Source organism: Stegodyphus dumicola, chromosome 6, assembly GCF_044657685.1.
Source record: "Stegodyphus dumicola isolate Sdum_Otavi_A_Nest chromosome 6, ASM4465768v1".
Classification (NCBI taxonomy): Eukaryota; Metazoa; Arthropoda; class Arachnida; order Araneae; family Eresidae; genus Stegodyphus; species Stegodyphus dumicola.
Window position 1 is genome coordinate 219044925 of NC_140773.1, and position 72089 is coordinate 219117013.

The 72089-nt window shown below is 32.8% G+C and overlaps 2 protein-coding genes across 4 annotated transcripts in view; both read left to right on the forward strand.

Moving 5' to 3' along the window:
* Positions 1 to 907: 907 nt before the first annotated feature.
* Positions 908 to 32533, forward strand: LOC118189654 (putative glutamate receptor). Its single transcript, XM_085819722.1, has 12 exons — positions 908 to 1238; positions 4334 to 4521; positions 5535 to 5708; positions 8470 to 8634; positions 13099 to 13196; positions 18277 to 18367; positions 18885 to 19043; positions 19388 to 19559; positions 20649 to 20869; positions 25488 to 25627; positions 28093 to 28236; positions 32184 to 32533. The coding sequence occupies exons 1-12, from the start codon at positions 908 to 910 to the stop codon at positions 32398 to 32400; spliced, it is 2100 nt and encodes a 699-aa protein (XP_085675848.1). The 3' UTR covers positions 32401 to 32533.
* A 29334-nt stretch (positions 32534 to 61867) lies between these two features.
* Positions 61868 to 72089, forward strand: part of LOC118189652 (uncharacterized) — a 13487-nt gene continuing 3265 nt past the window's right edge. The window contains exons 1-2 of one of the 3 annotated variants that reach the window (XM_035360314.2): positions 61868 to 61951; positions 69475 to 69548. In XM_035360314.2, coding sequence (XP_035216205.1) covers positions 69500 to 69548 — 49 coding nt within the window. In that variant the 5' untranslated portion in view covers positions 61868 to 61951; positions 69475 to 69499. Of the gene's footprint in view, positions 61952 to 69376; positions 69396 to 69474; positions 69549 to 72089 lie in introns of those variants that run through there. The other 2 variants (XM_035360312.2, XM_035360315.2) reach the window with 2 other exon arrangements.

Here is a 72089-nt window from a genome sequence, read left to right on the forward strand (position 1 = left end):
TATTTAAGCATTTTTAGTTCCTTGTATGAAGTTAAGGAAGTAGTGTAATCTTGAAAAATTTCGAATTTCTGATTTTAATGGAAATAATCATTTTAACCGTTTCCATTCCATTTTAACTGCTTTTTTGTCTATTTTTTGACGTTCGTACGTATGCATAGAACAAAGAACTTTTTATAATCAAAACAAATTGAAAAATGGATTCAAAGCAGTTTCTTTCGCTATGTATGTACGTTTGTATGTACGTATCTATGTAAGTATCTATGTAAGTATCTATGTACGTATATATGTATGAATGAATCAAAAACGATTGGTCAAAGAACGTTGAAATTTTGTGTATGGAACTGCTACAATGTCACCTTTTCTTATTGCAACTGGTAGCAATAAATGTATATGCAAGCGTTGGAGAAAAGTATAAAAAACACCTCATGAAAATGCATGCTTGAAATGAGATGTTTACGCTAGCAAAAGTTGTTGGTGGCCCTGATGTGTTTGACCACTAACGCCACCTGTACAACATCCTCAATATATTTCAAGTGTCATTCGTTATCAAGACAATGTTCTGTGTAGTTGTGAGTGCATCCCGTTGGAGCTAAATGGATTCAAACGTGGGTAAATTGTTTGGGCTGGTATGGTGGGTGTTCCATAACCAAAATAGCAGAACTGTTTCGTGTTTAGAGGGGTTAAGTTTTTAACTGACTATAGCACGAATGAAAAAGTGTGTTGAGTGATCATGACAGATGGTCATTGAAGAGGATTGTGATGAAAGATAAGAGGACTGTAGCCGCAAAAGTGACTGCTGAACTGAATGCTGCACTCGCAAACATTGTCAGCACCAAAACAATATGCAGGGAGCTCCACAAAGAGGGTACGTTTGTGCAAGTAGCAATCAAAAATCCCCACATAAAAAATGTTTGTAAGAGAAGAAAATGGCGCTAAAATCACAAAACCTGGACTGCGAAAACCTGGAAGACTGCCATTTGGTCAGTTGAGTCTTGCTTCACGCTGTCCCCGACTTTTGGGTGAGTTTACGGCTGGAAAGCGCCATCCAAAGCGTATGATAGAGATTTTTTTGCTGGCGAGAGTTAAGCATGACGGGGGTTTGGTCATGGTTGGAGAAGCCACATTGTGGTATTATATGGGACCCATGATATTCTATGGACCCCATAATGGACCTGTGCAAGGTCACATTACTGAAAAGGATTATGTGACCATTCTGGTTGATCACATCCAACCCATTGGTATACATTTTGCTCCTGAATGGTGATACTGTGTTCCAAATTCTTGATTCCAAAACTTCCTGTTCATTCAGTTTGCATCGTCCAGGACTGTTTCTTGAGCACGAGGGTGAACTTTAACATCCACTATGACCACCATAGTCACCATATATCAATATTATTGAGCCTTTGTAGGCTAGTTTGGAGAGATATCTGCGCAAGCGCTATCCTCTGCCATCATCACTAACTAAAGTTGCCAACATTTTTCACAAGAAGAATGGTACATGATTCCCTGGCAAAAAATACAGGACTTGTAGATGTCCATTCTGATACGTAATGACTGCAAGCTGTTTTGAATGCCAACGTCATTCCTACACCGCATTAGTCACAGCAATATGTTTTTTATTTCGGCGTTTCAATATTTTTGTCCAATCCCTATATATACATATCTACTCACCCTTCTTACTAGCCTTAAAAGTCTTTACCCAGCTTTTATTTTCGCGCTTGGTCATACCGTTTTAACCCCTTGTTGCACACAAGTGTTTAACCCTTTGTTGCATACAAATAATCTAGAGAAGTTAAACGAAAATGTTTGTATTTTTTCTACTTAAAATAAATTAAGTAATGATAAAAAAATTAATTTTATTCAAATTTCGTTTTAAATAATTGCTACAGTTTGTTCACTACAGTGGACAGCATGCATATACGTACATACATACAGATCTCTTCCCAACGATTTACGGTCATTGCATTTGAGATCGTTTCCTGCCTTGTTTGCAGTGATCATTGCCATCTTCTAAATGGTAAGTCTACAGCTGACATGTACATACAGATCCTCCAAAAAAGCTTCATTTCGTCGATTGTGATTGAATTGATTTTGCTACGATTTTGTAACCTGTATCTATTGGATTCAAATGTCAAATGTTCTAGAAATTCCTTGCTAAACATAAACATTTTCAGTGGTGTTTTGGCTTGATAAGCAGTATATTTGGGCTTGATAAGCAGTATATTTGGGTTTCAATTCACTCTTTTTGGTAGATCTTTATCTACCCACTCCACAATTTTCTCAAACTGGCATTTAAAATAAAATGTCTAAAATTACTAAATATGAATAAAAATGGCAGTATAAGGAAATATAAGCTATATTATATAATGTTTACTATGAGAAATTGTACTAACTTGGAAACAGAAGTAGCAGCCATTTTCCAAATAGCAATGCTTTACTTAGTGATGCTATACAGCCATCTATGATCGACAGTTGAAAGTTCTAATAATATAGAATGAATAAACATCGGAATGGAATCTGTTGAGGCATTTACAGAAGAATAAACAACTTTAAACTTTTGTCTACTAAAGTGGACATGATGCAAATAAGGGTTAAATAACGAAAATGTATATGTTTGGGAAATTTCAAATTTAAACATTTTTTGGACATATAACGGAATCTAACTTTGAATGTCATCTCCGGATCCTGTACTTGCATTTGGAAAAGTTTTACTACTCGTTACGAAAAGAAAAAAAAAAAAAAAAAAAAAAAAAAAAAAAAAAAAAAAACACGAAACGAAACTACAAGGAGTTTGACTTTTAACGACAAAAATTGCTGTGGATGTTTAATTTCAAAATTTTCCGTTTTTGATGTCGTTTCCAGCTTGCCTTGAGGGACCTGTTAATTAAGTTAGAATAATTTAAGTAAATAAATTTTAAGTAAAGTGCAGCAAAAAATGTGTATAATTTAATAGGCCGTACAAGGAAGTTATGTGGTGTCCATATAAGATTTTTTAAATATTTAAGGATCAAGAAATAATGAGAAAGAGAACATTTTTCTACTGACCAAGCAGTTCTGAAAAGACTGAAAAAGTGACCAACAATTTCTTTCAGATAATATTAAAAAAAATTATCAGTACTTTCATTTCACTCAGTATCCCGATTAATTATCATACTGATATAATTTAAGGGAATTTGACTGTTAAGAGTCTTTATGTACCCACTCCACAATTTTCTCAAACTGACATTTAACATAAAATGTCTAAAATTACTAAATATGGATAAAAAATGGCAGTATAAGGAAATATAAGCTATATTATATAATGTTTACTATGAGAAATTGTACTAACTTGGAAACAGAAGTAACAGCCATTTTCCAAATAGCAATGCTTTACTTAGTGATGCTATACAGCCATCTATGATCGACAGTTGAAATTTCTAATAATATAGAATGAATAAACGCCGGAATGGAATCTGTTAAGGCATTTACAGAAGACTAAACAAATTTAAACTTTTGTCTACTATAGTGGACATGATGCAAATAAGGGTTAAATAACGAAAATATATATGTTTGGGCAATTTCAAATTTAAAAATTTGTTTGACATATAACGGAATCTAACTTTAAATGCGGTCTACCGGATCCTATACTTGCATTTGGAAAAGTTTTACTACTCGTTACGGGAAAAAAAAAAAAAAAACGAAACTTTACGGAGTTTGACTTTTGAGGACAAAAATTGCTTTGGATGTTTTATTTCAAAATTCGCAAATTACTGTCGTTTCCAGCTTGCCTTGAGGGACCTGTTAATTAAGTAAGAGTAATTTAAGGAAATAAATTTTAAGTAAAGTGCAGCAAAAAATGTGTATAATTTAATAGGCCGTACAAGGAAGTTATGTGGTGTTCATATAAGATTTTTTAAATATTTAAAGATCAAGATATAATGAGAAAGAGAATTTTTTTCTACTAACCAAGCAGTTCTCAAAAAACTTTAAAAAAGTGGCCATCAGTTTCTTTTAGATAATATTAAAAAAATTCTCAGTACTTTCATTTCACTCAGTATCCCGATTAATTATCATACTGATATAATTTAAGGGAATTTGACTGTTAAGAGTCAATTTTACTTTGATACCTAGGAAGAAAGATAACATATTCGATAATTAAATGAATGGGTTTATCAAATTTTTTATCTATATTTAATTCTTGCTATACATTATTAGTATTACATATAAGTAATGCAAAATTGTATATTTGTCAGAAAATATAAGTTACTCTATCTGAATTTAGTGCTAAGGATAGTTTTCTTTATGGGAAATAAAAAATTCTTTGAAACTTAATATGCATATATTTTTTTTTCAGTTACTCTCTCTGTTATTCGATCTTTGAATAATAAAGGCTTTGCTGTTTCAAGTGTCACTTTAGAAACTATTGGAGACTATCCATGGCCTGAAAAGTACAGTTTAAGACGGCCTATGGATGGATTTGCAGTTATCTTAAGCAAGATAAACACTACGGATATTCTGATCGAAACTTTGCATTTCTTAAAAGTGAGTTAAATTTCAAAGATTTCTTGATGTGCGTTTGATTTTAACAGTTGTTTATAAAAAAGGATAATCTGATATAATTAAACACAATGTACTCGCTTGTACGTAACGGTTTTAAAAATATTAAGTGGAAGACATAGATCAAAATAATAATAATAGTAATAGTAACAAAAGCAACTCGTGAATTTCTAGAAAAATGCTTTTAATTTCGTATCCTGTAACTATGCTTGCAGGTAAATATGCTCTTATTTATTACAAAAATTCGACGCCTATCATGACGACCACCTCATACTGACTATCATTTTTGAAAGGGATCATTACTTTTTAGAATATAAATAGTCAACTATATTGAGCACCAGTGTGATAGGCCAAAATCGCCTGGAACCAGGGGTCGTGGTCTTTATGAGGGTTCGCTGAATTTGGATAGACAGATTTGAAATTCTAAAAATGACCTAAGTACTTTGTAAGGATTAGAAAGTTTTTTGATAATCATAAACTTAACATGAGACTGGCAGCGAATTATCACTAAATCTAAAGTAACAACAGAAGCGTAACATTAAGTTCAAATGTAAAATTTAAAATCAAATAAACTAGTAACTAAACGCTACACAAATCAGTCAAGGCGAAGTTGGCTCAAAATTTAACCTGCGTGGATATTAAGTATCTGCAATCATAATGCAAGATCGAAGACTGCAAATTTTTTCTTATCTAGCAAACTTAGTAACGTGGCCTCGACAGGCAGAACATGCTGTTTCTTAGAGTCTTAAAAGCTCAGATTAACACGCGAAATAATTTGCATTCTGGCAGGAAAACGGAAGGGAGAAGTAACAGTAAAGATCCAAAATATAAAATAATTGGTTAATCAACATCTTACAGATTGTAGGCGTTTTTTGATTTTACAGCAGGCTAACGTTAATGCAATGCAATCTTTTTTTATCAGATGTATTTAACTATTTAAACTATTTAAATACTTAAACAGTACGTGTTTCACTGCATTTTATTTCACCATATTTCAGTCTAAGCATATGATAAACAGCAAACAATCATGGATCTTCGCTGTGGATGGAATGTTATGTCTTTCCAACATTGCCCAGTTTCTGGATGAAGGGGATCGTGTAATAGTCGTTGGAGAGAAAGTCACTCATTCGGATACTATTTGCCAAACTGGCGCATTTGAGAGATCTCTCGAAGTGAGTAAAATATTTCATAAATCTAAAAATCTAATAATTAGCAAATAATTTTGAATTATATTTAATTAAATAGCTGATATGCAAAGGAATCTATGAAACCTAATCTGTGCACATCTACAGTTTTAAACGAAAAATAAATGATACGTTTACCTTAACTGTTTGAAAAGTGGTGGTTACCTACAGTAACCACCTTTTCTATCGAACGTCTTACTCACTCGTGTGAGTGGTTTCCAAGACTGGCCGTTTCTAAAGTTCCCTTGTAACTCACTAGACGGCAATCAAGAAACATAAGGCAGTAGTTGATGCAGCAATTCGTCGTCAAGAAAATAAGCATCAGTCATCGAAGAGAACATCACGACGATGTGTACTCTGCAGCACCAGAAAAAAAAAAGCCTGTAAGAACAATGTGAGAATGTAGCACATGCAAAGTTGCACTATGCTTAAAAAATAAAACTGTTTCCATGAGTACCATAGAGATTGATTTGTAGGGATGTGTTCTGTGGGCGGTGGTCACTGACTTTAACTACCAGCAGTGGTTATCTCTTTCACGCGTTTTGGACAAAATATGTGTAATTGTCGCACATAATTTCATTTGAACACCTGATATAGTAAATAAAAGTTTTGCTGAAAAAGTTAATTGCCTTTTCCTGTCCTTCAAAGAGTTAAAGATGGAAATTTTGCGATGTAAATAATAATAAGTTGAAAGGAAAATGAATAAATATCTCAAAACGAATAGCAACGAAGTACATAATAACATTTTTAAATATTCATGCAGAGTTCTCTAAAAACATTAAATCACTGAGTATCAATCAAACAGTGAATCATAGGCTGTGCTTAGAATTAAAGAAAATCATTCAAATATTAATATAGCATATATTTTAAGTCCTATTAGTAATTATGGTTGATTTAAAAGGCCGTCTTCTCTTCTCTTTGCCTTATGACATATGTATATTCAGTCAGCTAATAACAAATTCGCAGCAGAAGGTTAGTTATTAATGAAAGTTAATTACAATAACTCAATTCTTGTTGCCTTGGCTTTGGTAATTTTTTACGACGATCCAGTATTTGAATTCAGAAAGTAAACAGTAGCGATCCTGAAACGAATTCCATTACCGCTCTTATTAGTAAGTGAAATAATCGTTTTTGTAGCTGGTTTAATCCCAGCTGTTTGAGCTTTTTATAAACTGATGTCGTTGAAAGGGCTCATCATCCGGTTTATTAATAGCAAATATGATCGTTTCGTGTCAGCAACTTATCAATAAATTTTAGTTATATAATATTTCTTTAATTACAAAACATTAGTCATGATCCAGTAAAAGTATGGCTGATTCGAATCTATTCTTTGTGAAAGTCTGGTTTTAGTTAGGGCGATAAATTTGAAGAAACTCAAAAAGACATAGTATAAATAATAGTTAATTTTTAATAAAACCTTACATAATTTAGTTTTCTATCCGCAGAGAAGCGTCAACAAAAAAATTTGTTTCACATCAATAAGTTACTGAAGGGAAAAAATACGTGTTAATTTTTTTTTTGTAGTATCTATATTATTCAAATCTGTGCGCGTTTGTCTGTTTGGTCGTAAGAATATCTCTTCCGGAATGGAGGGCAGTTTTTCAAAAGAAGTACCCTCGGATTCCATATATTCGTAGGAAGCCATTTCGACCATTCTCGTCTTTGTACGACTTTAGTCAGCCAAGATATTAATTAAGAACTCTGAAAATGCTAATTCTGGCCATCACTTTTCCCTAGTGGCAACAGGTTTGCAAGTTATATTAAAAATGCTATATTTTCGAAAAGTTTTCGCTTTCAAATCATAGAATTTGTTAATCAAAAATTTGTAAATTTTACAAAATATGAAATAAAAACAGCATTGCTAAGTATTAAATATGTTATTATTATATAATGTCATAATCTGACGTTGAAGAAAGCATGCGATTCCATGTGACGTCATTCTATGTCGAAAATGTTTCCTTAATATCAGCATTTTAAAGTAAATTGCTGCTGTTGGCAACTTTTTTGCTTCAGATTAGTATAAGTGACATGATATGTTATTGCCACGTTAAGTCTTATATTGATATTGAGAAAAAGATGTTAACATGACATTAAATTTAAATCATACCATCATAGGTATACATATTAACATAAAGTTTCAAAAGTTTTCGTTTCCTGGTTTGGCAACCCAAAACATTATTTTACCATTTGGTTGTTCCTTGGAAACAATGAGCTAATTCCATTCGTATTGAAATGTTTTTATGCATTTTCGTTTCAGGTGTACTTGCTTTGGCCGCAGACTGCTAGTTACTAATAAAAATTTTGAGAGATACGTTCAGACAGATGTAAAAATACTTTAAAAAATAACTATACATATTAAATTTTCGAACGCACATTTGAGAAGATAGCTTTTACATAAAAAGTCATTCTTTTAGAAATGGTATTTTTTAATTACCGTTTCCAAGTTTTGAACTTAATGAAATTTCAGTTTTAGGTAACTCCTCAATAGTAAAAAGTTCACGATTAAGAAAGTAAATTGCTCTTCAGTAAATTGTTTTCATTTAAAAAATATTTTTCGCGTCTCGCTGTCCAAGAACGAACTAACCGAAAATATTGCAGAATCCTTTTGTTTTCAGACGTAGAAAAGCATACTTAATAAGACTTTCTGACAAATATGATATAAAGATCACAAATGTACTTATTTGTATTTATTGTGTCCTGTATGCAAATTGAATGCTAACATTTAATGCATGGCTTTTTTTCCCTCCAGATTTTAGAAATATGGTCTTTTCATTCTGTTGGAAACGGGAGCACGTACTTCCAAAGCCGTGGATTTTGGAATTCCTCTGATAACACAGTACACGTGAATGAACCAATATTCGATATTCCTTTTAAAAATTTCGGAGGGCGTACTCTCAAAATTTCAGCACTTGGGGTACGTAACACGACTGCAATATGAATGTTTGTATACTATTTTAGTTCATAGCCTTACAGACACAAAAGCGATGTGTAATTAGTAATTTTAATTAAACTTTTTAGGGTTATATTATTAATAATTAAAATATGCTGTGAATATAAACATATGCTTTCACGTTCTTCTTCGATATATTTTTCCTTCGCTTTTTTTCCAGTTTCCTTTCTTCATTGCTGGAATATTAGAAGCATTTCACATTTACGGATTACACAAAAATACTGTATAAGCGGCACTGAAACACTTCACATGATCTATACGACATATCTGTTAAGTGTTTGTATAAAAATATGTTGAACAATTTCTCAATCTAGATATAACTTGCTGCTGCATATACCGTCATGTATAAGAAAGATGTATTAGTGAATGATACTAACTCATGTACGCTGTGGATTTAAAATGGGGGGGGGATTTGAAACGTTACAGATTTTAACGGTCGCCCGGTTTTTAAGCTCTAACTGAACTTACAGTCCACCAGTCTGGTATTACAGTCACTCCTAATAACTCCTTTGTTTGTATGTTTAGCTATTTTAAGTATAATTTTCTTCGCATTCACACCATATGCAAGTCAACAGCAAAACTACAAAAAGAAAGAAAAAAAAAGTTTGAAATATTTCAGATTTTAAATTACCTCCAAAGGGGCGTTTTTTTAACGTTTTGTGTGTTACCTTTATTTGTTAAATATCACGTTCTTTGTACTTAAACTATAAAGTTCAGTTCAATAGCAATGTCGCAAAATAATTTTAAAATGAGCCTATCTTTAGAATTTCCGATACACAGTTCGACGCGTTGGAGATAAAAATGTTCCCCCCGGGTAGAGTGTTGCCATTGCTCGCTTTTAAATCGTTGAGTTTGTTACTCAAAAAACTCGTTAAACTTTTACAAAATAGGAAATCGATCATAAAACAAATTCCAAATTTCAAAATTAGGATTTCGGATGTCCATATTCGTAGGAGGATTACGTCCTTCAAAATTCGATGGCTCTACGTTCCGTTGTTTTATCACAATGCGAAAAATATACATACATTTATGCAGATTTTTCATTATTTAATTTCTTCAAATATAATGCAGGACTCCAACATTGGGTGGCAACAGTTTGAAAAGTCAAACGGACATTTATAGTGATTCAATGCAAAATCGCGAAACGAAAACAATAGTCCTTCGGGACTCACATTCCTTTGGACTAAAAATTTTGAAAGTAGGATACCAGTATACCCTTAGAATTCCCAGTGCAACATTAAGTTTTAGCATACACTTTTTTTTCAGTCTTTTCTCAATTAATCATATCAATGTTCAGTTTTCTTATTAAGATGGATTTAGAAACTTTTTTTGTCTTTTCATTATTAACATTTGCTGCGCTTACTTTATTTATATAATGTGACGTTCTTGGAGCTTACGCAACATAAAATTCGATTCAACAGCAAAATCACAAAATATTTAAAAACAGTGTTCAGTTAATAAATATCAATGTTCAGTTTTCTTATTAAGATGGATTTACAAAATTTTTTTGTTTTTTTATTATTAACATTTTGTGTGCTTACTTCATTTATATAATATGACGTTCTTAGAGCTTACGCAACATAAAATTCGATTCAACAGCAAAATCACAAAATATTTAAAAACAGTGTTCAGTTAATAAATATCAATGTTCAGTTTTCTTATTAAGATGGATTTACAAAACTTTTTTTTTTATTATTAACATTTTGTGTGCTTACTTCATTTATATAATATGACGTTCTTGGAGCTTACGCAACATAAAATTCGATTCAACAGCAAAATCACAAAATATTTCAAAACAGTGTTCAGTTAATAAATATCAATGTTCAGTTTTCTTATTAAGATGGATTTACAAAACTTTTTTTTTTATTATTAACATTTTGTGTGCTTACTTCATTTATGTTGAATATAAATATATAATAATATGACGTTCTTGGAGCTTACGCCACATAAAATTCGATTCAACAGCAAAATCACAAAATATTTAAAAACAGTGTTCAGTTAATAAATATCAATGTTCAGTTTTCTTATTAAGATGGATTTACAAAATTTTTTTGTTTTTTTATTATTAACATTTTGTGTGCTTACTTCCTTTATATAATATGACGTTCTTGGAGCTTACGCAACATAAAATTTGATTCAACAGCAAAATCACAAAATATTTAAAAACAGTGTTCAGTTAATAAATATCAATATTCAGTTTTCTTATTAAGATGGATTTACAAAACTTTTTTTTGTTTTTTTATTATTAACATTTTGTGTGCTTACTTCATTTATACAATATGACGTTCTTGGAGCTTACGCCACATAAAATTCCAGTCAACAGCAAAATCACGAAAAATTAAAAACAGCATATCTTTAGAATTTTGAATAGACAATCTCGTGCGCTGGAGATAAATTTTTCTTTCCGTTCAGAGTTGCAACTAATCGGTTTCAAATCGCTAACTTAACTAACTATCTTTGTGTTTGTAAACCACTTACATTCCATGTCTATAACTTAAATACAATTCCTTCACTGCTTACCTGACATAATGCAGTTAATAATTAGCCATAAACCGAAAAGAATTTGCTAAAATCAAAATGTAAGCTTAAGAAGAAATATAAACAAAGGCTAATCATGGATATTACAAGTTACATGTTTAGTTTAAAATAAAACATGCAGAATTTATTGAAATATATGTTTAATAGCATATGTAATATCTGAGACATTTTTATAGGAAAAACAAGAAAAGTTTTAGAAAACGAAAAGCAATACATGGCATAAAAAGGCAATAAAATATTTCTTAGTGAAAATTAAACTACAAAAATATATATTCATGAATACTTTACTGAAATAACCCACAAATGAAATGAGGTAAATATTGGTAAAATCATCTGTGAAACGGTTTATCATAAATAAAAGCTTGTTTTGTCTTTTTTTGTTTCTTTGTTTTTGTTTTTAAAAACATAAGTATATTTGTTGTAGAGAGACGTAAGGATTTTTTGGAAGCAGGAGAGACGAAAAATGAGCAATGACCTCACAGGGACTCGAATACGCGTCAAGCGTGCTGACCACTACACCACGAGAGTATGCCAAGAAGGCAGAAGAAATACCTTATATACTCCCGCTTTTAAAGGGCGACTGGGGATTAGGGGACACAATTGGCAAATCCTGGTGGTGGAGAATCATCATCCACCACCTATTTTAGTTCGGGTGCCACTGTAAAGACATTAAGTATTTTTTGAAAGCAGGAGAGATGAAAAATGAGCAGTGCCCTCGCCAGAACTCGAACCACGGACTTCTCCAGTTCGTGTCGCGCGTGCTGACCACTACACCACGAAGGCATGCTAAGAAGGTGGGAGAAATACCTTATAGTGTAACATCACAAAAATTCGCAGCAGTCATAGAATTTAACAAGTATAGAAGACAGGATGTTGTCATGTAAAATGAAATAGAATAAATGTGCCATATTGTCCCATGGACTACTCATATCGTCGAAAAACTTGGCCAAATGATTTTCAGCAGCGCTTCGATCGGCCAATTTTTTACCACCAAGAGAGTTTTTTAGAAACCGAAACAAATGGTAGTTAGATAGTGCAAAGTCCGGGCTATACGGTGAGTGCATCAAAACTTTCCAACTAAGCATCGTCAATATGTTCCCAGTAATCAAAAATGTGTGTAGCCGCGTCTGGTCGCCCTTTCTAGAATACTTCGTTCAAACGGTCGACTTGTGTATAGTGGGCCGAACTGATGGTTACGCCGAATTGATGATTTCGATTATGAGTTGCAGCAGCTCATAATGGACAATTCCCTTCGAATCTCGACATCGAAATTTCAGAAATGGAATTAAGCAAACCATTGCTGTGTCCTTCGTTCACTCAGAGCATTTTTACCGTATATTTCACAAATTTTTCGGCATGTTTTTGAGGCTTGTTTACCTTTTTTATAGCAAAAAAGCATCACATACCGTATTTCTTCAGATATTTCACTCATTTTCAAATCATTATAACTTTTGTCATAAGCAAAAAACTATCTTCACAAACAATGGAAGCTAAATGTCACCTTTTAAGCACATGCTCGTTTCAGACAATCGGGTGAGTTCTGCCGTATATATAGGCATCAATGCCATCTAGTGGCAAAAAAGCTCGGTGACTTTTTGTATCACCCAATATATTGTATTTAAAAGAATGAATTCGCCTGAAGAAAATAAACAGGGATTTTATTTCATGAAATACGTCAAGATATGACAATAGAAATTCTACAGAATGTTGTATAATATTAATATTTAACTCTATTAAAAGTTAAATATCGCTGCGTTTGCTTTTTAAATGTAACAAGATTTATTTATGATTTCTAAAAATCAAAAATTTCTTTCAGATCTCTCCTGATTTATTACAAATTACTAACACAAATAGTAAAATGTAATTTTTATTTATTTATTTGTCTTTCAGAGTCCACCCATTAAAGTGGAACCGCCTCCCGGTACTCCAAGGTGGAACGGATTTATTTTCCGTATCATCAATACTTTGGCAGATATCTACAATTTTACGTAAGAAAGTTTGATGTAGAATGCATGCAATTTTACAAAAATCTGAAATATTCAGTTAAAGGATAGTACATACAGTAGATGGTTCAAGTCAAACTTTTAATGAGTATCTATCTATCTAACTTTCTCTCTCTCTCTCTCTCTCTCTCTATATATATATATATATATATAAAACTTACCAGGTGTAGTAATTTTTTAATTTGAAGTAGTAGGATATAAATTACAGTTTATAACTTCTATGATTCTTCTTCTTTTATTCTTCTATAACGGTATAAAACAACTTTTCTCAGCATCGACAGCTATCCGCAGAAGTTGCAATAAATCTGGGGAGTTATTTCTCTAATACTACGTAACTATTATTAAAAACTGCAACTCAAATACAAAACTTTATTTGCTAATTAGGGTGAAGGAAAACTAAGAAATGAGTATTTCTCGAATAAACTTTACAAACACAGCTACCTGTATTAATACACAGCTACTTGTCAATATTAAAGAATTTGAGTTAGCGAACGAACCGCATCACTAAGATTCTGATGCGGTTCTCTAACTAAAATTCTTTAACATTGGACACATGGGATAGGAAGACATTTCTAACCTTTTTAAACATCTCCGGGCACAGCCAAGTCATCTCAAGAAACCTGGCTGTGCCCGACTTGGCACAGCTAGGTTTCTCTTTCGCAACTCTACAGGTGACTTAACTGCAGGGTCTACAGGCAAGGCAACAGGATTAAGGTGACTTAACTCTACAGGTGACTTAACTGCAGGGTCTACAGGCAAGGCAACAGGATTAAGGTGACTTAACTCTACAGGTGACTTAACTGCAGGGTCTACAGGCAAGGCAACAGGATTAAGGTGACTTAACTCTACAGGTGACTTAACTGCAGGGTCTACAGGCAAGGCAACAGGATTAAGGTGACTTAACTCTACAGGTGACTTAACTGCAGGGTCTACAGGCAAGGCAACAGGATTAAGGTGACTTAACTCTACAGGTGACTTAACTGCAGGGTCTACAGGCAAGGCAACAGGATTAAGGTGACTTAACTCTACAGGTGACTTAACTGCAGGGTCTACAGGCAAGGCAACAGGATTAAGGTGAAAGCTCTTGTACAATCAAGGGTACAAGTAGGCACCATAATTTCACTATTGGTCTTACAACAGACGACCAGAAATGCAAAAAGAAATAATGTCAAAAGGTGCTAAACTAACTGAAATAACACGTTAATAAAGGAAATTACTGAAATTTGATTCTTACTCCTGTTTGATGCTAGAGTAACGTTTTTAATGCAAAATTTGCTGACAGCGGCTCGTTTCTTATCACATTTGGATTTAGGATTAGTACAGAAGACATCTAGTTTTAAACTTATAATTTAATTTATGAATGAATTACAGTAAATAAGTTTCATATCACTTATTTTAAGTGAGGAGAATGAGAATAAATAGGATACTTAATAGAGGAATGTTTTTATAAATGTAAATAGTTACTGTTGCAACGTCTAAGTATCTATGAGATCTGCAATATATTTTCAATCTTAAACAGTTTTTTTATGAATTTTAATTTAATTTCACTTTCATTGTGATGTTATAGCATTTAGAGCACAACAAGATCTTGGTAGGATGATATTCGCCAGAGACAGTATACTAGAAGGTTCAGACTTCCTGACCTGAGCTTTAAAAAGCCCTTAACAAAGACTGATGCCTAAATCTCCAGAGGTGATCCACGAGGGAGTAAGCCCCCACTGGTCAATCCCGGCCGATAATGAACAAGGTCAGGTTTATAAGCACAAGACTGGGCGACCAGGCACCAGTTGGTCACCAAGAAGTCTAAGACAACGTCAGTCCCCTTGAGTTGACCAACGGAGGTGAACCCACGAGTGCAGCCTTTGAAAATCAAATATGTAACAATCACACAGCCCGAAAAGACTTGACAATACCGTTACGATCACTGCCACGCCTGAATGGACTACCAAAAAGTCGGTGATTCTAGTCCTGTGAAGACAAATTATGTCGAGTTTGTCTAAGGTCTTAGCCAGAGGGCTGGAGGTTGTCCTCCAGTCGACCCCCGATGGAACTCGTCAGGAAGAATGAAACCTGGCTAAGTGTTTTCTGAATAAATGTGAAATAGTAAATAAGACTGTAGAGACATTAGGTTAATTGGAGAAGCCAGGTTGATGAAACATGAGCAATAGCCTTCGCCGAGAACCGAACCACGGACCTCTGGAATACAGGCCCAGTGTGCAGAACCACTACACCACGAAGGCACGCTAGGAAAGCGGGAGAAATACCTTATAAGATGCCGTAAAATTATAGTATTAATGAAGCAGAATGCCCGTCTCTTTCTAGATCGTATGGCACACTGCAACCTGTTGAATAATTGGAGACATCAAAAAGAAAATATTAAATAAGTTACAACCCATTCTAATAAAGTATTCATTCTAATTCACTCTAATCTTAAGCTTCCATCTTTCTGTTTGCTGTATTTTTACATATAAATACTTTTCGTATGAGAGTACGAAAAATGTACATATATTATGCGTAAAAATATCTTATGAATTTTACCAAAACAGGAGGAGGGAATTATTTCGAAATACGTATTAAGATCTAAATGGAAAATTTGGGCTTAAATTTAGGTTTCATTTGGAACTGAAAAAAGATTTACATACCTGTGACATAAAGCAACTACAACCGAATGCGGGAGAAGCTGAACATACAAGAGTGTTTCATATTCCACTCCTCGCAAACGTTTCTAAAGTATGAGGGGTTCCATCCTTTTATCTAACATCTAAATGTGGAGGAACCTAGTGAACAGCTAAGCGAATGATCGCTTACGTCCATAAACGGAAAAGTAAACTCAAGAAGGGTTAATGACCCTTTATTTCTCAAAATAAGGATTAAACAGACGGCCTCTTTCTCAGGGCGTACAGCCAAGCCTCCACTAGGCCTGGAACTCAAAATAATAAGTACCAAGACTTAACTGATGTTTAACTAAAGAGATACTGCCGAAGCTATCAAAATGTTGACATCTAAATGTCGAATAAAGTAGCGAGCTATCAGGGGACAGTAATATGGCCGAGCTTGGAGAGACTTAGCCAAAAGGCAAATGCGCGCTAGTCAGAAACTCTGAGACTCTCTCCCGAAGTCAGTGGGACTTCGACTTAAATACTACTCAAACTCATGTGCATTAACCGCGATTCTAAAAACACATTCTGGTAGGAAATTGTAAGTTGAAATTAGGAAGGACAGGAAAGTAGCTTTAACTAAGTTAACTGTTAGAAGCTTAGGATAAACCTTACAAGTATCATAACCCTTAATTCTCTACCCAGGCTGTTACGTGCTTTGCCAAAATAAGATAATAAAACATTTTCATATGCATTTCTTTGTTACTAGTCATTACGTTACACAATAACAGAAAAAAGCGTGTTTATATATTGCCAAATTTGAATTATTTCTTTAATTGTTAAGTACTACATTGATTACAAAAATATAATATCCCACCTAATGCAAATCACTAAATAAGGGTAAGCGCAACTCTGAAATAGATAGTTTCAGGTAAAATTGCGACTGCTTGAATAAGCTTTAAGTTCATGAAACGTAACCTATTGCAAAGAGTTAAATTAAACTGCTGGTTAAGAAAATAATGAACACTTTCTAATTTAATATAATGCAAAGTTGAATTTATTGTATTTTAGAGAACAAAGTATTTCTTTCTACCCCACTAATTAAAAAAGTCAGAGTCATACATGGGTATAATACATTAAAAATGTTCCATTCCCTCAAGAATATTGTTTTGGTCTTAATATAAAGACTTGCACAGTCACATATATATCAACATGTTTCATACTATACCCAAGTATAGACTATCTACTAATAAGTATTTGGCCTCCTGTGATAGAGAAGAAAAGCAATAGTTAGTACATCCAACTAATTCGTAATCAATACTTGGTACAGCCTCGCTAAACGAAGCCTCAGCCTTCCGGGGCATACTTTCCCCAAGTCTTTGTATAGCTGCTATTGTTATTTTCTCCCACTCAGCTTGACAAGAAGACATGAAAAATCCTTCACCGATGGCGGTTGCAGTACACTTCAATTTGGCGATCCAACTCGTTCTAGAGGTTCTGGATAGGGTTTAGGTATTATAAGCTTTGGGAAGGCAAGTCGATTCGGTTAATCTCATTGTCACCATACCAATCCATGGTGAATCTCACAGCTTGACAGGTGTTGTCATCCTGAAAGTAATATGTGTCAAACCCATAAAACTGCCGCAACGTAGGAAGCACACTGTCATTAAAAGAGTGCATTGGCGTAGAACCTACCATGAATTTGGGCCAAGGGTCCCATCCTATACCAGAAGAAACGCTTTCAGACCATAATTTCAACTCCGCCGAATTTTATTGTGGGCACGATGCATTCTGGCAGCACACGTTCTCCAGGCAAACGCCAGACCCAGACTTTACCATCGAAACCGTAGAGGGAAAACCTTAATTCGTGGCTCTAGAAAACACGTTTCCACTGATCTACGGTCCTCTGTGGGCGTGCTTTGCACCCCGGCAGCAACTCGACTATGTAGATGTGCTTTCTTGGATGGTATTTACCGAAACAACACACCCGGATGCCTGTTAAACCTCCTGGTGCATGTGGGCCATCGGTTGGATGAGATTCTTCCGAATTTATCTGTACAGCACTCGTTCGTCTCTATCTCCCAGTTTCTTGGGTCTGCCACTCGGAGTACATTTGGACAATCAACACTCTCTTTCCACTTCTGAATCGCATAGGCCATTGTTGATTTTGGGTAATTTAGCTCACTAGATATGCCCCTTAAGGATCGGCCATTCTGCGATACCTGATGTGAGTTCTAGAAATCAGATAACACTGCACTTTGTGGCGTCTTGCATGCGACTAATGCTAATGTTGTTTCCTACATGATATTTAACGGCGAAGAATGTTAAGTATATCGGAACCGCAGATACCGGAATTTTCATAGGTGGCCAAATACTTGTTGACAGATAAGGCAAGATTGCTTTTCCGATTTGCATATCCTGTATAAATCACTGAATAGTAAATAGTAGAGTTCTCTTTTATTCTGCAGTTACAAAGTGAAAGAAGCCGAGGGCCGACTTTATGGCATGCAGCAGAAAGATGGCACATGGTCTGGCATGATTGGAGAACTTACTAGAAAGGTTAGCGAAAATTTTAGTTTGCTTCTTGATAATAAACGAGATGATCCGTACCGTGTAGTTTCGTCTTGCGTTTTATAAAGACATCCTCTGTAAGAACAATTCTGCAAATTCGCAATAATTTTCATAACAAATAATTAATTAGCACGTAAAACAAAACTGAAAAATATTATTAAATATTTTTATCACATGATTCGAATGTAGCTGATTTAAAATTAGTTTACCGTTTTAAGAAACCTAATGAAATGATTAATTTTAGCACTTTTTTATATTACTTTACTGCAATCCTTATTCCAAAAATTATTTGACTCAGGGAAAAATAGTAGAACGAAGATTAAATCATTGTCCTTGAGCTTTTGAAGCAGGGTAGTAAATTTAAATACATTTTAAAATTAGTATTAAATTCTAAGATATCATTGCCTATCAAGGCTTGTAGAGTCACTAGGTTATTTTGATTTCACTAGGCTATTATCTAATTAATGATTCTCTTCAGGAATGTATTCATTATTGTATTCTTTAGAGTGCAGACATGGGAGCAGGCGATTTATCTTGGACTCTAGACCGAAGTATAGCAATAGATCTCACCCTTCCTATTTTTCCTGAGACCTCTACTTTCATATACAAAGCGCCTGCCTTTTATAGTAGGACTTGGATTCTGTTCCAGGACATCGACGCCAAAGTAAGCAGTACATATTTAATTTTAAGAAATTTAAAAATAGCGCATTGTAGATAGCTACCCGATACAATACATAAGAAAATTAAGTAGCTGTTTTCTTAAGAAAGCAGATACTAATGAAATACCATCTACCCCAAAAAAGCTTCGTTTAAACACTTTATTTAATTTGAAACAAGAGTTTTACATTTAAAATTATAAGAATATTTTTATTAGAAGAACATCCTTAAATGAAGCGAACAGAAATGCATACATCTTAAATTTCTTTTAACTTTCCCGATGTTTTCTTGATTAGCATGTAAACCAAACTTGTGAAAGTTTATTGTCTAATCATATAAAATGAATTTCAGATATGGATTAGTTTGATGTCCGTTCTGCTTGCTAGCTCCAGTGTTTATTGCCTGACATTGGGCTTTCATGAAATATGGAATCGACAAGAACACAAGAAAGTAAAAGAAAAAATCTTCTTACATGCTGCTGTGGGCAGTATTAGTTCCTTGTACAGAATACTCATCGGGCAAGGTTAAGAAATCATCATATACTTTTTATCTTTGAAATCCTGGAATAAATTGCCTTTTATAACTCAAGATGACAGTATTAGTTTAAGGCTCTTCTCATTTAAGAATTATAGCAAAATAATTATGTATAACTAATACCAGTACGTTAATTAGATATTATTACTAAAATGAAATATATTATAATTGTAACTGCTATATTTTATGTTTTAAATTTACAATTGTGTATAACAAAGCAAATGCTATTTGTTCCGAGATAGCTTTCATTATGCCAATGGATCGGTTTCTCAGCCAAAATTTCGCTTTATCAGAACAATATTAATTTTCCACATTCCCCTCCAAAATCATAAAAGTTATGAAAAGAAACTTTCAGAAACCTATTAAAAATACGAGCAATACGGGAAATGTTACGAATTTACTAAGTATTTGTTATAAAAGTATTATTATTAACCAAAGTCAAATTTGTTATAAAAGTTTTATTATTAACCTAATCGTTGGCAGAATCGGAATTAGTCTAGTACGTGAAAAACATTCCTGTATAGTAGCAGAAGACATTCTGTGGAATTTATAACTGATAAAACATAGCCTGTTTAAGGTAACCGACCAGTTTTTCAAAATGTATTTTATATTTCTGAATTTATGAGATTTCTTATTGGACTACACTTATAAGGTACTTCTCCCGCTTTCTTAGCATGCCTTCGTAGTGTAGTGGTCAGCCCGGTCGACGCGTACTTGAGAGGTCCGTGGTTCGAGTCCCGGCGAGGGCATTGCTGATTTTTCATCTCTCCCGCTTCGAAATAACCTAATGTCTCTACACATTTACGCTTAAAAATAATCCTTACAAAAGTGATAAAAAATTCATTATTTTGTGAAATTTATGCAACAAAAACTGAATTTTTTTTTTATTGAAATTAATAAAAACATCAACTAGCACCGAAAAATAACGATGATAAATACGTATTTTTAGTCCAAATGCGCCTTAGCCCAAAAAGACTGTTAATTTCGTTCTAGCTTTTTGCATTAGTTCACTATAAAAATCTTATCTTTGTTCTATTTTACAAAAACATTTCAGCTAAAAAATGTTTATCCTTTTCAGGTATTTCATATATTCCCTGTGCTGCGTCGTGTCGAGCTATATTAGCTGTTTGGATAATGGGATGCTTTGTTCTGAACTCTCTCTACAGCGGTACACTCACTTCGACGCTGAGTCTTCACAAATCACCGAGGCCTGCGGATTCTTTACAAGACCTCCTCAAAAAATATCCTAATGCTAAGTTAGCTTTGAGAAATAATTCGCAGATTCACTCATACTTTAAGGTCAGTCTACTTTTTGTCAGAAATACTTCAAAAAATTATAATTGTTACTGAACTGGGTTCGTTAAAATATCTTTAGATTTTAACGAAACCAATTCAGCATTCAATTTCCGTCGTTCCAGCATGCCTTTGTGTTGTAACGGAAGCACACTCAGCGCGTATTCGAAAGTTCCACGGTCGGGTCTCGGCAAGGGCACTGCACATTTTTCACGTCTCTTGCCTCAGAGAGATTAATGACAAGCTTAATGACTTTTACTATATTTTAAATAACCAGCTTATTTATAGTTTCAGCTTTACTATCACTTCTCCTTTCCGTTTCTTAACCAGAATACAAATCAGTTGATAAAGTATTTAAATCGAGGGTTTGGGACTGTAAGACACAGTATGCTTCTGCCTCTCGAGGCCGTGTTACTAGGTTCATCAGCTCTGATAAAATTCCAATCCTTTGACTTCGCGTTAAATTAATTATGTAGTTTTTGACTACTCAGTTTAACTTTTTTATTTCACTGTTACTTTAAGTCTCATCGCCGTGGAGGAATGTGAAAGCACGAAACGTGAATTTCATGTTTTAGTTCTGATTTTTTTTTTAAATCTGATGTGTGCACCACATGACTTCCTTGTACGGAATATTAAATTATACGCATTTTTTTTCTTGCATTTAATTTAAACTTATTGGATTGAATTAAATCTACTTCGTCGATAGCGCATAAACCACAATAGAATAAATGCACTTTTTAAAATTCACTATATTTGTTTACCATAGGGACACTCTGGCCCTAGATTCACTTAACAGCGTTACATTTCCTTCATTTTTTAACTCAGAATGCACAAAATTTATATCATCTTAAGAATTATCTAATTGTTGCCACATGGTCTAGTGAAATACTATAATAAATCTAAAACAATGTATAAAAGAAATTAAGCAAAGAACAACAAAAACAAAAAAGAAACAGTTTTTCACAGACAATTCAGCATTTCTCATTTAATTAATACAGTTCTCCCTTTCGCGACAAGGCAAAAATACAGAAAAATTCAAAATGTCTGCATTGAAAATTATGAAGTAAATCTTAAACACTTATTTCCTCGAATAAATTCCAGAATGGATTAAGCATGATTTAATTCGCAATAATAAAAGAAGGCGTTATCTTTGTTATTGCGAAGCTTACTTTCTCTAGATTGGCAACAAATCTGCTATTCTGCTGTTTTAAATGTAAACAAGCAATGGCCGACATGACAAAAATTATTAGGCTTAGCAGCGCTTAAACAACTTTAAATTTTTTATAATTCTAAAAATATTGCATATAGATTTATTAAAGGCATAAAATCCTTTACCGGAAGATAAGAACAGTATAATTCAATCATTTTAAAGCAAAAAATGCACAATTTACAAACATATAAAAATAAAGAAACTGAGATCACTGAGCCGAGTAACAGAGTGGATATATATATACACATATTTATATAATTTTGGTGCGGCCTACTCCAACGAAAATACGAGGTGCACATCTACATGTTATAGCAGTCCTATATACAAAATTTCAACGTTCTGAGGCTACTCGTTTTTGAGTTATGCGAGATACATATGTACGTATGCACAGACGCCACGAAAAATTCTCTTTAGAATTCCTCTTAAATTATTTTTACGATTTTTTTGGGGAAAAGAGTCCTTTATTCTCTCCTTACCTACAGATGTCAAGCAAAAGCATGGTTAAATTGCATTCGATAGCGGTGAAAATGGATATTTGCGTTGAAATATGATGCCTGAAACTTTTCGCGATTACAATACTTCCTTTTTACTTCGTACAAGGAAGTGAAAAGTTGTTTTAAACCTTTTCAAGACTTTGTTTGTTACTGCAGACCAAGCTATGTAATTCGCTCCAAGTCTGCTAGGCGTTTGTGACTATTTTATGCTATCAAAGAGACGCAAAGACTATACATCTTTGCCGTCTGTAGATGTGCTTGTGTTTCTGAAAGGCGTAAAAATGTTTGATTTTAAATCTCTAGCCTTAAATAGTAATCAAATTTAGTTTACCAGCTACGCTATTATGACATTTATCGAATATCATATTTCATCGCGATAGCCCCCAAAAGACTTTTCCATGGGACTCATTTTAACTCTGTAGTTGTTTCTCAGAGGTTCCAATAAATGTTTTTTAGAAATTGTGGAAAGGTTAATTTTAATTTACAGCAGTATAAATATAAGTATAACAGTAGTATAATAATTGACATATGACTACAACAATTAGTAGAAATACACATTACAAAAATCTCAATTGGACACCTCATGAATTCCTTGTACGGCCTTAAATGCATTTTTGCTGCACTTCATTTAAACTTAAATCGAATTTCTTCAGATATATATTTCTCATTCAGTTAATTCAGTTCTTGTACTTCGCGGCAAGACAAAAATACATAAAAACTCAAATCATCGTCATTAAAAATTGTACAATTAGACAAATATAAAACACCAAATACGGTTAAAAATTTTTTACCGTTAAAATGAGAGTTTCTACGCAAAAACAAGCAATTCGGCCAGCGGCAGGAAGACAGATTTTTTGGTGCATAAAATTTAAAGTTTACTTTTGCCCCCACTTGGCAAAAAGGGCACTGAAGTTGGTTCAGAAACTGACTTAATTTGCTATTCTACTAAGATTTTCAAATGTAAACAAATGGCGGCTTCGTTAGGCTTAATAGCACTTAAATAACTTTTAAATTGTTGATAATTCTACAACTATTGCATGTATATTAACTAAAGTCATAGAAACCTTAACTGGAGCGTAAGAGCAATGTAATTCAGTCACTTTTAATTGCAGTGCATTTTTTGCACTTTTAAAGCAAAAAATGCACAATTTACTAGTACTGAAAACTGATTAAAAACACTGAGCTGACTGTGCCGAATAATAGAGTTGGTATATAAATGTATATATATTTTATACTTTTGGCTCGGTCGATTGCAACCAGAAAGGGAGGTGCACAACTAAATGTTATAGCCCTTCCATATACAAAACTTCAACGTTTTGAGGCTATTCTTTTTTGAGTTCTGCGAAACACAGTCATACGTATACCTACATACGCACGTACGTACAGACGTCACAAATTTCTTCTGAATCCATTTTAAATCCGTTTTACAATCCGTTTTGGGAAAAAGAGTCCTCTTTTCTGTCCATATGTACAGATATCAAGCAAAAACACCGTTCACATGGATTCAAGAGTGATAAAAATGGATATTTTCGTTGAAATATTATACCCGAAATTTTCCATGATTACAATACTTCCTTTACTTCGCACAAAGAAGTAAAATGAATTCAGTTTTCGTTATTCCAGTAGTACATGATTAAAAATTTCCTGGTAGTGGTCGTAAGAGAAACATTGCGAGTGTGCATCTCAATCGCTTACAAATGGAAATGTTTTTGACTTGTCGTAATTCTCTAAAGCATATTCTGCATTGCTTGTTTGACATTTATCCATACTAATTCTTGAAATAAACCTCTTCTTCTCCTGCACTTGCTTTAATTTAAAAAGAATCACGAAAAATGCAAAAAAAAATTCGACTTCTTATTTGTTTTCGTTTCAACTTGTTTAGGAAATGAAATTTAATATTCAAAAGTTTTAATTATGTACTTTATTTACTATCCCTTAGTTACATGTTTTTAAAAAGTAAAAATGCATTTAAAAAAATGTATTGATAAATTTTTCGTTAAACAGAGATTTGAAATTTTGTTTCAATAAAATCTTTTAATATTAAGAAAAGTTCTTCTTTTTTTTTATTTATTGCGCAAATGCTCTCGAAATGTGTTCGCGCGTGTAAAAGAAGGAAAAAAAATAAAACGTAAAAAAATAAAAAATAAAACAAAAAATAAATAAATGAAATTTGAAGGCTTGCAGATTTTCCCTCCCGTGATTAAAGAATCGAGGGATTCGAGATTCAAGAAATAGTTAGAAGGCAAATCAATACCAAAAAATTTAGGATTCGTATCAATATTTTTCATTACAACAATTTTTCACCTTCTCCCCATCCCATTGAAATTTTTGTACGTTTGTCGCATTTTTAGTTGAGTTAATCATACGTACTGATATTTTTTTTTCAGTTACCCAATACGGATGATCAGTACGGAAGGTCATTATGGAAGATCAATAAATTTGACGTTCTGTACGATACTGCATAAACATAATTTTTGTTAATTCGTACTTAAAAATCGTTCATATTTTTAAGTAACATTAAAGGAAATATTTATTTAAAGTTTTTAAATAAGTTTTGTTTGGCACATACAAAAATTTAGGTAACATTTGTGTTGTGTACTGGAATTTACTATACGGAAAATATTTCAAAAATCTATATTCAGATACATTTCTGCTAAACATTGTTCTTAACATGAAACAGCCATTTATACGAATAATGTTTCAATTTGATTTGCATTTCATCGTATTTTCAAGTGTTTTTGCTCGAGCTAGCATAATTTTAAAAACGTATTATTAAAATGAAAAAAGTGTAAAACTTATGTAAGGTGAAATAACTGAGTACAAGACGCAGTTGTTTACTTTGCTATTCAATTTAACCCATATTCAAACGCTTTTTGAAGAAAGTGTACGCAGGTTTAACGACTTCTTGCTTCACTTTCAGGAATCTCCCTTGTGGCGAAACATGTGGCTAAAAAATATGGAATCGTATGTTATCCCAGGAAAAGTCAAGATAGCCGATACGATGGAGAAAGTACATGGCCAGCAAGAAGGATCATCTGTTTATGTTTGGGTTGCCGAAAGGTAAGGCTAATCATTTTAACAAAACCTTAGACGAGCATTCTAATATTTGCAGAACATTATAGAATAGAATCCGAAGAATCTGTGATTGTTTTGTTAATGTCATATTGTTACTAAACGACGCTTTGTAATATGTTAGATTATACAGAGCGATATCCGTCTATTTTTTTAGCGGATAAGATACCAATAGTCGGTAATGCTGCATTTATTTACTCAGTAATACATTGGGAAAATATTATTTAAAGACAATATGGTGGTTGGCAATTGTAGAATACATATTCATGCAGATTCTTAACTATTTAATTTCTTTAAATATAATGCGGGGCTCTAATAAACGGTGGCAAAAATTTGAAAAATTAAACGCCGTTTTATAGTGGACGACGCAAAATTCCAAAACGAAATTAATAGCCCTTCTGGGTAAATTTTCCCTTTGAGTAAAAAAAAAAAAAAAAAAAAAAAAGGAGCTCTATATTATGAAACAATGTAGATACATAATGTTTGTACTCATTAACAACATAAATTCAATATTTTAAAACTTTGAAATATGAGTTTTATAGGATATTTTCTTACTCCTTTCAGGTTGTAACTAGAAGCAAACTCGACGCGTATTTGTCAGGTCCGGAATTCGAGTCCCGGCGACGCCATCGCATATTTTTCCCGTCTCCAGCATCAGAAAACCTATGCTATTTATTTAATTACCCTTATTCACAAATTTTCAAAGAGATTACTTTGTACATATGATCTAAATATTCGATCAATATAATCATTAAAGTGTTTTTTAAATTTGCAAAGAATAGCAAGTATTATTAAAATGTTTTAACTTCATTTTTGATTTTATCTATTTAAAATTTTGTTTACTCTTGAAACCCAATTTTCTATACTACTTAAAATCTGTGCACGTCTGTTTGTTTGTTTGCAACACCATTTCCTCCGAAATGGCAGGCATTTGAGTCTCGGGAGAGGTGCCGCCTGATTCTAAAAATTCGTAGGAAGCTATTTCAACCATTCTTCTCTTCTCTTCTTAATTGGAAGCTCTGAAAACACTAATTTTCGTAACCTGCAAGTTTTTTTTTTTTTTTTTTCTTCTGCTGAACTTCATTGCTTTTCCGCGTGGTACGTCGAAGCACGTACGAGGTGGAATTTTAAAATTGCCATCCGTCTTTTCCAAAATCCGTCCTTTCTCAAATTTCTGATAAATTTTCAGATTAAAAAATTTTCGGGTTAAAACTTAAATCGAGATTTAATTTTTCTTTTTTTCATTAAGGGGTTTCCTGATATAAACACACAGGTAAATGCTATTTGTTGTAGAAGTATACATTATTTTCTCACAACAAATATTTACCTCATTTTTCTACTTCAACATGAAAATTATCAACAAGAACCTTGAAATTAGTTTGAGACCTCAGCTAAATTTTGTTTTAATTTACTGCAGAAAGTGTATTTTATAATCACGAGTTTACAAGTGCAAGTACTATCTGGAGCGTTTGGCATTGTCCCAATTTGGTTTAGTATAAAAAGTGGTGCTGCCATCTAGTATCGAACTGATTAACTAACCTAATGCCGTAGCATTCAGTTAGTTACTTAATCAGTTTCATACTAGATGGCGCCACCATTTTTTTAAAATTTGATTGCAAAAGTAATGGTTAATGCTCCTTTCTTTCAGAAGCAATTATCCCGTTGAATTTGCGAAGCTTTTAAAATGCAGTCTTCAAATATTATGACTTTACTCTCACACAGAAATTTACTTTTTTCACGTTTCAATAACAAAAAGATGAAATAAGAAGCAAATGAAATAACTGTTATCTTAAGTTGCAACAGTGTTTAATTATTCTCTCTTAAATTCATTATATCTCTTTTTTTAGTACGTTGCTTACAGCAAATTGTGTGTAAATAGGTTATAAAATACTAAATATAGCAGTACAAAATCGGGTGTATTTTGTCTTAATTCTTATAAGTTTCATTGAGTATATGCGCGAAGTTCTTTCTATAAACTATATCCATAACATTCATAGGTTCAGTTTTAGTCTGATTAATATCGCGTAATTCCTTGAAGTATTTAAACCAGCTAATATAATTTAAATAAATATATATATATATATTTCCCTCTTTTATTCGCACACTGGAAGTTTTCTTATACGCAGCATAAAACACAGCAAAAGGAATAAATATTATATATTATATAATATAAATTATTAACATTAAATAATAATAAATCTCATCAGGCTAATTTGAAAAAATTGACGGAAGAAAAAAAAAATGTGTAAAAACAATAGTTTTACTGGCGCCACCTATCGATTCGTAAAGTAACTATAAAGTTAAGTAAGATATATTGCATGTAAGTATTGAGATAATAACCTTTGGTTCTTCATTTATTAATGTATTTCCTACTTGCTATTAAATACATAGAAACATTTGATGATTATGAATATTGCGTTACGGATATTCAATGACCGAATATTATTTTGCAGGGCAATGCTAGTGAAGATGATGCACAAGTATTCCGATGATCCTTTCATATGTGATTTGTACGTTGGTCGTGAAGATATAATACGTTCGGACTGGTCATTAGCTTTAATCAAAAATAGTCCTTTTCTGTCCCAGTTTGATGCCAAGTAAGTTTTCGAATCAAAAATTATTAATATTAGTTCATTAAATCTTCGTAAAATTTACGAAAGCATTTGTCGTGGCAATGCAGGATTTTCGCCTCTCCATGTACATTTTTTTATAGTTTCCGAAAGTACATTTTTTTATAGTTTCAATATTTTAAACACTATTACGCTACAATTAGCAAGATCTTTTATTGGCAATACATTCAGTTTATTATTAATTTATATATTACGTCGTAAAATTTGCGATGATTTAGTAACGTAATATTTTTTTTAACATTTAATTCTAGAAAGTATGTAAATGTTACTTAAAAGCGACGTTTTTTTAATTTGAATTTTATTTTATTATTCAAAGTTTGGTAGTTTCGATCTCATAGCTATTCATCGAAGAGCTTATTTGTTTTTCATAGGGTGTTAATACTTGTTAATTATTATAATACTATTTTTATTAGAGGTAGCTGACTACCCCAAGTATCCATTTTCGACAGTCAATATTCTGTATCAATTTTAGTATTAATAGTTTAGGACTTCTTATCCTACGCAACAGTTTTTAAATATTTATCTTATTTTGAGGTAAATATTTTTTGATTTTTTATCCTTTTCTTTCCTTCCCTCTGACTGCTTGATATTTAGAGAACAGAAACCTCGCTTTATCAGAGTTTTGCTTTCGTGAGTAAGAAACCTACAAATTTTAAAAGAACACATTGATGTAAAGTAACATGAGACGTAATATTTTGACTAAATAGTTATGTACACCTTGCACACAAAAAAAGGTGGGACAGTTCTATATATCCCGTTTTATTGGACCGATTGTTGAAATTTCACTTGCGTTTTCCATGTCTCGTTTTCCATGTCTTCACTCGTTTTCCATGTCATGCGTAGTACCAAGGGTCTGCCTTCGAGTATGATGTCACTACGAAGGTTGTAGAGAAATTAGGATATTTCTAAGCAGGAGACATGAAAATGGAGCAATACCCTCGCCAGGACTTGATCCACGGATCTCTCGAATACGCGTCGAGCGTGATGACCACTACACCATGAAGGCATGCTAAGAAGGGGGGAGAAATACCTTATATGGTTCTGAGGTAGTAATTTTTTAGACCTCATGCAGAGCTATCCTAAAGCCTTTTCCTTGAGCTTTTTGAACACAGGATTATGTAATTATTTAGACTGTTTATTTTACTTCTCGTTAATTTTTAGAAATTTCTAAGGTAGATATTAAACTGGCTTGTTAAGTGGGCATGTAAGATAGATGTTTCGTAGACTATCTCTTGGTGCATAGCAAAAGAATGACAGTCGTTTTTAATCTGTTATATTATTTTTTGTTTCTATATGCACCACTTGTCCTGAAATTATATTGTAATCTCTTCATGTTCTAAATCATTATTATTAATTAATACTAGATGCTGTGTATGTGGTGGCACTGTATGATATACTGCAATAGGTAAACTCTAGATCAGCGGTTCTCAACCTTTTGACCAACGCGTACCATCTAAACAAAAATTGAAAAACTTTAGTACCAGCACTACATTTTACAATGATTATTTTTCTCTTCCTCAATATAAATATTAAACACACACACACACACACATATATATATATATATATATATATATATAAACAAATTTAAATTTAAATTTAAACAAACACGTATAAAAGTAAAAAAGTAAAAAAGCAAATTTAAAGCCAAAATAACTTTTAAAAAAATTTTAAAAAAATGTGCAAACATATAAAAGATTTAATTCTCGAACTAATCTACAATGTCATTTAAATTCAGAAGCATAAGCAAATCAAGTGCAAAACCAATCCATGAAAATAAATTCACTAATTTGGCAAATTAAAATTAAACTAAACAATTTTTTAAAAATGCATAAGTGAATGACTGTTAAGTAGGCAGGAGACAGACTTATCAAGGGGAAGTTGCCTCCAAACCTAACTCTCCAATCATTCAATTCATGCAGGCAAGGGTAAAAGTCAAAACCAAAAGTAAAAAGAAATACCAATAAAGTGGTACCCTTAGAAATTAACATTTAAGAATTAAAGTTCTAAAAGGAAGATACTAATCAAGTCTTTTGAGAAACAAGCAAGTAAAGTCAAGTATTAAATTAACCTTTTTTTTAAAAAAATAAATTTTTATAAAAAATAAAAAATAATCTAGAAATTAATGTGTTTTAGAAACCCTTGTCTACAGGAACCTTCCCGTCACGAATATGCATATCAATAAAAAGAAACTAAAAAAGAACTATACATAATCCATATAAACCAATAAGAAACAAAAAGAACTAATTCACAATTTAAAAAAAAACAAATATATATTTAAAAATAATTTCATATTTAGAAAATACTACATAAAAAATTTTAAAAAATACTTAAAGCAAGTAAATAGTAAGTTTTAATTCTAACTCACCTACTAAATGAGTGTTGGGGGTCTGCAAAAGTGTTGTTAAAGAGAAGTAAGTGTGTTCTTCAAATTATATAGATGGCGCTTATGTAGGTAAAGACTTCTTGAGTGCCAAGCTGCTATCTTTGTTATATTAAAAATTTTTTGTAAACATTAATATTAAAATTTTAAAAAAATATAAAACCCTAAAGGTAGTAATAGCAATTATAGGGAGTTAAGTAGCTAAGCCAATCAAGAGATGTAAGTTTGCTTGAAAGAAAAAAAGTTAAGTGGTATTGTGAATTAAAAAATGTAAACTGTTTGTAATGTGAAATTTGTGTTCTGTTGAAAAATTGTGTAAAAATTGTAAATAACGTTAAGTGAATTTTTTTTTTTTTTTTTTTTTTTTTTTTGTGAAAATTCCAAATATTTAAAGTAATAAAGTAAAACTCAAATGTTTTAAAATTAAAGTTTAAAAGTAAAATTTCCCCAAATTTTTTTTGAAACGAAGTCCTTAAAAAACCTCTTAAAAATTTCCAGAAATTTCCCAAAAATTGCTTTTAATTAAATTCAATTTATTCTTATGAAACATATATATATATATATATATATATTGCCATTTGCACACCTATTGGCTATTTGTATAAAATATGCACACATTAAAAATATTAGATTAAAAATTGGTTACCATTTCAATTATCAAAATTTAAATTATAATACTTTAACATTTAGTGTGAAATTTGGGCCTGTTTAAGAGAGATCCATTTCTTTATGTCTGGTGTTCATTTCACTTAGCTTTAGCAGTAAATTAGGATCCACTTTCTTTTCCGCATTTATTTTTCAAATATAACATGGAAGGAAATCCTTTTTCACATAAATATGTTATGCAGAAAGGCAATAAAAATTTGATAGCTTTATTTGAAATGCCTATACATTCTTTTTTTAGGATCAGTCAAAAGTTAACAAGTGTGTCATTTTTGAAATCTTCAGTTAGAGTTCGATCGCAGGAAATTCCTATCAATTGTTCTCTTTCTTCAGGAGATTTTTGAATTTAATTGTTAAAAATACTTTGTTTCTTAGCGTTCCACCTATTTTTCTTTTGAGCACCACCACGGGTACGCGTACCACCGGTTGAGAATTGCTGACCTAGATCCTTTGGAAAGCTTCAGATATTCATACTTTGAACCTTTCTTTGCAAACTCTTATAATGCTTGCAATTTTTTTTTTTTTTTTTTTTTTTTTTTTTTTTTGTTGGAGAAGGGTTAGTGAGTATGGAAATGCACTACCAGTTGGCCCATGGCACATCGCAGATGTCCCTTCCTCATATTTTTACCTGCATCCACCACTCTTCCTTAATTCTAAAACTGTAACTCTCCATCGGTTAGCATTATTTTCTATTATGGAATTAGATGGTAGTATTTTTTTATTAAGAAAGCTGCTCATATTTCACTCTATTTGTTCTGTACTAAACCTAGAATTCTGGTGTGAATAATACTCTAAAAAATTGGAATTTGTTAACGAATTTAAATTATAAAGTTATAATTACTTGTTTATGACTGTTTAACTTCTTTAGAATCTTGCGAATGCACCGTTTCGGTCTTCTAGAGAAATGGCGCAAAGACTACTGGGAATCCGCTCAAGGCACTTGCAGACCGAATGACGGTTTAAATCCTACTGCTTTGGATCCAATTTCCTTTTCGGATACTAAAGCCATTTTCTTTGTTCTGGCACTAGGCTGGTTAAGCGGTATCGTGATCCTTCTCATCGAAAGACTTTGCTACAACTACTGAAATATTCCACCTGTCCTAATGTAAGTGCGCTATGCCTACTAAATGGGCAATGTATATATATAGAGAGATGCCTACTAAAGGTAGAATGTATGTATATCTTAATAACATAGGTATCTGCAATGCATTTAATAAAACGTATGAAATCATGATGGGCTATTTATTGTTGTTCTCCCACGCCTTTTGAAAATTACATAGCTCTGTTGTATTAAAATCTGAAAAATTGTGTCAGATGTTATTTTTTCATCAGCTGTGACACCAAAAGCAAAATCACTTATAATCAATGCAACTTAACAGCTTTCATTTATTCTTTCATATCACAAAAATACTATATTCCTTGTTCGAAAATCTGAAAGCTTTCAAAGTTTTATTCATTTATTTATTTTTAATGTTTTATCTTATTTATTTATTTTCCCTCTTTGTTGACGGCTTTCCATAGCGCTCCGACATCTCTCATTTCAGAAATTAAGCCTTGGTATTAAACGTTGATTTGCTGCAAAGAATCACTCATGATTATTTAGCGTCCTTGAAACTGAATATCTTAATTATTGACTTCAATTCGATTATCTGAATCATGCGTTTTCACCAGACGATTCTGAGTAAAAACACTAGCCTTGAAATTGTGATTGAAATTAATTTTATTTTAATCAAATTTAGTCCGTTAAAATTTTATACGCAAACAACTAATCCAAAAAATGAATTTCCCTAAAATATTTCGAAATGCGAAACAAGCATGCACATTTAATGCTTAGTCTAATGCAATAAATTTGAATTCTGCAGTTTTTTTTTTCTTTTAAATGTCTATAATGATTTTTTTTCTTCTACTTCACATTTGCTTGCAATTCTAAAAAATGATTTCTGCCTGTCCTCTGTTACCTTACAATTTTAAATAATTTTCAAGAATATTTATGCAACTCTCATGTTTATGTATACGTAACATTTACATAACACCGCCGTATGGATAATTACAATGAAATCCCTGTGATCATGAGAAGTTATTTGTTAAACAACTGTATGCAACATCTATAGCATCAGGGCTATAGAAAGAAAATTTTTGTTCTGTAGGTGAATTGAATCTTTGAAATGTATATATGGTTCTACACGAACTTTATTCTTCCAGAATTTTATTATAATTTTTATTTTATTATAATTTTTATTTTATTATAATTTTTATTTTATTATAATTTTTATTTTATTACAATTTTATTTTATTACAATGTACTATAATTTTTATTTTATTATAAATTTATTATATTATAATTTACTATATTTTTTGTTATTTATTATAACTTTTATTTTATTATAATTTCTCATTTTTATTATTTATTATAATTTCTCATAATTTTCATTATTTATTGTAATTTTTATTTTAATTAAGTGTATCAGTATGTTACAGATATTTTATGTACTTGTTATTAAAAAATCCCACAAACTATCGAATTCTATAGTTCTATTGAGGTTATCTGCAGTCACATTCCATATTCTGCATTTAATTTGTTTATATAATTTGCTTTTGTTGCCACATACGTCGAGAAAGATTTTTCCGTTATATAGGTTGCTCCGAATTGCATGGAAATATTTATAACTGTGTGAGAAATTTTTGCTTCTTTGTCATGAATTTGTAACTAAAAATAGGAGCAGTTCTTGCTTAAAATTAAATTTTAACTTCAATCTGTTGATATGTTGATAAGTTAATCCCTTTCCTTAATTAGCAGGCTAATTTCCTTAATTTATAAAATTACAATTACGATAAATTACAATTAAAATACAATTCCGATTAAGGAAATACAATCTGTTTAGGTTTGCAAAGTATTGCACGTCATTTTCTTTGACATATGTCATATGCCGAATTTTTAATTTCACTCGCGGAACATATGGGCATGACTTGCGGAACACTGGAGGTTCCACCGAATACAATTTGAAGACCACTGGTGTAGAGAAAGTAGAGCTAAAGATTTTGTTACCACAATTGATCGCAATCAGAACATTTTTTCTTTGCCATTTAAATATTTCATAGAAATATCTTGCCTTTTGTTCCCTTTTTACAATTAGAATTTTCTAAGCGACTGTTGTTGTTGTTTTCACCAATCTCACTGTTCTGACAAATCCCACGACACTCATCGTGGCAAGGAGTCAAATGAAGGTGTCACCATAAAGGTGACAGCCCGACTTTAGCTCAGTTTCGTCACTAGTTTTGAGAGAGTGTCCCTCGGGGGGGGGAGAGTTACGAAGGTCCTACCACCAACTTCTCGAGAGGACTTTTGGCTCGCTGCGTATTTAGAGTGCTTCCATCCCGCACAGACACTATGCATTTTCAAACGTCCAATCTCCCTTCTGGATTCGAACACAGGCATATCAGTACGAAAGTCAGCGTCGTACATTCACATTCAGATTTCACATTATTCGCTTGAAAACAGCTTTCAGAGACATTCGGTTATTTTGAAGTAGAAGACAGGAAAAATGAACAATGCTCTTGCCGGGACTCGAACTGTTTAATATGCGCCGAGTGTGCTAAACGTTATACCATGAAGGCATGCAGAAAAGAGGGAAAAAATACCTCAGATACTTTTCATTTTAAAGGCGACTGGGGATTAGGGGACCCAATCGCCAAATCCTGGTTTTGAAGAATCATCATCCTCCACCTTTTAGTTCGGGCGCCACTGTGCAAACATTAGATTGTTTTGAAGTAGAAGACATGAAAAAAGGAGCAATGCTCTCGTTGGGAGTCAAATCTGGACCTCTCAAATGTGCGCCAAGTGTGCTAAGCGTTACACCACGAAGGTATGCAGAAAGGAGGGAGAAAATAATCTTAAGCTTGCTAATCATATTTTTGAGAACTTAAGTGTTCTTTTTTTGCTTCAGTCATTGTAGGTAACACAGTTTCACGTGATAAATATCCTTTAATGTCCGGACGTAAAATTTCTGTTTCTTCTTCTGCCAACTTCTTTCTTTTTCTTTTTAAAACCTTCTGTACACTTTTCCTAATGCTTTAACAAATTACTTCATGACAGTCAGTTATAAAAGAAAAGGTAGAAGAAGCGTTTCGTTTCGTCTACAAACATTTTACATAAGTTTTCAAGCTTTATAAATCCTCTATAAGTCCAGCATAATATGAACTAATTTTATTCCTGTAGCACTAGAATTCAAAATAGAAATTGTAATGTGGTTGTATATTACCATTAATCAGAAGAAATGAAAGCGTATTGTAGAGACATTAGGCTACTAATGCAGGAAAAATAAGACAGGAAAAATAGGCAAAGCCCTCGCCGGAACTCGAACCTGGACCTCTCGAATACGCGCCGAGTGTGCTACCATTACACCACGAAGGTATGCAGAAAGGCGGGAGAAAATAATAAAGTTATAAAATTAAATCCAATGAATAAATATTAAGAATTTGGAACTCAATCCTACAAATCATTCTCCAAACAGATAGAAAAATCTCCAAATGATACGAAAAATGAAACAGAAATCTTCGCGCATGCGCTGCGGGCTACGTCTAAATGCACTTTTTAAAGCTGCAACGAGGGTTCACTGCTCCAGAGAAACTTCACGCTTCTTATTTGTTTAATCATTATTCACAAGTAAAAAACTGAACATTTCTGAAAGGGAAATGATAGAATTTATTTTTTTATTTCCTGACAAATGAGGAAGATGTGAAAATGAGAGATGTATTATAAGGATTTACAATTATTTTTTCCCCCAAGTAAAGCGAAATCATTCGCTTATTTACATTTCCTTCTGTTAATGACTGATGTTTCAATCAAAATAGGTTATTCACAAATTAAAAATAAAAATGTAAAACAGCGTTAAAAATAATTGAATTTGTAAAACTCTGAGGATAACTGTTGTTACTTAAAAAAGCTAAAACCACTTTTTGTTAAATGACACATATTTTAGTTTTCAAAGTTTGAAATTAATAAAAACCAAAACTACTATTGCTTTAACATTAACAATAGGTTATTTATTGTCTTCAATTAATCTTTGAACAAAAGTTTTCGAAACGTTACCATCCTACGAAGTCTGTATTTGTTCTTCTTCATTCAAACTCGAGAAAAAGGATTCGACGAAATTATATGGCTGGATTATATGGCTTATATTATCGACGAAATTATATGGCTGGTTTTTCGTGGTTCTTCCCATGTGTAACGTAAATACGGGCCAAATCAGTATTTCAATATATTACGTAAAAAAAAATCGTAAAAAAATCTGATGCGGACATCACATGACTTCTTTGTACGCTCTAGTAAATTATACGCATTTTTTGCTGCATTTCATTTAAACTTATTTCCTCGAATTTCATTAAAGATGTATTTCTCATTCAGTTACTTCAGTTCTCACTTTGTGGTAGAGCAAAAATGCATAAAAATTCAAAATTAACTTCATTAAAAGTTGAAAAATATAGAAAAACATAAAACACCAAATAGAAAGAAAAAAAAGTTTAAAAAAACAATTTTTACAATTAAAATTAGAGTTTCTACACAAAAACAGGCTATTCGGTCAGTGCGCAAGAAAGAAGATTTTTCAGTGCACACAAAGGAAAGATTAATTTTGGTCCCACTCGGGGAAAACACACTGAAGGTGCAGAAACTGGTTTAAATCTCTATTCTGCTGAGTTTCAAATGTAAACAAATATGGCTGCTAAGTTAGGCTTAGCTGCACTTAAACAACTTTTAAGTTATTAATAATTCTACAACTATTGCATGCAGATTAACTAAAGGCATATAAATCTTAAACAGAACATAAAAATAGCATAATTGAACCATTTTTAAAGCAAAAAAGTGCACAATTTACCAACATGTAAGTATAAAAAGAACTGAGGTCACCGAACAGATTAACATAGTGGTATATTTATATACTTTTGGTGCGGCCGATTGCGACCAAATAATTGCACGTTATAGCAAATAGGTGCACAATTACATTTTATAGCAATCCTATATACAAAATTTCAACGTTCTGAGGCTACTTGTTTTTGACTTTTGCGAAATACGTACATACGTCACGAAAAAAATATCTTCCGAACCCATTTTAAATCACTTTTTCAATCCGTTTTGGGATCTGTCTTTACGTACAGATGTTACTCAAAAACATAGCTAAATTGCATTCGAGAGCGGTCAAAATGGATATTTTCGCAGAAATATGATACCCGAAATTTTTCCAGATTACAGTACTTCTTCTACTTCGTACAAGGAAGAAATAAATAAAATTTAAAATAGTATTCAAATAGAACAGTATTTTAAAATATGAAAACATATAGGAAAAAATGAAATAAAAATAAAGAAGCAAATGAAATGAAAGAAATGTATAATTTTGAAACTAATTGTAATTAATTGTCTATCAATGCGTCGGGGAATTTTTCTCATTTCTGAAATTATTTAAAATTTAAATTTAGGTATCTTATATAATTGATTAGAAAATTTAAATTATTAACAATGATTCTCTTGTTTTAATTGTTTAAATTTACATACTTTTATTAATTTAGCACTATAATTACCAATCCCAGTAGTAGAAAAAGTATAAATTCTAATTTTTGATTTCCACAATAGTACGCATTTACTATCTAAATTATACTTCCCATTTTCTAGGAGATAATTTTTGATTTATATATTCCTATTAAACTGAATATTTAATTTTAGCATCGACAACGCAGGATTTTACTTTTTAGGTTCTTTTAAATTAAATCTTGAAATTCCTTTATTTTAAAGTTTTTCTTCTTGTTTATTTATTTATAAATTTTATTATTTGTTATGCATATAGTGGTATTACGGATGCAATACTATTCATCTGTCGTTTATTAAAACAAATTATAACCTTATATAGATATTTGAAAACGCAAAGGTTTATTTTTTAATGCTAATTTTCAGGAAAATGGCTGCAGAAGGAACGACTTATTAATCAAATAGCAGTTTTGGTGCTTTGTCATCTTAAGAAACACATGTTTAAAATGTAAAATCAAATCAAATCAACTACATCCGTGTTCTCTTTAACTGGAAACTTTACTTTGATCCCTAAATTTTGCCAGAAGAAAAAGTTTTTTCTATGTTCTAACGCAGAATTTGCATTTCATATTTTTCAAATTTTATCAAGCTAGACATCTTCAGAAAACCGTCAGTCACTACCAGGTGTTCCCTTTCACTGCGTGATTTGAATCAGGTGTTTTAATCGAAGTAATTGTAACTTATCTTTAAAATATCCTTGGCCATATCGAATATGAGCAAAGCACCTGTTTTTACACATATCCAATACACAAGAGCTATTTTGAATTGTAGGAACATAAAAAATTATGTTCCTACAATTCAAAATTAATGATTTACCATCAAGCGTAGATTATTGTTAAAAAACCAAAACAAATTAAATTGCTTTAGGTTTTATACATGTAATTACTAGATATGGGAAAAATTAAATTTTCTCGAATCTTTCGAATTTCTCGAAATCGTCAAATAAGAACTCGATGAAAAGAGTGATTTAACATAATATTGCTGTGATTTATTCATATATGTATAATTTGTATAGGTTGTTGATACGATGATTACGATAGCACAAAAATTATATATTCTTGTAATTTTATAGATTAGTATATAAGTTCTTTGTTTTACCCTAAGAATATAGTTTCTGAAAATACATGTAGTACGTTTATTTAAAGACGTAAAAGAATTTAGTGAATTATGTACATGGTAAATAATTATCCAGAGTCTTGAAGTCCTGTTGTAATATATTGTTGCTTTCTGTGGGTTCGTGGAGTAACTGATGATAACTTTTGAAGAATCTCAACACAATTTATTAGCCAGTATTACACAGAACAGTCTCAAAGACACGTTTACAGTCGTCGAAAAACTATGACAAACATGCTGAAACAATGAGCAACACAGCCTTCGGGCTATAACAGTGAAGACAGTTTCACGACAAAGCACTAAAGTGCAGCTCCCGACTCGGTCGATCCCTCTCTAGCTAATCTCTGAATTCAAGACAGACACTACTACTTTCTTCGCGTGCAGGCAGGGTATGTATAGTTTTAACTTACATTCGAGAATATTCCCGAGAAAAACCGCTAAGAATGCGTTCTAGAATGTTCTCGTTCCGCCTATGGCATATCGCCAATTTTGTTGCTAGATACCACTAAGTGGGCGATTTCGAGCTAAATCCGGCAACCCTCCCTTTCCGTACCACTTTCTAGTAACCCTAAACTCCCTTGCTGGGAAGCTTTCTCACCGCAACTGGGCATTTCGCAACAATATTGACAATTTTTTCATAAGATATTACAAAATAGCTTTCGTTAGCAATACAGATTTTTACATTTTTTCATGATATTTCTAAATCAGAGTTAGTGCGTAAGAAAGAGAATTAAAGTTCACACAGCTAAACATTAAACATGGCACACCTAAATATCATATTAACCAAAAAAGTAAGGGTCGTGAGTTAATAATTATTTATTTCGATGTATTCATTCCATCCGCTAGATTAGTTTAGTGGTTGACGTATAATAGAAATTAAACAGTAACAGACAATCAAATTTCAATTTAACTGTTTTTGACAAAAAAAAAAAAAAAAAAAAAAAAAAATTCAAATATTCATGGATGAGTGAAATATTGTTAAAGCTTACTTGACATCTAAAAAGACATGCAATTTTTAAAGTGTTTATGTATGCGGTATCTGTTACGTAGCATATGACCAGATGGTAACTAAAATCTTATCACACAGTTTACCGTGATGGCTTGTCTGTAACTTTCGATTGTTATTTGAAAACGCTGCAATTCCTGAATGACGATAGCCGTTCCGACAGCTGTTTGAATAAGCTGCACTTCTTATGAATTAAGAATATAATGTTTATTTGTATTCTTAGAAATATTGTCCCCATTTAGAGATGTTTCAGAGAAGTTTCAGACATATTTATTAGCGAATGTGCTGTGCGACTGCTTTTGTTATCAATCAGCGGTGTTCAGTTATTAATGTTACTGATATGATTGCTCTGATTATGCGTAAAATTCACTTTATTTAATCCAGTTTCAATTTTACTTGGAGGAATGTTCTCTATCTCCTGCTACTTCATATCTTTCGTAGCAGAAAATTCCATATATCATCCAATAACCTGTTTTAAGTTAAATATCCATCACCGAAATATTCATGTCCGAAAGTTAAAGTTTTTCTCCCACTATATAATATTTTCAAAATGTGATATATTTAAAAACTTTCAAATTATTTAGGGTCACTGTTGACATTCCAAGCACGAAATGCAGCTAGAATTAAAATCCAGAGATTCTTTCACTAATCAGTCATTTTGTGAACATCGTGAGCTTCCTAAAACCTAAATTAATTTAGAAAGTACGATTATTTGGTTATTAAATACTGGGTGGTTCGGAAAGTAATTTCGTTTTTCCCGACAGAGGGGCTTTACTGTAATTTTTCGCTGCCAATTTCACGCTTAAGCGGCATATTCATTATATATTTTGACAGCTGATATAGTAAGGCTTTTCTGCGAAAACGCTCGATTAATTCTACGCAGTAGCTTTTGGTTGGTGCTCTTTCAAATATGGAAAGCGAAAAGCAGCATTTTCTGCAAATTTTACTTTTTCACTATCGAAAAGGTAAAAATGCTGTTCAAGCACGAAAACAATTATTCCATGTATATGGAAAAGATGTATTGAGAGAACGCCAGTACCAACACTGGTTCGCAAAATTTCGATCCGGCAGATTTTGATTTTGAAGATGCAACACGTTCTGTAAAGCAAATTGAAGCTAAAGAAAAACTTAAAAACACGCGCTTTGAGATTAGACCTAGGTGTTTCAAATGATCATGAACAGTCGAATTGGACAAATCTAATCTCTCAGCGATCTCACGAGTCGTTCGCTATTCGTCGGTTTGCATTAATTAATGCCTTTATTGTGTCTTCACCAGCTTCAACTGGTTTTCCAGAGCGTGGCGCATTTTCAAGATCAAAATTACCAGATCGAAATTTTGCAAACCATTTTTGGCACTGGCGTTTTGTTAATACATGTTCTCCATACACACCGGATAATTTTTTTTGTTTGTTGTTTGAGCAGCATTTTTACCTTTTCGATAGTAAAAAAGCAAATTATGCCGAAAATGCTGCTTTTCACTTTCGGTATTTGAAAGGACACCAGTCAAAAAACTACTGCGTAGAATCAATCGAACTTTTTCACAAACAAGCCTTGGTATATCAGCTATCAAAATATACAATGATTATGCTGCTTAAGTGTGAAGCTGAAACCGAAAAAATACAAATACAATTAAGGCCTTTGTTGGGAAAAAAAAAAAAAAAAACGAAATACTTTCCGAATACATTTTTGATTCCATTATAGTGTACAACTACACTGGCAAATTAAACGTCAACTATATTTACGGAATCAAAAAATATTTGCAGCTTGCGAGAGATTTTCTGACACATACCCTAAAAGGTAATCTTTAGTTTTAATCTTTTAACTGTGTTTTTATTTGTCTGTGTTGAATGTGCTGCGTTAACCATGAGGCCGATTGTTATCGGGTTGCAGCACGCTCGTACATTACATTACCCTAAAAGGGTAGAGTTAGTCAATGATTTTATTATACAGTATTATTTGATTTTAATGAATGAACAAGATTCTCAACCCATGTTTTTCTCTCCGCTTAGAGAAGGTTGGTCAGATTGAGTTCTGGATTGCTTAGGGTATTAGTAAAATACAGATGAAGAGACCCTGAGTGCCCACAAATGTATATTGAAAATCGCTGAATATGACTCAGATTTATATAAGAATACTGAAAAGATTATAATTATTAACTGTAAATGAGGATAGTACGCTTCGGAAAAAGAATGGAAAAAGAAATTCTTGAACTGGAAAGCTGATCAGCATCTGCTGTACCGAAGAAGAAGTGAATTATTATGCGGTCTTGAGAGTCGAAAACATATAATTAAATCAAAAATTAAAGCTTAACTCAAAGGAAATGTAGAACTCCGAAGCTGAATACCCTCAGAAAGAAAACTAGAGCTTTAAGGAAATGTACTCAAGTAAGAAATATTGATATAGAAATTAAAACTGAAAGAAAGTTCTGATATGGAAATTAAAACTGAAAGAAAGTTCTGATATGGAAATTAAAACTGAAACAAAAGTTTTTTGTCCCTGTATAAGAAGATAAAATTGGCTTATAGAAACAGTTAATTCTTATAAAATGAGAGCCATAATGAGGAATTTTATAGGATGGCCAGTAATAAAATCAAAAAGAGCACGATTTTAAATAAAGCTGAATTTAAATTACCGATTCTGATGAAAGTTGTTATGACAAGATTATTAGAAGTGGTTTTTATAAAGATTGTAGGGGTTCCTTTAGTCTGCATTAACATATCACATTAAGTTTGGTACCATTTCTTGAACCTGTCATTTTCCCTTCGCATTTCCTCACCAGGATGCAAATTTAATATCAAGTGAAGAGAGTATAAATGCAGACGAATCTAGAAGTTTATTCAGACCGTGATTTCGGTAGCCAGGTTTATTTTATAAAATTGACTATTTTATTACTAATATTTACTTATTTGGTAACATAAGCATATATTACATACGTATTAAAATAAAAATGCAATCAATTAAACTAAATATTATACGTATAAAAGTAAAAATTTAAATTCCTGCTGTGCAGTGATAGCCAGCGAAACAGAGTGCTATACACAATGACACTTTGCAAATCGAACACCAGTAACGCGATTCCTTCCTGATCTTGCGTTTGTGTAACGCGGACACTTTCGCGTAGGGTTTTTTTTTTTTTTTCCCGATGTTCCAGGTATATAATCCGGAACATGATTCCCGCCTAATTGTCTTATATTAGGTCTAAATGGCCGAGTTTGTATCGATTTATTTCTTTCAATTGGATACGTCGCGAAAGTGTCTTCAATAAATTTGAGCAAAAAGTTGATACGCGATAATGTTTCATTATTTTTTTATATAAAATGAATGCATCCAGACACATAATGTCTAAGAAATAGAGAAATATCTTTTTGTAGTACTTTTTGAGTCGTTTTCTTGCCGTGGAGAACGCTATGATAATTCCATCGCTCCTATCCACTCCACTCATTTTTTTATTTTAATCAATCCCTAGCACCGGTTTCTTTGTTATTATTTTTTTCCCTGTATTTATATTACGTTGTCATTACGTACAGTACTTACTAAATAAAGGTCCCTCTTATCTTTCCATTTTATGAACATAATATATGCATGACGAGTATACTCGTCAATACACAAAATCATGTCGTTTCTCCGTAACGAGTATACTCGTCAATCACAGTTAACTAACTGGTTAAGGAAAGAGATGCAGAGTCATTAGGTTATAATCAATGCCAAAACGGGAATGAAAGCGCAGTGAGCTTGCCGGTATTCAAACTCCGGAATTCCTAAATACGCGCAGAGCGTACTTCCAGTTGTACCACAAAAGCATGAGGGAAAGAGGGAGAAAATACCTTAAAGAGAATCTAATTTTATGGACAGAGGGAGAATATGGAAATCAAACATGAAATAGAAAAGGGTACCTCAGGGCTCTTGCAGTATTCCTATATTCTGGAGCCTCATTGTTAATGACCAGTTGAAAGCGTTTAATATTACATGCAGAAATTTTATGTTGTGGCAACTTATTCTGATTGAGGTGAGTCACTTGAAAAAAATGGAGATAATGTTTAGAAAAGTTGAGGAGAAATTCCTGAGCTGGTTCCAAAAAGGGAATGTTGTTATCGACTCGGGAAAAAAAAAAAAAAAAAAAAAAAAAAAAAAAACTTGTGGACTGTTTTTTCCTCAGTACGAGAAGAAGACTCGTACCTCCCAACTAAAATTTTAGAATAATAAGATACAACTTTATACATAAATCAAATATCTTGGAGTGATCATAGATGATAAATTGAATTTTATATCCCATTTTACAGTTACATAAAGATCTATGAAAAATACTTTAAGCTTTTACCGTTCAAATTTCAAAGAGAAACACTAAATATGAAAAGGAGTATCCTGAGTGACATCTATTACAGTGTGATCCGAACGAAAATTATACAAGGCATTGGAACGCGGGGCTGCCGGGCAGGGGAGCTTATAAAATTGCTTATGAAATCTGACTCTGTGCAAAGGAGCTGGCTGTTGGCTATCATAAGACTTTTAGGACAGTCTCAACAGACATCGTGCGCGTTTTAGCCAGTGCTACACACCTCTCTATCAAGTGTACTATTATGACAACTTTTGTTTGAATTATGGTTTGACTTATATGAAAAAATATGATAAAATCGATGCTTATGAGGAGGTATTTAAAATTTGCAATGAAGACTATATACCTAATGATAAGTCTAGAATCTGCTTGGAATATCTGATGTCTAATTTTGGAGAAGTGGACATCCCGTATACTGATGAGTCTGCGTGTGGGGGGGGGGGTTCGGCAGTGCAGCGATTATATTTTTAACGCTAAAATAGGCTAAAACCTTGAATTGATGTTGAAACGATGCCAAGTTGCCAAGTTGAAATGATTGCTGTTAGTGACACTTTGTTTTGGGTTAATACGGATTTGACAATAGATCATTCCATTAATATTCATTCGAATGTCTTTTCTGCAGTGCGGGCACTCCCCCTCCTGACAGGTGACATGTGACGAAGGATGGAGTCTCCTCGCGGCTACCAGATGTTAGCAGGAATTGTCCCCGCCCTCTTATCAGGAGTTTATTGCAACAAAGATAATGCAGACACTCTACGACAAATACGGGAACTTTAAATTTACAATTAAAAAGTTATATAATTGGACTTCGAAAATTTCCAAAAAAGTCATTAGTCAGATACAACGATTCAAAAACATTTGTACCGATACACATAATATTGAAAACGAAATATTAATACTAATTCAAGTACTTAAAAATAATTTAGTACCAGATAAGTTAATTAATTACTATCTTAAGAAAGCAGGCGTTATATAATCTACTTAAATCTGCTAACTAACAGGGTTACGATAATTTATTCCTAAACCTTCAAAAGGCGAAATAAGTTGGATATCTGTTAGTTATAGATTTGTAAATAATTTTTGTATATAATGCAAATTTAAAAAAAATTCTGGCATTCTATTCTGTAGCTAATTAAGAAGCCTATTTAATGTTTCTCTCAGTCTGGTAAACAACCTTTTACCAGTGAGGATACCTCATTCTTCTTATTATTTTTTGACCTCTGCCAGAAAAGAATTAATTTATTCTGTTTAATTAAATATTTTTTTATCAAAAAACTAGTCTCTGACTGCAAGTTTAACTAATAGTAAGATTTTCTCGCCAATTTAAGGCTACCATATCTCAAATAGAGAACAAACCTTCGCCAAACACCTATTACGGCAACCCTTTTATATTTCAACATTGAATACATTTACATTTCTGGACATATCGTTTTAAATTTTGCAGACAAGTACGTTAATTTTAATTTCCTTCCTGGCATTGTTCTTAATTTGTATGCGAATAGCTACTTTAAGTTAACATATTAATATAAAAGAATACATGAATTTTGATTTTGAAATTAGCATTTTAATATATAAGAAAGTACAAATGTTATTTTTACTTTCAATTTTGAGTTTGATTATAAAAGAATAGTTTAATCGAAAATAATACACTCATTTTACTTTTGATTTTGAAATTAAAATTTTAATAGTAAAGAATATATGAATTTTATTTTACTTTTGATTTTGAGTTCGATTATAAAAGAAAGTTTCAATCTAAAATAATATATTCATTCATACGTTTTTCTATTAACGTCTTCTTTCATACATACTAATTTGTACAAATTTTATTAATTAATTTTTATTTTTATTTTCTTATTTTTTATTATTTATTTATTTATTTATTTATTTTTTACAATGCTATGAGAGTGTCGGAGAATATTTTTTTTAAAATAAGGATCTCGTCTAATTCAATTCTTAACGTATACCTTAAATCAAGAAGATTTCTTTCTTACTTATTTTAGATTTTATTTACGCTAAAAATTTTTTGGCTTAAATAGACTAATTTCTTTCTAATAATTGAGAATTGTTCTTAACTTTTCAACTAAGTCTAACAAAATAACTAATTTGATCCTCCTTTGAAAAAAGACGATGCACTGTCACCTAATTTGGTGATTGCTAATTGAGAGTAGATTGTTTTGTTCCCCTTGACAAATCTATTACTTTACGATCAATAACAATAGCTACTTTTTCAGTACTTTGGAGTTCGAATATTTGGAACGTTTTCTGTCAAACGATTTTTCTTTACAGATTTTAAACAATTTTTACGACAACAGATCTAGATGATTTTGGATACTGACTTGGAAAGCTACTTAAAAATACGTATTAAAGTTTCTTCTAATAATCCATAGCATTAACTAAATTTCTTTTCCTTTGAGATGATATGTAAATACCTTTTCTAATAATAAATTATTGATTTATTACTTAGCAGCTTTAGCGCAAGCTTTAGGCATTTTAAGTTACTCAATTATTTTCACTTATATATATATATTTCTAATGATAGAACAAATTTGAATACTCGACACATCTAACTTTTAAAATGATGAATTTGCAGATACTATTTTACAGAAATCCACCTGAGGAATAAATGTTCCATTGAGGTTAGTTGCCCGTAATTCACTCCTGTCGGGCTTAAAATAATGTGATGAAAGCATAATTTAGGAAACACTGATGTAAGAACATTAAGATGTAGATGCATAGAAATGCTGATCCCAAAGATACTTGATGCGTAGAGCGTCCATCCATTTTGAAAAAGAAGCAGTCGAGCCGGATTAAATTCCATATTTATTTAAATTCACATTGGCGACGACAATTCACTTGGAACTCCAATCGTGCCCACTTGCACAGCATTTTTGATGCTATGGCAATGATAGTGAACATATATAATTGCAGAAGCGTCTTAGCAGGATGAAAGCATAAGCGAAAAGAGAAAGAGTGTCGCAGTACTTCACAGAACGAAGGGAGGGAATCAAAAAACGTTTTGGTTTACAAATTACTTTGATTGGGCAAGAGATATCTGCATTAAGGGTTACGTAAGATCGCATGATTAATTTGAATGACGGAGTTTAGATTTACAGCGCTATATTTAAGACAGCGCTATTTTTTATTATATATAAAAAGAATTGAATGTGGTCCATCTAAAATTAGAAGTTTGCTTTCATATTTATTATCTTATATATATATATATATATATATATATATATATATATATATAAAGAATTGAATGTGGTCCACAACATTAAGCTACATTGGGTAAAGGCCCACAAGAAGCGAGGAAACGAGAAGGCTGACGCACTGGCCAAGGTGGCTGCTCTGGAGGATGGGATCATAAATAAAGACTTTAAAAGAAAAACGATTAGCACTATGATAAAAATTTTTATACAAGAATGCAAAATAGCTGGGAACCACCGGAAAAAAAATACCCATCACTTAAATAACGTTAATATTGATCATAAATTGTCAATATGTACTGATGTAGACCAGAGTTTTACCTGTCACGGACAGTTCCCGTCTCACCTAGCATGATTCCACCTCCAGAAAGGTGACAAATGTAAAAATGCGATGTTATTGAAGACCTCTAAGCGCTTCGTTGAGAATGGTCGATTGACTGAGAGAGTGAGGGCAAAATGTGAACAACCGGCATGGGCGATTTGAATAATCCGAGGAAAATTATAAATAGCTAAGAATTTTGCAAAAGGATGATGAATATTATCAATTAAAGGAAACAAAAACTAGAATTCTAGTTGATGTGGAAATCATGTAACTGTGAAATGTATATTTTATTTTATTTTATTTTATTTTTAATTTTGTGTTTTTTGTGCTGTGTATACGTAATAATCATTTGAATAATTTAGTTTTCTCAGTTTTTTTTTTTTTTTTTTTTTTTTTTTTGTTGTGAATATGGTTAATACATTAGCGGTAATTTGGTTAATACATTGTGTTTATCAGTCATATTTATGATTTTGTTACTCTTCGTTTTACAGGCCCTTTTTTAACACAATGCTCTGGACCTGAGACTTCCTTGGCGTTTTGTACATACATATATTTGAATAATTTAATGATAAAGTAGTTGAAAGATATTACATAGGAGTACAGTTGGGTTTCTGGAGGCCATTGTTTGTTTTGGTGAAATTTTTCTAAATTGTTTTTTATTTATTCACTTGATAGGCCATACATTTAGGTTTCCAAAAATACTTTATGTTTGTTTTTACGATAAATAGAAGCAAAGTTATAGTATAAAAAGTAAACCGGAAGTTAATTTTTGGATGCCGGAAGTTGGTATTTAAATGGTCGTAAAAATGTAAACAATAAGTTTAAACAACTATTTTCTAATTATTAAACAATATAAAAGCTGTAAAAGCAACAAATCTTTCACTGTGTGACTCTTTGCTGATAAAATGCCTACATGGGAAGATTCAAAACAATAATAAGCGTTTTAATAACCTTTTAATGTATATTTTACTTAAAGAAACTTTTGTCCAACTGAAAACATTGCTTTTAGGTGCACATATTGCTGTATTATTATTTAATTCAAGATATTTAGGACTTTTACCTATTTTCAGGTATATAGAAATAGAAATTAATCCCATTACGCTTGGAAGCTACATGGGAATAGACAAACAGCGAATTCAGAAGTAGAAACGCCAATCTCTACAAGCAACAAAGTCAACCATAAAAATGCTAAAAGAAAATCAAAATTAGTTAAGAATAAAGTAAAAGAGGGCCTAACGTACAAATACGGCGAGTTTTAAAGGTCTAAAGTGACTACAAAATTTTTTGTGCTGTATTAAAATATTTAAATGCATTTTCTGAGAAATTGTGTTTTTCGTTACTTTTGATTGTGATTACGTTAATTTCTCAAAATGTATTTAGAATATTGAAATGAAATTTTGCCAAAATGTTTTATTCATCTTTAGCTGTGTTCTGTAGCAAAATCGGATCTCTTTGTATTTATTTATTGATTTTATTGACAGTATTTTGAAGAAAAGAGGATTTTTTTTTGTTTTAATTTTAAGTTTTTGTACTAAGTTTTGAATATTTCAAAAAATTTAGAAGTACTGCAAATCTTTTGCTACAGAAGACAGGTAAGTATGTTATTTATATACTGTGTAAAGATTATTGAAGTATATTCATTAGAATTTATTTTAGAAGATCTGGCGTAAATGAAAATGTTCACTAAAATTTTACTAAATATTGCCTATATTTGAAAAATTAATGAAACTTTCTATAAAATTCCATTTAAATTCATAGTTTTGTATCCCATCTTACTCAAAAACATTTGTGTTTAATTAAAATTTTATGTATTTAAAAAAAAGGGCTTCGTATGTAGGCATATACCCTAAACTTCGAAAAATTAAAAGTATTCGTTCCATTTTATTGAATCCTGCCAATTGTTCCACTTTAGTCAAATAATAGGGATTTTTAACACTATTTTTTCGTTAAGATTATCTTTTTTTCTGGATCTTTTTACAGGTGGCATTTTTTACTTCGAAATATATGCGGTCCTTCTTGTTACGTGTTGTAGTAGCAACAGCAAAGAAAGTAGCTATTTTTCAGCTACTTAATTAATTAGGTAATTATTGTTTAAGCAGCTGCTGCCTAGAAGAAAAAATCGAAATAAAGATTTTTTAATCTAACTATGTAATTATTTTTAATTATAATATTTTTCGAAAGCAATTTAAAGAAATGCGTGTACTATGATGGATGGGGATTTGAATGCAAACAAGTTTCCCGCACTTTGGTATATAAATACTCGTATATGTAGAAAAGAAGAAAGAACAAAAGAAAATTTAAGTTTTTGATATACCAAAACAAGTATATAGAGCAAAAATTCTAACTTAAATTTACATGTAACATAGGAAATATATGAAGCAAAATTCTAATTTAAATTTATGTGTGAGGTAAAGATAAGAAATATGTAAAGCAAAATTCTGATTTAAATTTATGTGTGAAATAAAGATAAGAAATATGTAAAGGAAAATACTAATTTAAATTTATCTGTGAGATAACGATAAGAAATATGTAAAACAAAATTCTAATTTAAATGTATGTATGAGATAAAGATAAGAAATATGTAAAGCAAAATACTAATTTAAATTTATGTGTGAGATAACTATAAGAAATATGTAAAACAAAATTCTAATTTAAATTTATGTGTGAGATAAAGATAAGAAATATGTAAAGCAAAATCCTAATTTATGTGTGAGATAAAGGTAAGAAATATGTAAAGCAAAATTCTGGCTTAAACGTATGTGCAACATAAGTAAAGCAAAATTCTAACTTAAATTTATGTGCAACATAAGAAATATCTACCGCCTTCTTAGCATACCTTTGTAGTGTAGTGGTCAGCACGCTCGGCGCGAATTAGAGAGGCCTGTGTCCCGGCGAAGGCGTTGCTCAGTTTTCATCTCTCCTTCTATCAAAAATCTTAATGTCTCTACGAGCAAAACTCAAGCTTAAATTTATATGTAACATAAGAAATGCGTTAAGCAAACTTAAATTTGCAATGGCCCCTTAAGAATTCATTTTAATTTGGGTATTTCTCTTTCTCTTCTGAAAACAGAAATTGCTCGTAATAAACCCATCTAAACTGTGCCATTTCAAAATTAATAGCCATCATATGACTTTTGACATGACGCTGGTGCCGTAGATAATTTTGCGAACTGAAACTGAAATAGCCAATAATAATTTTAGAGTGCTATTAATTAGCCAATCAAATGATACCGAAATCGAAACTAACGAACTTTCAGTTAACATTTCATCCTCAACATATCACACCTGTTTTCTGCTTTTCCTGCTGTAAGTATTGCAGTGGAGCCTGGCTCTGGGACGCATAATTCACAAGTGCACATCAATATGGCCACTGAGGAAGGAATTTCAACAATGGACCAATGAGCTTAGATTTCTCTTCTGACGCTGAATCTTTGAAACTATAGATAAGGGCACATGTTGTTGTTTTATTTTGCATTTTTTTCACAGTTATACATGTATTGCGTATAATTGCTATTACAATTTTAGAAGAAATATCATAAATTTATTTATCATCAAGATTTCCCTTTCGTGAAACTTATCACGAGCTGATATTAGGATTAATATTCGTGGCATATTATGGCTCTTTATATGGAGAAAATGACTCAAGGTACAATTAGCTTCGAATATTATTCGTTTACTAACACCTGTGGATTAAGAGAATTTAAGCGTACAATTTTTTTATTCAGCTGAGAATAACTGGAAGTGTTAAAATGAATCCATTATTTTCTTATTTCAGTGCTTGCATTCCTTTGATTTTGAAAGTGTAAGATTCACTATTAATACATTAACCATATTCGTTGTGAATAAGATACATTCATTCTGTTTTAACAGTATTTCTTGCGCAGGCAATACATTCAAGACTGAACAGTTATTAATATGAGAATCACACTAAATGTGCGGAATGCAAGTTATGAAAATTCACTTTGAATTAATCTGTGCATTGGCTATTATTATAGAACATATTTTTCATATGAACTGCGATAAAAATTCCTAATACTTCTATTATTTACATATATAATTATGCTTATATTTGATATAACTTTGCACTGAAAAATTTTCACAAGAAATTCAAAATGCATTAATTATTTTGTACAGGATATTGCGTGTCAAAACATTTTTTGACGCGGCAAAGGTCATATGAAATGAGAGAAATATTACAGGAAGCCCATTGGTCCATTCTAGAAGCCACTCTCTCGGTGGCTATATAGATGAGCACTTATGAAATATGCCTCCGGTACTACTAATTTTTGAGACAAATCGCAATTTTAGCCGGAGCTCACGGAAGAGTTCCTTAATAATTTTTCATTGATTATTTCACGTTCGGTGAAATACTAACCATAGGAATCATTTATTAAGATAAAGTATGATGATCAGTGTTTAATGACTGACTACCATACCGAAGTGCCCAGATTCAGATTCCGAAGAAGGTATGAATGTTTGTAAATGTATAGTGTCTTTGAGGTACGTAGGAACTCTAAATATATGGCAAGCAGAAAGCCGTCTCGTATGATTTGGTGGTAGGGAAAGAGGGGTGGGAGACCTGCAGACATATCCCCCGTGGTACTCTCTCCGAAGTGGGGTAAAACTGAGCAAATTCGTACTATCATTACCTATATGGTACCCAAAGATCTTACCAACGAAAGATATCATCTTGTATTTCTAACCACGGTAAATTTCGTGGGCTTGCTCTGATGATGAGGTCAGATAAGTGAAATTAGTTACAACACCCAAGTATAATGATGGTATCAGACTGTTTCATCATAGTTTTGAACTTTGTAACTGATGCATATGTTACCGGCAAAGTATGAAATCTGGGATTGTATAGAATACCTAGGCATTTTATACAATGCCGAAAACTGGCGAGCAATGCATGAAATGATTAAACGTTTCACGCTCTGCCTAGGGAGCCGCCTACCGGTATAGTGGTAAGTAGCCCTGACTGCCATAGCGATGGGTCCGGATTCGAATCTCGGAAAAGGCATGGATGTAATAGTTCGTGCCTTCATCAGAGGCAACGGTGGCCACCTGTTTAGGTGCTTCCATAATGAAATGGCCACCACTTCTGGCCTTTGAAGTGGCGTGATTTGTTTCGAATAACCAGAACTACTTACCAGAAGTTAATAAATGATGTAAAAAAGCCAAAATGAACTCCAAGACACTTTTAGTTACTGAATCGCTATGATGTGACGTTTGTGGGAAACAAAAGTAAACTCTTGTATCCTGTTAAAGAAGGTGTCAGTTTTTTCACATATTTCATGAAATTCATTTGGCTGTTAGACATGGAGGACGTGACAGAATGTTGAAGGAACTTTAAACCAAATACAAAAATGTTACACGGAATGATGATATTGCACTGTACATGCACCTTTGTGAACCATGCCAGAAAAAAACAAAAAGGTATTGAAAAGGGCATTATTGTGAAACTTATGATTTTTCTGAATTTAAACTCGTTTTCGGGTAGATCTTATTGATTCCAGTCAGATAGACAATGCAAATTTATTATTGGGTTTGTAAGGATCTTAAGTTTTACTAACGTTTATTTTATTTTAAATCTTTACTATCACTTCTTATTTTCTACTTCCGGCCAGAATTATAAGCGTGAAGGAGTTTATGCAAAGTTGTCTGGCGAACGCCAAGTATTTAAGTGTGGCCTTTTTGCCAAGCAAAAGAGAGGAAGCCGTGAGTTCGAAGCAGGCCGCTTACCTTAGAAGTTACGCAGTTGCTACTTTGCCTTCCAGGCCAGAGGTTTTAATCCTCTTGATAAATTAAACGTATTGTAGTGTTCACAGTCTCTGTGCTACATACGCTTTCTGTTATTATAAGGCCAATCTTATTCTAAAGTTAAATTAGAGTTTAGTTTTATTTTGATATCTTTTAAGTTAGACCCCGAGTGGAGGGTCATTGTATTCCGAAGTACGGAAGTCATTGTATATAAAGAAAAAAAATAAAGGGTTTTGTATACCCTTCGTCTGTATCCTGTCTACTTACTACAATTAGTGAACATAGCTTTAGTAAGCTCTCTGTTCTAGTCAGGTCATTGTATGTTTCCGAAGAAGGTTAGAAGAAACATTGAACCTGATAGTGGCGCCCGACGAAGAATAACCATGGCCGAGTTTCAAGAAGAACCTGTGCTGCCTGCAGAAACAGCTCAGAATCCAGAAATGCCAGCTGCCGCCCTGGAAGGATTTGGGTATATTGTCCAGACCATGCGCGCTTCGATGAAACCAGAAGCAACGTTTAATGGAAACTCACAGGTAACCAGTTTTTTGGAAAAATTGGATGACCACTTCATGCTCTACCCCGTGCACGAGTTTCAAAAAGTTACCTTAGCTACCAGCGCTTTGAGGGGCCAAGCGCTTAACTGGTTCAAATGTATCGGCAGAAGTCTCTTGGGTCAAGCAGGAAGTCCCACCTATACCTACGAAAATTTCAAGACTGCCCTACTAAAAGCCTTCCCTGTTGTAAGGGATCGTGCGAAATTAGAAACAGAACTTTTCAGTATATATCAACAAAGAATGGAAAACCTCTCCAGGTTTATTTTAAGAAAAATTCACGTTTTCAAGCTCTTGTATGGAAACCGTCCGGATCCTGAAATAATTCAAGTGATTTTGCCGTGGTTACTACCCCAAGTGCAAGACTTTATTGAATTGAGAAATCCGACTACACTGGAAAAATTATTTGAGCTAGCAATCCAGTTTGAAAGTAGAAGAACGGCGGACGTCGAAAGAAGACGCCAATATCAACAGCGAAACCAATTTGGTACGCCAAGACTACAGCAAACTCAAGCACATGGCTACGGAGAAAAAGCGAATCAGTGGGCAAGGAAACCCGAGCATTCAAAAACAGCCGGCGAACGTCGACAGTTCAATAGCAACCCAGGAAAAAAGTCTCAAGGCCAGTGGAGAAAGAAGGAAAGCACCGAAAGAAAAAATAATTTAAACTAAAACGGATTTCTGCTGACGAGAGGGTGCGGAAATCCGAAGGCCACGAAAACCCCTCTTCCTACAAGTTAAATACAGTAATGGTGAAAAATTTAACTCTTCCGAAGATTGAAGTCTTGGTAAATAATATCCCGGCCACCGCACTCCTGGATACCGGCGCGCAGTGTTCCTGTGTGGCAGAAGTCTTTTTTAGAAAGTATTTTCGCAAATACCGCATATATAATGCGGATAATACAACAGTATTAGCGGCGCAAGGAGAACAATGTAAGTGCGTAGGTAAAGTACCTTTGTACATCCGTATCCCGACGAACAAGTAAAGGTGATGTTTTTTATAGTAAAGAATTTGCAAGCACACTTAATACTAGGAATAGACTTTCTTTCAGACGCACAAGCTACACTGGATTTTAATGAAGCGTCTCTTAAGCTGACGATGAAACCAGTGCGTGTAGAAAAGGTTGAACCGCCAAGGTTAAATCTCGACCACCTGCCTAATGACGAGCAAGATAGAATCCGACAAGTGGTAAGTGAATTTGCTTCCTTATTTAGTGATATTCCAGGATTTACCCAGGTTACTAACCATAGTATTGACACCGGAGATGCATTGCCGGTTCGTCAAAAACCATACCGGTATGATAAGAATAAGGAAAAAATTATAGAATGGCATATTACCGATATGCTACGTAAAAAGATCGTAACGCCTATCTCAAGTAGTTATGCTAGTCCGGTGGTTTTATGTAAGAAAAATAATGATTATCCTTTGGAGCATCCAAAAAGGTGGAGATTCGCTATTGATTACCGTAAATTAAATTCCATAACGAAATATCCGGTATATCCGTTACCGATTATAGAAGAAATTTTAAGGAACATAAAATCAACCAAATTTATGACAACTTTAGACTTAACGAATGGTTATTTTCAAATAGGGATCAGGCCTGAGGACGTGCCTAAGACTGCTTTTATAACCAAGTCTGGCACTTATGCATTTTTGCGAATGCCGTTTGGCCTTTCAGGCGCCCCAGCAACATTTCAGCGATGCATGGACATTGTGTTAAGACCTGTTCTCGGAAAGTCCACATTTATCTATTTAGACGATATCATTATTACTAGTGATAATCTAGACCAACATGTACAGGATTTAAGACAGGTGTTTTCTTTATTAAATGAGGCCGGTCTAAAAGTTAATGTCGAAAAATGCAAATTTGCAGCCCCTGAATTAAAATATTTAGGTTACAAAATATCGCAAAAAGGGATCGAGACAGATGAATCAAAAATAATCGCTGTACAAAAGTATCCGACTCCAAACACGGCAAAGAAGCTCTCTTCTTTTCTAGGACTTTGTTCATATTATAGGTCCTTTATAAAAGATTTTGCGGCTATCGCTGAGCCATTGTTAAAATTAAAAAGGAAAAAGGCAAGATTCTCGTGGACGGCCGAAGCCAATAGTGCTTTCGAAAAATTAAAACAAGCATTAACGCAAGCCCCTGTGTTGAAATTTCCTGAAAAGGATGAAAATTTAGAAATTTCAGCGGATGCTTCGGATTATGCGGTAGGAGCGGTACTTTCGCAAAATCAGCAGCCAGTGGCATTTTTTAGCCGAACTTTAAATCAAACACAAAGAAACTATTCCGCGACCGAGAGAGAGGCACTTGCAGTTCTGTTAGCAGTGCAAAAGTTCCGAGTCTATTTTGGAAAGGCGCCGATAACAGTATATTCTGATCATGCGGCGGTAACTAGATTGTACTCTGGAAAAAATTTATCCCCAAGGTTAATAAGATGGGCACTCAAGCTGCAAGAATATAATCTGGTAATCAAGCATACCCCCGGAAAGGAAAATATCGTAGCAGATGCCCTGTCACGAATTAAATTAGACGAACAGGGTAATACCGTAAAAGTTGCAATGCTGACAGCGTGTACAATAAATTCCCGAGAAACTGTAATAACCGAACTGGGTAAGGATCCTGAGTTTGGAAGTATTTATGAGTATTTGAAGGATCCTGAAAATTTTAGCCACCAAGATATTGTGGCGATAAGAAATAGGGCGGCCCATTACGAACTAATAGATGGTCTATTATTTTATACAAAAACTACGAATTCCAACAACGAATTTCGACCTGTTATCCCAGCTAGTCTTAGATTAAATATCCTGCAAGAGCTCCATGACAGCCCTTTAGCTTCTCATGCTGGTATTCGAAAAACTACTCAACGCGTACGCGAGGCAGTCTACTTTCCTGAACTGCAAAAGTTAACAAGGGCGTATGTCCAGTCCTGCCCAACATGTCAAGCCGTTAATTATATTAATTTCCGCCCGGCCGGGTTTCTAAATAGTATTAAATCCGAATTTCCAAATGAAATAATCGGCATCGATTTATTGGGCCCTTTCCCAAAAAGTCAGTTAAACAAAAGTCGCTATCTCCTTGTTATAGTTGATCATTTTAGTAAATGGACCGAAATTGTTCCCTTAAAACGAGCCTCCGCGAAATTAGTTACCGATTCTATTTTAAATAAATATATTTTAAAATACGGGGCGCCCCTAAAAGTTATATCGGATAATGGTCCTCAATTTGTAAGTAATATATTTGAAGACATGTGCCAAAAACTGGGCATACGTCATTTAAAAATGGTCCCGTATCGGCCGCAATCAAATATAGCGGAACGGGTCAACAGAAATATAGTGAAAATTATCCGTAGTTATGTTAAAAATTTTCATAAAAGCTGGGATAACTATGTCAATGAATTTGCTTTCGCCCTTAGGACCGCAAAACATGATACAACGGGCAAAACTCCTGCTGAGTTATTTCTAGGCAGAAAGGTTATAACACCGTTAGATAAACTATTTTATGTGCAACAAAGAGCCCCAGAATTTAAAATGGGTGATATAGAAAAACTAATAAAAGAAGCAAAAAAGAATACGGAAGTAGCACAAAGAAAACAAAAATTGTATTATGACTTGAAACGACGGGGAGTAACTTATAAAGTAGGGGATGAAGTTATCAGGTTCAATGTTTCTTCTAACTTTCTTCGGAAACATACAATGACCTGACTAGAACAGAGAGCTTACTAAAGCTATGTTCACTAATTGTAGTAAGTGGACAGGATACAGACGAAGGGTATACAAAACCCTTTATTTTTTTCTTTATATACAATGACTTCCGTACTTCGGAATACAATGACCCTCCACTCGGGGTCTAACTTAAAAGATATCAAAATAAAACTAAACTCTAATTTAACTTTAGAATAAGATTGGCCTTATAATAACAGAAAGCGTATGTAGCACAGAGACTGTGAACACTACAATACGTTTAATTTATCAAGAGGATTAAAACCTCTGGCCTGGAAGGCAAAGTAGCAACTGCGTAACTTCTAAGGTAAGCGGCCTGCTTCGAACTCACGGCTTCCTCTCTCCTGCTTGGCAAAAAGGCCACACTTAAATACTTGGCGTTCGCCAGACAACTTTGCATAAACTCCTTCACGCTTATAATTCTGGCCGGAAGTAGAAAATAAGAAGTGATAGTAAAGATTTAAAATAAAATAAACGTTAGTAAAACTTAAGATCCTTACAAAGTACTAAAAATTAAGCATTCACTTTCTTCAGCAACAGAAGATAAAACTGCCAAATTTTTTCCACGCTTTGAAGGACCATATGTTATAGAAAAAATAACTCACGCTGTTGTAGTATTAAAGGCAAGAAATGGTGAAACCTGTTCCGCAAACATTGACCAGATAAAACCATTCTATGACCGTAATAAAATGCAAATCTTTTCAGATCTTTTGCAGGATCCGGTACGGCAGACACCGCAGGTACAAGTTCCAGAGGTGGGAAAACGACAAGTACAAGGGCAAGCCAATGAGAGACAGAAGCAAGTGAAAAGAAAATTGCCCCGCGGAAAAATTGAAGGTACAAAGAAAAAGAAGCCGTTCCACCGTCCAAAAAACAGAGTTCACGAACACCCCCAGAATGAAGAAGGGAGAAGGACGACGTATGTGGAAAAGACCGGGAGAAAGGACGGCAACTATAACCCGGCTGTGAAACGGAAGATTGACTCATCCGACAGAACTCTCCGCAGCAAAAGTCGCCGAACTGCGGAAGGGCCATCAGCGGCGGAGGAAAAAGTACAAGAAAAATTTGAACGGCCAACAACGAGGTCCAAGCAGGATCACGACAGAAGTTTCCCGGTTCCACCAAGACCAGCTGCCTTCAAACGGCCAACAACACAAGCAGAGGACAGAAGGAAGATGTTCAAGGGTGGCCGTAGTGGTGAAAAACGGAAGCTTCCAGAGGAAAGCACTGAAGGGCGAGCCCGTACAAGAAGGGGGATCAACCAAGCTACGGTCTGCAGCACCTTTAAAGACTGGGCCCAGAAAAGGATGTCTGAATATTACAAAGATAAGTAAAATTTTATGTTACTTTACAAACTTAAGTTAATCTTTCATTCTTACTGCAAGTGGCAGATTTCAAGAAGTTTTACCTCATGCGAGGTCTACCTTTATCGCCAAAAGGGCGAGAAATGAGTTGTGACCGATTTTCTTATTATGTTTTTCAATTACTCGCGCGTAAAACTAAAGTTGATGTATAATAGCGTTGTATAAAGACTTAAATATTGTAAAAAGTTATTGTATAAATTTTATTTAAAACATTCTAACAAGAAAGAAGTTTTAGTCTGAAAGACTTTTTGAAATGTAGTATTATTTCAATGTAGAAAGAATTGGCACTTGCTTTGAAAAGAATAGAAGTTAACAATGTACTACTAATGTATGTTTTCAAATGTGTAAAATTAACGGCATCTTGATATGTTCTTGTATACATGTGAACTGTTATTTTGAATGTTTAGAAATACCGTGATATGGTAAAAGTGAAAGTAATGTTAAAAAAATTTGTTATTCGTGTGACTGTAAAGATTAAATCATGGTGAATATGTGTTAAAGGTTGAATGATGTAGTTAGGCTCTCTGACGCTACACTTTAGAGTTAGCCACTTTCAGAATAGTACCTCAGGGTCTAGAGTTGAAATTAGGGTGTGTTAAGAGGTCTCGTATGTTGAATTTTAACACGTTAGTGTTTTGATTGTAGGAGGAAGTGTTGAACACATAGACAGAAACACATTCGTGTTTGGTGTTTTTACAACACATGTCAGAGAGCACGGGGAGAGATAATTAAAATAGTCATGAATGAAATAAGAATGTTAAGAAAAGTATATTCTATATGTTATTTACAATGTCATTCTGTAACATTTCATTAAACTAGTTTTCCTTCCAGATCTCTGGAAGGAACCAGAATTGAATAAAGCTCCTGTTTTGATGCAGTACAGATGAAAAAGAAAAAAGATTGTTGTATATTCCGGGAGCTGCTATTGTAACAAATTTCTTTCTTTTAAAATTTTCTAGTTTCTAGCTAAGTTATGATTGTTAAAGGTTGGCCTCGCGTTAGTTTCTAGAGCTAAAAGTTTTCAACAAGGTCGTTTTAGACCTCAGTTTCAAACTAATTAACTCTGGCGGGAAGTATGTAAGGATCTTAAGTTTTACTAACGTTTATTTTATTTTAAATCTTTACTATCACTTCTTATTTTCTACTTCCGGCCAGAATTATAAGCGTGAAGGAGTTTATGCAAAGTTGTCTGGCGAACGCCAAGTATTTAAGTGTGGCCTTTTTGCCAAGCAAAAGAGAGGAAGCCGTGAGTTCGAAGCAGGCCGCTTACCTTAGAAGTTACGCAGTTGCTACTTTGCCTTCCAGGCCAGAGGTTTTAATCCTCTTGATAAATTAAACGTATTGTAGTGTTCACAGTCTCTGTGCTACATACGCTTTCTGTTATTATAAGGCCAATCTTATTCTAAAGTTAAATTAGAGTTTAGTTTTATTTTGATATCTTTTAAGTTAGACCCCGAGTGGAGGGTCATTGTATTCCGAAGTACGGAAGTCATTGTATATAAAGAAAAAAAATAAAGGGTTTTGTATACCCTTCGTCTGTATCCTGTCTACTTACTACAATTAGTGAACATAGCTTTAGTAAGCTCTCTGTTCTAGTCAGGTCATTGTATGTTTCCGAAGAAGGTTAGAAGAAACATTGAACCTGATAGGTTTACCAAGATCATCTCATTTGGAAGTTTCTTAATGGTAGTCTTTCGTTGTTTGTTCAAAATATTTGTGTTTTTGAGGAATGAACATCTTTTAAATAATAGCCTTATGATGACTTTTTCCATACTTTGCCTAAAGAACATTTGTCATTCTATAGAATGCCTAGGTATTCTACATATTTCCTAGGTAAAGTATGTAATAATTATCATGTTTCACAATTTGGCTAAAGACGCCAGGCACTCTATAAAATGCCTAGATCTGTTCTATAGAATGCTAGATTTATTCTATAGAATGCTGCCGTTTCATACATTGCCAGTATCACATATACAACATTCTAAATAGTACTGAACTTTATAACTAGTGCATATGTAATATTCTGTATATTGTAAATATTAAATAATGGTACATTGTCATTCTATAGAATAACATAAGATATATTTCTAAGATATATTTAAGTATAGGATATATTTCTACTGTATAAGATATATTTCTACTTTACATTTCCACTCTGAATTAAACACAGATTTAAATGAAATCCATATATATATATATATATATATATATATATATATTATGTCCGGCGTTTACTTATTTTATCTTTTTCAAGCATTGAAGACGCTCGAGAGTGACTGAACCACTTAAAAATGCGTCTCTTGATATACGATGACTTAATCTTTCAACAAACATGCATTATCTCAGTCATCATTTAAGCATGACACTCGAGTTCATTAAATGTGACTATATTTATAGCAAGAATTACTAACTCTAAAAATAAAATCTTCTCGAAACTCAAATTTCAATATAATTCTGATAAGGAATTATGATTGATTTATTTCTTAAATAACGCAAAAGACTTTTTAGGGCAAAGTTCAGTTTCATTATCAAAGATTATTGGTATCATCCAACAGGTGTTCTTTTTTTTACCGCTTTTAAAATTAAGGATAACGCCATCAAGACGTTGTTGGTTCTCACAGACCTCAACGAAGAACTTTCCAGGATTAACTGAAGGAAGATCTTCTGGTTTTAGTTCGTAAGAAAATAATTCAATGATTTCTTAATTTTATTTAAACTTTTTTTTCATAAAATTTGTTTATTCTGTACAGTTAAATGCTTTAAAAACTGATAAGTTTGTATAGTTATTTATAAACAAGCATGTATTGTAAAATAATTTCCTTGTTTATCTAATTATTAGCTACCTCTAGCAATTAGCTAGTCCAAATAATTTAGCTATTTCTTTGATTATTCGGTTGTATTTATTATAATTGAAAAAATTTTTTTTTATCGTACAGTGGTTGTTCGGACATTTTTAGACGATTTTCATTGTATTTACAGAAATATTTTACCTACAGTTTGTGTGTTTTAAATGTTCTGTTTTATAATCCTTATTCTTTCCCATTTTTCTAATCAGTAATTTCCAAGGCAATAAAATAAAGCCTCTTGTACCGTCGGAGGAGATATTTCATCCCATTCCTTTTGACCAGCTTTCAAAAGTCCAAGTTGCTTTCAAAAGTCCAAGTTTCAAAAGTCCAAGTCAAGGGGACTGACTAAAGCGGAAAACTCTCAGGAGATTTAATAGGGATATGAGTGAAGGGTATGGCTTTGATTCCATTTTTTTGCCCAGGAAATAAACGGTGGATTTTGACATGCGGCTGTTTGCATTCTGTTGATGCAGTTCTATTGATTGATGGCTCTGTGTATAAAAGGAAGGTATTTCATATTGGAAAATTGGGTATAAAATATGCTCCCCATAATATGTGGAGAGTTGATCTTAATATATTCCTCCACTCTCTTTATATTTAATTTGCCGTTATATGAAAAAAAAAGTAACAATCATAAATCCTTTTCAGAAACTTTCTTTAGATGCTTTAAATCATGCTTTAAGATTTCTGTCGTGTCTTTGATGATAAAAAATGGATCTCTTTGGTCATTTAAAATGGAAAAAATGGTCATTTAAATACACCCTAGACCATCTATTGTGACAGCATTTTTCCATTTCTGATCGATTTTTCCATTTTTGATACATGTTTCACATATTCTGCAGCGCGTTCTGCGTTTGGAGATAATATCGTGCAAAAAGACTATTCACCTTATGTTTTTTTCCCCGCCTTTTAATGATTAATGGTTAATGATTCAGATAGGCATTAACAACTTTGTTTACAATTGAAACTGAGCATTTTAAGGATTTTGCAACTGTCTTTGGACTTGGCGTATTTTTTTAATATGAAAGATCTTACCTCTAGAACATTCGAAACATTCTGTTTTTTCTTTGGAAACGACTTTACACATGAACCCAAATTTTAACGTTTATTTTCCTTTGTTGTTGACAATATTACGTATCGTAGCTTTAAATTTCGTAAAGCCATGCCTTTCACAGCGTTTTTTATGAACTAGATATGAATAATTTTCTTTGGAACGAGCACAAATACAGCCTTCTATCGATTGCTTCTTTAAAAGCACCACTTTGCATGAACACAAAACTGTCAAACTTTCAAAAATATAGCTTCAGTTAAAAAAAGAATTCCAAGCATACGATTTTTTATATCAAAGCAAAGTTCGTCTAAACATGTGCGAATAGCCCCTGTATTATTTCATATTTGAAATTGTCTTAATTTATTATAAATATTAATAATAAATTATCATAATTTATTATTTAATATTTGAGAAATTTATTTTCAAAATACAGGAAGACCTCTCTTGCAGACTACCTTTCGTAGATAAACCTCTCTAAAAATTATTAGAATAGCTGATAATATAAACAAATATTGGTATTGATATACTACTATAAAAACTTCTCTACGACAGGCATTCTTTGACCTGATGGAGATAATCAATTACATATATTCACTGCCATCGAAAAGATTTGAATTTCTGTATCAGCCTAAAATATTCCCATGTACTATATAAATGAAGAAATATTTCACCAACAGAAAACTGCTTTTTCTTGGAAAGCAGCTTTTTATACATTTTTGGAGCCGTAAATGGTTCTTAATATGCTTGAACTACTTAGTTCATTTTCTGTCTGTGAAACTATGCTAAATAGATTACCCTAACTACATTTTTAATAGAAATTATGATTTCATGACTGTTTATAACATTGATGACACGTATCTTTATCATCATTCAATAAGCACTAAATCATTATTTTTCAAAATTTAAAATACGTAGGGTAATGGAAGCTTAGAATAGAGGGTAAAAGTGCTGAGATCTGTCACTACTTTAAGTGAAAAAAGAAAACGCTGCTAGTAACAGACAATTCATTTTCACCAAGACGTTTCGTTGGCTTGGATTATGACAAAGCTATCTGGCTAAAGGTACAGACATCTTTGTAGATAGCTTTTTGAGAAAAACGACCTTATATTTCCATTATACATGGAGAAATCACGAAAACTGTCTGTCATGAGACGTCTTCTGGAACTGAGCTTGGGACCGAGCTTTCACCGTTTAATGACCTCCCCTCTCAGCCGGTAGGCAAGCTACCCAAGATGCTTAACCCTTTGTAGGCCAAAAACTTCCTAGGCGGCCTTTCATTCAAACAACCACAACCTCCCGAAACGGCCGAGATCTGGATATTGTTTTCTTCCCTCCCGCTAAGGTATGCAATAGCGAGTGCAGTTAACCCAAATGAATTGTATCGGTTTATTGCAGACAGCTTGTCCTAAAAGGCTAATGGAAGCTTTTTTATTAGGAAGTAGAAAGGAAGCCATTTGAATTCTTTATACCTCTTTGCGTGTCCTTTTCACACCTTTTTGGACGGGAAGGGGTGGAAACTGCTGTGAATCTCGAAAGGAATTTGTGTTTTTCAGTATTTTAATTATACAGGTTAGCGAAGGCTTAGATTTCCTAAGGGTTAAATATGTCAGTATTAAGGTGAAAGTGAAATGGTCCTGGATGACGTTAGTAATTTTTTATATTTAGTTACATTGTAATACCCTAGCTAAAATAGAGTTCTTTTCGAGCTAGAATATTGAGGAACTATTCGCCGAGCTCTTGCAGTGTAAGTAAGAACTCCGGTTTATTCCAACTCAAAATAAATTAACAGATGACGCCTCTCGGAGGCCTCCAATTCGGCTTTAACTAAAAATAGAAAATATATAAAACTAACAAATACTAAATGGAGCTAATTAACTGAAGCTGCACAGAATCAGTTCTCGGAGATGGCCCTTTTCGAAGGATCATGGGCTTATAATAGCATGCAGATATTAGGTACGGTACTTCAGTGAGTGTAATGGCACGCAGTAGGGAAAAGGTCATGCTCTTTCAAGTTCAGGATTGAGTCCCGAATTGGGCCTGACCTGTGTTGAAATCCGCAGATAGAATTCTCCAGATGAGATTAATATCAGGGGAGAAAAATACATGTGCGCTTTGCATCTGGGTTCAACCCGTGGATGGCGTGAACTAATCAAGAGAAGGAATCAAGAGCGAGGAAGGATAAGCACAATACAGTATTGAGGCTCCAAGAGCCCGCTGGCCACCTCAAGCAATCTTCAAGGCCCGTCAGACTACCCCAGTCGATTGATGGGGGTTTTCCCCCAGACAGCCGTAAAGATCAAATCATATAGCTCCACCACAACCTCAGGATAAACATATGGTTCCTGCCGAATCCGAACCTACCCGCGAATAAGCGGAGATTCTAGTCTTGTGGAGTCTGATTTTATACCCCCGTGGCCGAGATTGCCTAAGTACGTATCCTAGCCAGTTGTTTTACAGGTTTTACCAGCGGCGACTTTCGAGAGGGGGGGGGGTTATAAACATGCATACAGGTCCAAATACAGGACAATTTTGTTTAAGAAAAGGAAAAAAGAAAATAAAGAGTGAACACGTCTGTTTCCATCTTTAAACCTAACGCTGGAATGATGTTTCAATTACAACAGTACACTGTTTCAAGCAGACAGGCTTTAGGTTGGGCATCAAAAATGAATGAACAGTTTTGAGAATAATGGTGTTATGCTGTTTTAGTTTATTTCAATAGTTGAGTAACTGAGGAAAAAAACACAAAACAAAATGTAGAAATTTATAGATAAGAATTAACCCATTTCTGCAGCAAATGCAATATCCGAGATATTATTTCAAGTTTAAGAACCAAAAGAAAAGTTCTTTTTTTTAAAAAAAAATTCGGATCGTGATAGAGAAAAGGTGATGCATCAGAACTGCAAACTGTGAATGAAGGCTTAAATATACAGATAAAGTAAGAAATTATATTTCACCTATGACGTAACATGAGATAAAAAATTTCTTTATTACGTAACATAATTTTTTATTCCACATGAACATATAATTAGTGAAAAAAGTTTAAAATATCGTAAGAATCGACAGTCTGTTTATTAAATGATGACATTAACAGAAATACTGTAATATTATGAAAAAAAAAGTATGATTCCATGAGACGGACATTGTCCAATGTCATGCGATCTATTATTCTGAATATCTCTTTCGGTGGAATTGGGTTGTTTGGAAAGTAATTTCGTTTTTTCCCAACAGAGAGGTTAGTTGTAGTTTTTCACAATCAACTTGACACTTAAGCTGCATAATCATTATACATATAATTTGAAAGCTAATATAGCAAGACTTGTTTGTGAAAAAGTTACATTGAGTCTACGCAGTAGTTTTTGGTTGGTGCCCTTTGAAATATGGCAACTGAAAAGCAGCATTTTCGGCATATTTTACTTTTTACAATCGAAAAGGTAAAAATGCTGTTCAAGCAATAAACAAATTATCCGATGTGTACGGGGAAGATGTATTGACAGAATGCCAGTGATAAAACTGGTTTGAAAAATTTCGATCAGGCAGTTTAGACCTTAAAGATGAACTCCTCTCAAATACCACCACACCACACGACAGAACTTTCGGCTCGCTATATATTTAAAGTGCGCCCATGCCGGAAGAACACTATACATTTACAAGCATAACTACCTCCTCCGGCGTTTTTAACTCAGGACCTTACGGTGCTGAAGGAGGCTTCCTTAACAACTATACTATCTAGGTGTCCTGTATGTAAAAGATTTTTAGTACATATTAGGATTGGAGAAATGATCTAGAAGTGAGGAAAATTATTGTGATAAATCAGTTTAAAGTCTGAATGGTTATAGATTTACAGTTTTCTACATTTGTATACCAAATTTAAAGAATTTGCAAATTATGCCTATTTTTATGAAAATTGCCGAACTAAAGGTACTAATTATACAAACGAAGAATTGTGCAAATATTCAGACTCGAAGAATACGTAAGCGTACACACGTACTATGCGCACACGTGCGTGTCTGCGTAGCTATGATCTTGCGCACGACGAGTTTTCGGCGATCTGTCTGCTCGTATTCCTTCACGGCATTCGCCATGTGGGCATATTTTATAAGTTGTCAGGTAAAATGTGTAACAGCTAACGTATATATGACGGAATGAGATGGAGAATTGTCAGTAGACTGGAGGCAAATCAATCAACATTGCAAGTGGCTACAAAAGTAATTGTAGCCTATCAACACAGAAAGAAGCGCATTGAATAAAGAGTTTATTGAATAAAGAGAGTGTAAAACAGCTTCGCATTCAAAATTAACCCTGCACGTTTTAGATGACAAAACTTATAAGGAGTTAGAGGACAAGGGTTTTCATTTAGTTTTTCCTTCAAATCATATTTTCATAATATATATATGTGTGTGTGTGTATGTATGTGTGCTGAAAGCAAAATTTAGAAGCACTGATGAAAGAACAGAAGACATAGAGGATTGATCCATACTGAAGAGGAAGAAGTCGGGGCGGATTAAATTCCACTTTTATTTTAAATTGACAATTAACTTGTGACTATTCCTGTGCCTGTGCCACCTGCGCCTTTGCCTGTAATACCATCTAATCATGCCTATTTTCAGAACATTTACATTTTCGAACTGTATTTTGATAGGAAGAGAGCACAGCGGCGTCTAAGCAGCACAGAAGGGGAAGTTAAAAGTACGCATTTATCCAATATGGCCGTCTGTTAGGGTAAAGGTTTTGATTTGTGTTAGGAAGGTTTCAGCTCCCAGAGTTTAGGTTCCCAATTATCTACGTCATAAACGTTACGCAAGCTTTGTGGAATAGATAAATGGAGCAGTCCAGAAGTGTTATTATTATTTTTTTTTTGGAATAAAGAGGAAATAACTGAACGATGAGTTGAAAGGCTATTACTAAATTAAATTATAAAGCTGATTTACATATTTTTTTTAAAATATATTTAGTCGATAGGAGTCAAACCTGTGCGAGGAAACCCCAATGAATTTCTGGTCCATTGCCTTAACCACTTGGCCACGACTGCAAAATGTTATGATTATGATATTCAAGCAAGTATTCTAAGAACTGTGAACGTTTACGGTTATTTTTGAAATCATTAGGACCCTTTTTGCAATATGTTTACCGAAAAACTAACTTGCAGACTTTCAAAATTTCAGTAGCATTTTCAGTTTGCATTTATTATTAAAAATGATGGTTACAAGATTTTTTTTTTATGTTAAAACATATAGATTAAAATTTTATGATTACTTTTTCAAAATTGTATTTTCTTTGTTTCGTTACTGCTTTAATGCTTTCTTCTAAAAAGGCGCCGTTTCTGTCGCCAAACCTTTTTCTATTTGAAGGGGGGATATGTAACATACAAAATATATAAATAAGCTTTATAATTCAATTAAGTAATAGCCTTTTAACTACTCGTTTTTAATTTTGGCTATTTCCTCTTTATTCTAAAAAAATAATAATATTTTTGGACTGCTCCATTTCTAGACAAATCTATGCCACAAAGCTTGCTGATGATGTAGTTAATTGGGAACCTAAACTCTGAGAACTGAAACGTTTCTAACGTAAACCAAAACCTTTCTTTTAACAGACTGCCATATTGGATAAATGGGTACTTTTAGCTTCACCCTCTGTGCTGCATAGCCTCCGCTGTGCTCTCTTCCTATCGTAATAGTATTCAAAAATGTAAATGTTCTGAAAATAGGCATGACTAGAGTGCCAAGTGAAATGTGGCTACAAATGGGAATTTAAATAAAAATGGAATTAAAATCGCTTCGAATGCCATGTTTCTGTGTGATTGCGAATTCCACGTTCTAAGAATCAATCATCTACGTCACCGGTATTTCTGCGTTTCCCACGTTTCAATGTTTTCTCATCAGTACTTCTAAATTTTGCTTTCACAAATATATGCATTTTATTGATATATTGTAATTCTTAGCAGTTCATGATGTTCAGCATTCCTTGAACATACAGAATACAACTTAAATATTTTTCTTTTTTCTTTTTTTTTTTTTTTTTTTTTTTTTTTTTTTTTTGTTCAATGTTATTATCGCGATTTGTTGGATGAACTTAAACATCCGCAATGCGTCATTTGCGGCTGATAAAACGTCAGAGTTTCCCTTTAATCAGCAATAAGAACAATCCTGACGCATCAGTGGACTTTGCATGAACAGTTGAGCGCCCACATGTTTTTAGATACATAAAAAATAAAGGGGTATTGGGTAAGTTAAAATGCCATAGATTACTAGACGACAGCTACATTAATAAAAACGCTTCTATTTATGTGAATTTTTTTTTCAGCTAGGACTTTTACTTGGTGTTTATCATGAGACTACTCTGTGTTTTGCCGATAATCGCTGCAGTTCTCGTATCAGGTATTTAATTTCTTTTCTATATTTTCATAGTCTGTATTCTAATAAAACGCTACAGTATTATAGTATTAAGGGGACTCCGTACCCCAAAATAGATGAAATTACCGATGTTATGCTAAAATAATAACCTTAATACCCTTACTACACCGAACAGAAATTTTGAAAAACATTCTGACGATAAATAAATGGTATATAAAGGGTTTTAAAAATTTCGACAGCCCTTTAAATGCCACACCCCGTCAATGATTATTTCTTTTACTTCTTAATTGTTTCAGAAACTTATTAAAAATCAATGTGAAAGAAGAGGAATGTAATTAAGTAAGACTGCAATTATCAGTAAACTCTGTATTTATGTATAAACTGATTTATTTAAATACTAAGAAGTTGGAAAAAAACTAATTTTTTACTTTTAAACTGACAGGTTTATATATATATATATATATATATTCAGCTCAGCAAATATATCTATTTGTACTATTATCAGTCAATTTTGCTCTGATGCTTCAAAAATGGAAATTATCTGAGACAATACACGAAAAGAGGTGGCGTAGTGAAAGTAATTAAGTTCGTGCTGGAAGAAACATTAAACTCTTTAATTAATTAAAATACACCTAAATTAATTTAAAACGCAATTTATATATGAGAACAAATGGCTAAATGAAGAGAAGAAATAATATATACTGCTGAGCATTTTTAGTAAAATATTTTATGTCTGTTCAAATTTCAAATTTTGCTTTTTGAAAAAAAGATTAAAACGACAAATGAATACTATTAATATCGATTATAAATGTTTTCGAATATATCTTATAATTAATTCATATAGTTTCGAACGTGTTTCACAAAACTAAAAACAGGTAAAAAAAATCTACTTGTATTTTATGATTTGTGCTCGATATTTTTGGACAGATAAGGTTTTAAATAAAAGCTCGTAATTTATGTTTTTATTAACCAATTGGATAGTACTATGTTTTATTTCATATATATATGTATTGAAATTCACTAATAAAACTTTTAAGAAATTTTAGATGATTTAATGACCATTTAGACAGTTTACAATCTTTAAACTGTTCTGAGTTTGCATTTCTTTTAATAAACATTTTACTTAAAATCCTAACACTTGTACAGATATGGACTAAATTATTTAATATTTTTTCCGCTTGTTTAAAAATTACGCGCTTAATTGAAAGAAGGACGGGTTTCTCAAAATTCTGAGAAGAAAAAATATCGGAAGTTAAAATGTGGTTGAGATCATATTTTCTTTTTAAGTTTTTACATAAAAATATGGTTTTACTTTTTTTCTCAGAAACTAATTTACGAATTGCAAAATTAATCATTAATGTTATTAAGAACACTCTAATAAATACAATAAAAAATTTCGAGATAAAACATTGAAAATTGTAGGCGAAGAAAGGCATTTTAATTGTTAAATTTTTCTTCAAAAAACTTAAATTAAACAAAATTACTGGCAAAAGTTTTTTTCAGCTTAAAATTATATTGTCTTACAAAACCATTTAATAATATTCATTAAAAGTAGATAAAAGTTCTTAAATAAAAAAATAGCATTCAAAAGGTACCCAAACTCCTTGAGTGATGTATGTATAATTTTGTAATTAAAATTGCTATTCATTCTTGGTACGTTTACAAATGTAAAACCTTACAAGGTTTATCCTAAGTTTTTAACATTATTTAGTTATTTTAAGTTAGAGCTCCTTTCCTGTCTCTCCTAAGCAACTACTTAGAATTTGGATAGTTTTGGCTATATCTCTTTAGTTAAGCATTAGTTAAGTTCTTATTTATTACTATTTTGAGTTCAAGTCCACATGGAGGCTTTCCTGTACGCCATGAGAAAGGGGCCAACTGTTCATTCTTATTTTGAGCAATAACGGGTAATTAACCCTTCTCGAGTCTTACGAGTTGCTGAACTTAAGCGATTATTCACTTAGATGTTCACTAGGTTCCTGCACATTTAGTTGTTAGATAAAAAGGTGGAATCTCACACATTTATTGTTAGAAGGCTATATTAACACAAACAGCAAATTTAATTGGAGAAAAGTTGTCAGAGATTTCGTTATAAAGGCAAAAATCTTTATAACGCTGCCAGGACATAGTGGAATTTCTTTCCTCTTAAATAATCTCTATCTCTACATATAATAAAAGGAAGAGTTCCCGTGTGTGTCTTTCGTTCGTTCTGCGCGTAAGCTAATAGACCCAGGGCTACGAAATTTAGTACATAGGTGCATCTAGACAAGAGCCAGTGCACCTCAAAGCGATTTTTTTCAAAATTTGAATCAGATTTTTTTTAATTTGATCTTTTTTGATGAAATCGCATTACTTGGAATAGTTTCCTTCCTTTAGAAATGTAGTTTTGGCAACAGTTTTTCATTCAGTGCTTTGTATACTGGACTGCTAACTTTTGAAAATATGAGATGAAATATTTATTGCGTATTTCCCTGTTTTTAAGATATTGAAAGGGTTAGTATGATTTTTTTGCAACGGGAAGTTGGTTAATTTATTTATTAGGATAATTAATATCTGTATTAAGGG

Coding starts and splice junctions, on each gene's coding strand:
- LOC118189654 (XM_085819722.1), top strand. CDS start 908: ATGTTTGTAAGAGAAGAAAATGGCGCTAAAATCACAAAACCTGGACTG. Junction 5,709..8,469: donor CATTTGAGAGATCTCTCGAA/GTGAGTAAAATA, acceptor TTTTCCCTCCAG/ATTTTAGAAATATGGTCTTT. Junction 13,197..18,276: donor GCAGATATCTACAATTTTAC/GTAAGAAAGTTT, acceptor TTTATTCTGCAG/TTACAAAGTGAAAGAAGCCG.